The sequence below is a fragment of the Clarias gariepinus genome, chromosome 6, assembly GCF_024256425.1.
Source record: "Clarias gariepinus isolate MV-2021 ecotype Netherlands chromosome 6, CGAR_prim_01v2, whole genome shotgun sequence".
Lineage (NCBI taxonomy): Eukaryota > Metazoa > Chordata > Actinopteri > Siluriformes > Clariidae > Clarias > Clarias gariepinus.
The window spans coordinates 10,542,135-10,614,223 of NC_071105.1; the positions used below are offsets into that span (position 1 = coordinate 10,542,135).

Here is a 72,089-nt window from a genome sequence, read left to right on the forward strand (position 1 = left end):
AAGAGCTGCTTCTCAATTGGTGTATACTGGTGTATGCCTTTTTTTTTTTTTACCTCCAAGTAGAGTGTTCACATTAAATGTACTTGTGCTATTAATCACACAATGATAAATTGAGGCTCGAAGGTGGCACTTATCTCAAGGTTACCTAATGCCTCCGGGGTTGGGGGTTCGAATTTGGCCACCAGTCGCGGAGTTTTCAAGACCTGTCTGTACCTTATCGGTTTCCTTCTGGTTTCTCCCACAGTCCAAAGACCTGCATTATAGGCTGATTGGGGTTTTAAAATTGCTTATAGTGTATGTCTGGGTTGTGGTCCTTAGCAACATAACTTCCTCTTACAGAAATACCTGTAGGTAAGTTATATAGGTCACTGCAGCCAACCATTGTTCTGCAATAATGGCTTGAATGACTTTTCAAGGGAAAAGAGCCAATATGTTGGCAACATGTTAGCACGATTAGCAAATTCAAGCAAGATTTAATTCCAGATATGTACTGGTCCTCACTCTCATTACTAAATAACTTTTGAATTGCATTTTATAGCAAGTTTATATTTCATCCTAGCTACAGAATAAACCACTTAAAGATCAATATCTAAATGAGTTCATTGGGTCGGTTCAGTAGTTTTCTAGCATGGTGCAAAGACATTTATTACTTTACAAATATTTGCCATTTTTAGTTACACTATTACCAGCAATCAAATGACTTTTTTATTTACTTCACTGGTTTCAGGTAAACTCTTTTGATAATCTCTGACAATATCATCTCTGCAAAGGTTAGATTGTGCATTACAAACACAGAGCTCCAAATTTGTGATCCAGCGTGTTCAACCAATTAATTCCAAATTTTCACTTATACCTCAGCATTGGTCCGCTGGTAATACAAAATATTTTAATGATTTTATTGTAATATGTTATTGGGAGATCTTATTGACAGGAACTTGCGTTGTAGATGTTCCATAATGTAAATTAATGAGAAACTTGTTATAGCAAAGAAAAACACATGAAAAACACATTTTTGTCTAATTAACATCAAGAAAGAGAAAAAAAAATGAGGGAGTGATTAGGGAAGAATTATGTATAGCTGCTACAACATAAGCGATAACAGGAACTAACTTGTATCATGGCATTGTATAACTTGTAACTATATGTAACTATAGCGGTTAAAAGTATAATGTTTTATTTATTTATTAATACACATTGTTGTTGCAGGCAAATTGCTATGGTATAAGAGGAATTAAAAAGTTCATGCATGATAACATTAATCCTAATCCCATCTTTACACTTTGCCATGATTTATTCCTTACTTATTTTTGTATATATATGTATCGCCCCATTCTCTTTAACTAACAAGAGCTATGCCAATATTGGATTCTTCTTAATTAAAGCATGATTGTCATAATGTTGTATGTTAGAAAAAGCTAGAAAAAGAGGCTAAGGCTAAGCTATTAATGACTAGCACATGATATCAATGATAAGTTTATGAGGTAATTCCACCTCCTAAGGATATTTTACACCATCACAACATGTGCGTGAAGTAATGAATAGGTCGGGGCTATACTTACATTATTATTAATAGCTCTACATATTACTCGAGAGTGAACTGATACCTCGATAATGATATTGAGTGAAAAGGTATAAGGTTTTAATAGCTGTGTCTGTAAAATAGTATATAGTTCAAGCAATACAATATTTTGCAATTCAATAGCTTATACAACAACAAGGAATCCTTGTTTTATTACTTATTCTACATGCACAGTAAAATACATGAATTATGGTATTGGAAACTTGTATTAACTAAATCCTTTGTGTCTGCAATGAAAGGTTTGGGTTATAGCACGTATTAGGGCCTTGACCAACGCAGGAATAATACAATATATTGTATAATAATACATATTTTCCCATATCTTGCTCATGCAACAGTGGGTTTTAATCATGTATTGTGCTTTGGTCTGGTTTGTGGTTATGGGATGACCTCTCTAACCAGCTCCTTGATTACATCCTAATTTTAATGTGACACTAGATCTGTATGTCAGCCTCATGTGAGGAGTGAGTAAGGGTACTGGAAATATCCAACCAAGAGCTTTAACTCATCCTCCACCCCAATAGATGGCCTTTGGGCATAAACAATGATGGTCTGAGTAACTCAACTGTATAACAGAGGACACTGTTTATTATGAAGTAAGACCTTGAACTGATCTTATTGCAATTATAAATGAACACACATTACCCATACACTGAGTCGTTACAGTGATGTGCATAGTTAAATGTATTGGACTACACTTAAATAGATAATCTTTGTAGAACATTGTAGCCTTGCAGCTGTAATCATGAAGACAACATCAAAACATTCTTTTTTTTTATTTTGCTTTTTTCTTTGGGAATTTGTTCTTTTATTTCAGTAAAATCTTTCCATTATATCTTTTCAGGTCACAAACAGTCAGAGAACCATTTCACTGCATATCATACTATGTGTATGGTTGTGTATATGACAAATAAAATTAGAATTTGACATATTTTTTAAATATTTAGCATGTTAGCATATACCAGTATAAATGATTTTAAATCGCATCATCCAAGATATGTTGAGTTCCCTTTAAGCCTACTGTAGGTCCTCTTAAGGGTCTCTCATCATGTTTTGTCTCACATCACTTCAACTAACAATTAATCACCCAAATTATACATATAGAAAAGAATGAAATTGTAATTGTAAATTGTTTACATTTATAGAAATAATTAAATCTGTGTCGTTTAAGGGCGAATAATGCCAAATCATATTTAGTGATCGTTTTTGATTGTGTAAAGCTGCTTTGCAACAATGACAAATGTTAAAAGCACTACACAAATAAAATTTAATTGAATTTAATTTAATTTCAGGTTTGTTATTAACTTGACATCTGTCGTTTCTGGAAAACTCTGGTACTAGACCAATTTTCTTTAATGTTAATTTAACCACAGCAAAAAAATGTAAAAATAATAGAAATACTTTAAGCCCTTACAATCTATGAGGTAAACACTGCTTACATTTCCCTTCCACTGAATATGGAGTCTATAGTTAGTATAGAGTCTAAATGTAAGTCAATGCAGTTGAGGAAAAAGTTGCAGGCCCCTACCTTTAATTTTATTTTTTTCTGATTTTTTTGTTTTGATTTGTTTTAATGTTTTTAACTTTTTGTATAGATTGTGTCATACTGATTATTTCAAATCTAAACACTAATTAATTAGATCACATGTACACATGCACCAGGCAACTTGATGATCCTGCATAATGGACAGTGATGACTGCATGTGTCATAAAAGATGCCTTTTTCCATTAGCATCCTGAAAATCACTTACACAAAGAAAAAAAGCAAATGAAACCATTTCAATGTACTTATTAGTGCCTTGGGCACTAATTGGCACACTAAGTTAAAACCCCACATGAGTCCTGTGGCTAAGAGAGAATTCCAGCTGTGTGATGTGCAACTGGCTTTATTCCCCTGAGGGAGACATCCAGTGTGATGTTTTTAAACTGACTAATCAGCGTTCTCCATATATATTTGGCAAAGTGATATGGCTTTCAGTTCTGGTGATTTTGCTAATTCTACTTTGTTATAAACAATTTATCAGTACTTGCTGGGTGCTTTTAAACTTTCTCTATTAAATGCCACACCATAACAGCAGTGGGCAGTGAAAATAAAAGTGAAACTAAATAATAAGAGTCTAAATCCTACTTACAATCTAGGGAATAAGTAAAAATCCATCAAAGTTAAAGAAATGTAATTTAAAATTATTATGACCCTTGCAAGGAATTTAACATTAGTATTACGCCATGAAAGTTGTCCAAGAAATAAGAAATATATATATATATGCAATACCAGAAACAGAATTACTTAATCAAAGCTAGAGGAGAGTTTGTCTATTGTCATAACCATTATGTTTAGATTACAAGCAGTACAGATAATGCACAGAATACTGAATGCCAGTATGTTATACATACTGTAATTCGCTGAATATTGTCCTATACACTGCACTTCTCATTTGTAGGGTAGTGGGGAAGTCTGGATCCTACCCCAGGGAACTTTGGGCACAAGGCAGGGTACATCCTGGATGAGGTGCCAACTCATCGCTGGGTGCAAGCACACACTCAATCATATACTAAAGTTAAATTAGCAACACAAACTGTCTTTGGACTGTGAAAGAAATCTGGACTATCCAATTGAAACCAACCAGACATGGGAAGAACATGTAAAAACTCCATGTACACAAGTCTGGAGCCAAGATTTGAACTGCCAACTCTGGAGTGCAAAGTGACATGATTAACCACTAAGGCAGCATTCTGTTCTGCTAAATAACATGCCTCATTAAGTTCCATCTCCAGAAAATCTTTATTTAAGGATTTTTTCTTTAGAAATTTAAATATGCTTTACACCAGTTACGGACATTTTTTTCCTTTTTTATTTCCTATTTTCAAACAAGTAAATTAAAGAAATTGATTCTTAATGATGCAGTTTTAAATAGCGCTAAAACATTGCACATTACAGACTGCACATTTGACTACAGTCACCAAGTCTCATTGTAAGGGAATCGTTATCACTGCATCTATTCAACCCTAAAACATTACATAGCCATGAAAAAAATCTTGAAGCTTTTTACAACCATGCCAACGATTGCCAAGTGGAAGGCGCACGCATGACATAGCCAACAAAGCTGTAAATGTATGTAACTTCCTCAATATTTTCACGAGCTTGCTTTGTCGGGATGTGTCCAGAACATGCACATAGATGAATGACCCAGTGAGGAATTCGACTAAGTCTTCAATGAAGTGACTGATGACATGCAAATTTAATATGTGGTTTCCACCGACTAAAGTGGAAGTGGAGGGGGGCCGCTATGGTGCAGCCCTGAGGCAGCTGATAAAGTAGAGCAACACAGGGGGAAGAAGGAAGCCTTTGTTCTAAGGAAGGAAAAATGAGGCAAAAAAAGTTTAGGCTCATCACAGGATGCAGGCTAACAGCTTCAAAAATCCCACTGGGCCAGGGCAATAAGAGGAAGAGACATTTATCCATATGCTACACCTGCAAAGTACTGTGGCTGCTTGAGGAGTAAGCTAGAGAGGGGTGTAGAAAGAATAGGGGCTGCATATGCAGGAGATTAAAACACACCAGAACATGCTAGAAATAATCACGCATTAAGATTATGTCCCCAAATACTTTTATCTCTCTTATCCAATGATTACATTTTTTTAATTAAATATTAAACAAGAAATGCATTTAACCATTTGTACCTATTTAATGTTCGGTAAAACAGGCCAGTTCCTATTTTCACTTTTTTACCAAATATATGACATTTTTTACAAATATAACAAATATTTCATTCATGTTAATTGTGTAATTTCCACACAAAAATGTTTTTATTATCATTCCTTCAGGAAATAGAAGTTGACAGCAAAGTTCCATATAACACAAAAATTAACAAAAACATGGACAAAAAAATTGCACCCAATCAACAGTTTATTTAAACATTTCAAATGCTGACATTGGCACATAATATAGACCATATTAAAGCAGAGCATATGTAGAGAATATTAAAAACTTTTTTCACTTTTGAGAAACATAACAACAATAAATTAATTTTCAACTCAAATCACACGCTGATGCAAGTCATCTGGCAGGAAAAGCTATCTTTTCAATTATGTTCTGTTTTCATGCTCAATACCAACATGTGTTAATTAAACCTGATGTTATAAGCCTCTTTTTAACCTCAATCACATGATGCCATTAATTGTTAAGCAAGACCTTTGCTAGGTTGCTGAAAGTCACTGGATTCCATGGCAAGGTTCTGCCAAATGACAGTTTGGTGCAATGTTTTTTTATTGTAAGCTCTAATAATACAATAGCCATGAGTTAGAAAACAGGAAAGCTGTTAACAAATTTACAAATTAATACAATAAACATGTCATACTGTGATGCATAATGGCACATAATATAGGACGTATTAGTATGGAAAGTAGGGATTTGGTGTACTGATGCAGCATAAAAAGCTGTGTACAGAAAGCTATTCATCCATTTAATGCTGCATTCAACTCAATTTAAGTGGAAAGTTAGAAGTACAAAAAGTACTAACCTGTTCCTTTTCTTGACACTGGGAAGGAACCCTAATCAAGGACACATCTTTAGCACATTTAATGTACATCTTTCCCCTTGCAACATGGATTTTGTGTATGATTAAAATGATTTAATGTATTATTAGAATATTTAAATGTAGACATTGACTTTCATAAGTAAGTGATATACACTAAATGTACAAAATGTGTAAGTTAGGTACTACTTATTTAACTGTCCAGGTAAGTCAGGTAAATGGACCATAGGGTACTTTTGGATCCTGCTATCTGCTGCTGTCACACTAATAACAGTGAATGAAACTAAAGTAAGTGGCATTGCCTGTTTTGAGACTGATTTAATAAATTGCATGCAAAAATGTGTAAGTTCACTCGAAAGGGGGTTTATTTTTGTACCCAACATTCGCACCTGTTATTTAAATATTAATTTTAGTTTATAAAAAGTTTCAATAAGCATAAAAACTTTGTTGTGCATAACTGCAAGCAGAGTATGGCAAATACATTACAAGTTACATTTCTACATTCATTTCTAAATAAATATTTCTGTAAAATATTAGTAGTATATACTGCAACTCTTTAAAGTTCTGATTTGAGGGAAAATATGTTTGCCCGTGTATATGTCATTGATTTAGATTTAGGCTTATTTCTTATAATGCCAATATCCTTACAACAACGTACAAATTCTATCCGTTTTTTAGCCTTTACTGTAATAGTGCAGATCAAAAAATTCGTCAATACATCATAGCTGCGAAAATGCATGCAGATGTTTTACGTTTTTATTCTCTTGTATTAAAATGTATGTTTTTAACTGAGATGCAGTAAAATGCATGCATTTCATACTGAGCTGAGAGAAGGAAAGGATTTCATGAGAAACCGATTTGAAGCAATTATGCATAATATTAACTAGGAAAGAAGGCATTAGAAGGAAAGGTGATTGCTTTAACTGAGCTACTAGCTTCCATGTCTAGACAACTATTTTCCACCCAACATAAAAACTAAATAGTGATAAATCCATAAATTGTGAAGTCACAAGCATTCAGCCCCCACTGATCTCTCAAGTGCATGTATATAAAAACTCCACTTGTTGCCCCGTGAACGTGTCAGACAGAAATCTTAGTTTGAAATTAACAACAGAGCTCTTTTTTTATTGTCCTGAGAGGTCATTAGGCTGCCAATTGGGTAATTATGGAAATGATCTGTTCGGCTCTTTGGGATGTTTCCCCTCCTCTGATTCTCCGTCGTGGGAAAGTTCACCCGTAACTGCAAGTGTACCAGCAAAAATCAAATTAGTCAAAGAGATTGCATTAGTATTTATAGCCGGAGGCATCTGTAAAAATGCGGAGACAAGAAGTTATGTTGGACTCAGAAGAGAGGGGGAATTATTGCCTGACGACAAAAAACCCGCACCTATCCGACACTAAGAGTAATGAATTGGAGGCATTGATTGCATCTTGAAAGAGATATGAAGAGTAAAGAGGAGGGTGAAATAATGATGCTTAGTGAGCTTAGTAAGCCCTGGTGTGAGACACTGTCAATAACGTTGTTGTAAAAAAAATGTTTAGTGTATCTTTATCCAACAGGTTAGGCTATTTTCATAAAACACTATACATTTGGACTATTTTAGGGGCATCTTTTATGCAGAAAAGAATAACCAAGATTAAATGAATGCAGCAAATATATACACTGAAATATGCAAACTATAATTAGAGATAGATTTAATATTCCTAACAAAATTCTTAAATCGTTAAAAATCACTCATGCATTTCTCATAGCATAAGCTTAGTAAATCTTGTACCTTTAGGTGGACTGTTACCCTTATCTTTTATATCTTTAGTCTATTTAGACCTAGCTTTGACGTGGACATAACTGGGCCATAATTACTTTTCAGAGTAAAGCTTTGAAAGTATACTACGCACCTTTCTCAGACATGGGCTACATAGTCGTTAGTTGATGCTTGAGCTTATCAGGCCAGTGACAAGGAATCGAATAAGGTTAGTACTCATTTTTCTATTTTATGAGAGTGTGGAATATAGTAGACCAATACTGCAGACTTTGACGTATCCAGTGGCATGTCCTCTGTTTAAAGACCAACCAACACCCCAGAACAAATAACTGACACCTCTCAATAGCCAATTTACTCCATATTGATTTTGTTCTGACGTGATATTGAGCCTTCGTTGAAAATAGAAGCATTCATTCAATTCCTCTGATTTGGATCGAATTTGAAATTATTTCAGGGACATTTTTTAGCTTACAATTCTTTTAAACTGAGACTTCTAACATATCAGTGTTCACGTGGTGTCACTTGTGTAGTAATAATATCAAAGCATGGTGAAGAATAAGGTTTATGTTTATTTTAATTTATTTCATTATACAATTCGTTACTCCTTCCTCACCACTTTTTTCTCTCTTTTTTTTTTGTGCAATGCTCACGTCTCCATGGTAAGAAATGATTGAAAAGAGTGAAAAATAATCTGTAACCTGCATTTTAAAGTGCGATGAGCGATAATCTTTTTTGTAAATAATAAAGAACAGCCAATCTGTTTCTAACTTACACGTGTAGAATAAGATTTCACTATATTTGAAGGTATAATATCGGTATTATTATTTTCTGGGATGTTATTGGCTTTGTTGGTGACAATCCACATTCCATAAGTTCCCATTAGTGGGTTTAGCATATCAAGGTCCCGGATGCTACCACACGTGGGCGCTCTAAGAACTAATCAACTAATAATTTTCACACAACAAGCAATAATCTTTAAACAGCAAACCCCATTAAAATAATTGGCTCCTAAGCCATGTTGGATAAAACCGGTTTAAAAAATATTGATTTGAAAGAATTAGGGAGATTGTAAGAAAAAGGAGTAATTTTTAAGTGTAAATTATACTGATGTTTATGCATCAATGTGCATGAAGAGGTTGGGTTTTCACAGGTCAGTGATGTATAAGCTTGTGAACAGCATTAAACAACACCGGGTTCTTAAGACTATTTACTTAGTAAATCAATAGTTTATTTAAAATCATCTGGATTGCCACATCCGCAAAAGATGCAAACGAGTTTGCCTGATTTTAGGATATTTTACAAAATGTCATTTTTTTGCATTGCAATTTTTTAATTTGTTATCTATCTATCTATCTATCTATCTATCTATCTATCTATCTATCTATCTATCTATCTATCAATCAATCATATTTTGAACTTTCATAACGGTGTCTAACACGCAGGATATCCAAGATACAAAAGTTTTTCAAACTTCTCCAACTTTTACGATGACTATATATATTTTTATTTTTATTTTTTTGGCAGTTTGTTTAATTGGGTTGTTTACATGGCAAAGATAACAATCTCTTCCCCGACCATGGCTGTACGCGAAGAATATTTGAAAGCTTTAATTTTACACGCTACGCTCGTGCCGTTAAAAACATCACATACTTTTTTTTAAAGAAACGCAGGCATTGTTCGAGCATTTGTGCAATGTTGACTGAACACTTTGTCCGTATTTTACGCGACTAAATCACACCATTTACAAGCAGAAACACACCGTTCAAATAACACCCTGCGGTCGCGCTAATGTGCTACTTCAGCGCTGCTCTAAATGACAATGAGCCGTACAAACCGGGTAACATCAAGCACACACTGGCATGTTAATCTGACTACACGTTTATCCGTTTCCCACCCCTGCAGCACTCCCTAACATCGTGCTGAGCTGGTACAATCACCAAGAACCGAAATGAAAAGACCTAGTATTCGCCCAAAAGCATTTTAGGAATATGAAACATATAAAACATTTTAAATTTAGGATCTGATTCCCAAAAGCTTCGTAACAGACAGTAAGTGCTTGAAAAGCATCACTACTCTGGACTACTCCGAAAATCCTGCTTTGCATTTTTTTTTTTTTTGCAAGGACAAGAATTAATTTACTATACGCACCTCATAAGATGATATAACATTATTACATCACTAGTTTAGACATCTTTGTAATGTGAATGTCGAACAGTTGTGCAGATTACAGATCAGTAATGGAAGTCATCGTCTGTGAGTTTTTTAATGACATCGCTCCCACTTAAAATGAACAGGAATATTAAATTATTATTTATATATATTTAACCTTTTTATTGAATTTGTTGCCGTATGGCTACATCGTTTTCCTCTGTCTATTATATTTTGTTAATTTTGTCAAATTTTATCAGGGTTAAATCCTGGTTTTAAAAAAACTAAGGGAAAATGTTGCTAACGTTAATTACAATGCCATTCTCTGGATTATAAGGGTATGTTTTTTTTATGATTTTTTGATTATATATAGCCTATATTTTTTTCAAAGCACATTTTCAAACCCAATTTCAAGTTTTCACTTATCCTATGCATTAATTAGCTCTTTTAATTAGATTATAAAAAAGCAGTATACACGAAAGAAAGAAAGAAAGAAAGAAAGAAAGAAAGAAAGAAAGAAAGAAAGAAAGAACGAACAAACGAACAAACTTTAAAGTCTAGTTTTAAAGGAAATTTAAAGTCTAGTTTTACAAGCACTATATTTGGTTACACATGACCAGACAGATAAATATATATTAATATTTAATCTGCTGGATCTTAGACTTAAAAATCTGATTTCATATGAGAGACTAATAACAATGTTTACGTTTTTTATTATTATTGTGTTTTATTAATTTTTTGTATTAAATGAACTGTTGTTCTTTGAAAACCATGCAGTGTAAATCCTCTTTCTAATTCCTGGTCTTGTACAGGTGTTTCTATTACAATGGAGAAGTCAAAGAAGTAAAGTAAAATGTCCGAGATATGACAAATTCTATGTTTGTTTCAAATTCATGAACAGAAAATTTTGTCACGTCCTATATCTATGTACTCCCCGTGAGCAATCTGCTGTTTTGGGCCGCGTTTAGAAGCCCAGCATAAATTTTGTGTTTAGGCCGCACGATGCTCCTACAAAGGGATTGTTAAAAATGAGCTGGATCATACTGTTTGACAGAAAGCTGCAGGTTGATAGAGTGGATCCTTCGGGGGGTGAGGATGGTGAATTCAGGGGGAAAGAAGCCTGAGATCCTGCCTTCTGCTGGGTACAGCCTTGGGGAATCACGGTGTCGAGCATGGAAAATCCCATTAAGGATCGCATTTAAATGAAAAGTCATTTTTAACGCGAGTGTACATATGACATGGACATTTTCCTTTCGGTTGGGAAGGAAGAGGATTTTTTTTTGAGAATGACGCGTTCTTGTTTTATATTAAAACTGACATGCTGATAATTCCGAGTTGGTGTAAAAAATAATTGACATAATAACCGTAATTAAAAGCGCGCTAACAATGCCATTAATTTATCACAGGGTTTTACAGCCTCCCCTCTAACACTCAGATAATGAGCTCTGCCTTTTCCAGTCTTATCTTTGATGGAAGACTTTAAGCTCAGCGAATCTACCACAGTACCATAGCTAATTCAACAAATTTTCAAAAGAGTTCAGTTAAAAAATGGAAATGATACTTTTACATTATAGTTTAAAAGAGAAATGTTTTAGGACATATGTTCAAACGCTATAGCCTTACTGACAACATCGTGCAATATGCAAAATATCATTTATGAAATTGTAACAGTGGAGAGAGTGATTTCTGTATTTCACCCTCTATCTGGCTGCAATCAACATGAGAAGCTGCTAGAGGTGCTTCATCAATGTTATGATTGTCGGATAGTGTTTGTCCTTTAACATGTTTCAAAAGCAATACTATCCCACTACTGGTGCTCTGTGTGGTGTGGTCTGGGTTAAGCAACCACCCCAGCTATTACAATCTCTAAGCCCAAGTTAAAGCTTTTTCTCCTAAATGGACACATTCCCCCTATATACGCCCTTCAGTCCCCCCTCCCCTTCTATATCTCTTTTTATTTGAGCGATTTAATTAGGCATAAATTCTGGTGCTGCTTTGCTATTTGGAAGCCATTTGTTTCTGACCTTGCTGGATAATCACAGTGAGCGACTGGATCCGCTCCGTCACCTGCGCGCACGCTGCAAACACTTCCCTTATTATTCTAAAAGCTTTAGTCGGGCTAAGCCGTGTGTGTGTGTGTGTGTGTGTGTGCTTAAATGCACATTTCATTAACAAACTGCGGAAGGGAAATGACACCCGAATTTATCGAGCTTCAAAAATATCGCTGAGAGGACGAATCTGATTTCATTTTTGGATATGATAATATCTTGTTTGGTTTTAAAAAAAAACGAAATCAGATTACTCGCAAAATTATAAATAATATAAGGAATAATGGTGATTACATAAGAAGGTCAGAATTATTTGTGTGATAATAAATACATGCATAAGCCTGTGTTTTATTATTTCTTATGCACTACATAATATAAGAAACAAAAAAAAAAAAAAAAACTCATGCAAATTCACAATGTTGTTTTCTTTGCAAGTGTCACGAAGGCAAAAGTGCTTTGGCTTCATCTGCTAAGTAGCTCGTATTGATAGACAGAAGATCACACGGGTCACCGTCTGCTTGCCAGCACAATACTTTTCTAATGGAGGGGAGGACATGGCCCGCGTTTCTCTTCACCACCATTATAAACGGTTTGATTTAATTAATCTCGCTTTCATTGACCACGAGCTGAAAAAAAGCTCTAGTGACGTCGACTCAGTGCGCGCTCATTACCCAGCAGCGAGAAGGAAGGGATGCGAGTTTATCCCGTTATACATAAAAAAAATCATTGCGTGTGCACGCGCACACATATACACACATATTCCCAGAGTGAAGAAATAATTCTGAATAAATGAATAAGTAATATTAAGTATATTCCATGTTAACAAAAAAAAAACTAAAATAAATTTAGATTAAGATAAATTCTAATGCAAAAAATCTATTGTAATTAAATTAGCTAAATATTATTTAAACAGTTATCATTATTATTATTAGTATTATTGGTGTTGGTATTATTAGGCGTTACATTAATGTATAAGTGTATGTATAATATACATACTATATATATATATATATATATAAAGATTAAACAACATTCAAAATACATCACAGCCGCGCTGGCCCATTTACATTTCTCTGAAGCTGAGTTCTCATTTCCCTGTACATAGTAATAAAGTAATTGTTCCTACTGTCAATTAAAGCTCTTTTTATTACAGCGGGTGGTGCCTCTTGAAGCAAATCGATAAGAGGTTATAACTGCATGCTGCAAAAATAAATGACAATTTTAGCCATGTTGGAGCCTTTTCTTTTTATTTTGCCTGTGCATGTTAATAATTACCTGTGCGATATTCTATAAAATAAATCATCTTCAAAAATATTTACACAATAAATACAAAATAATCATGCACTTAACACTTTCCAAAAACCTACTAACATTTAGTCAGTGTTACCTTACACACCCCCATCTAGCACAATGCCACTTAGCAATTTTTTTCCCAGAGCTCCATATTCTCCATGCACATCCTTGTTCCTTGGGAACATCCAGCATGCGTCGCTCACCTTGGTGTTCGTGAATGGTCCGCGTTTTGCATTTCGTGCCCGCTCATTTCCTACTTTTTTCATATGCTAACATGTGCAATGATTAGGTCGTTAGCACCTCCACAGAAACCCGTTAAGAAAGCATTATTTGTAGGCTTCCCTATTGTTGCTTCGCAATGATTTCCCCCGACACGTATAACAAAATACGCAGCCACGAAGCCCTACAAGAGAATCCTAAAAACTATGGATTGCAATAATTTCGACTGAAATACTATGACATGCAAAAAGATACTTTAAAGTTGGCTTAAACGCTTTCTTTAAGCATGTGGAATGAGTAAATAATAAGAGTTATAATTTAATGCATCTCTTAGTAGATATTTTCCTTCAACACTGTATTCTGAGCAAAAAGTCTTTTTTTTTTACCATCGAGGTATACTGGCTAATACACGCTAGTGCACAGCAGAGCAGAGGATTCAGTCATAAAATGGTCTACATGACGGACGGACGGCGGTGTGAGTGTGTTGCTGTGTTGTCCCATTTGTTGACAAGCGCGTGAAACAAACTTCAGCTTCGCGGTTGTTCAACAGTGGGAGACCGCCTGACGTCACATGGTCACGTGACGCGGCTGATAGTATATCTTTAAGTGGAAAAACTATCCTAATCTATCAGACAGTCGTTTTAAAAACCCTGCGCAGGAAGCATGCGTCATCACCTCTCTTTAGTGCAAAATCACTCGTGAGCAGGTAGGAGGAAAACGCGCTGGAGCAGCGGGTCTGCGCGTTCAAGTTTGTTGTAACTTCTGAAGCGCGCTCGCCTGGAGAAATATTATCTGAAGTTTTGAGTTTTCACTGGCGTGGCTCTGTGACTGAGCTGCATTTAGCCAAGTGCTTGACATCCGAGCTGACCGCCGGAGCAGACTGCGCTCTTACCTTCGGAATCGGTTTCTCAGCCAAGCGCGCAGCGATGACCCTGTCAGGAAGCGGCAGCGCCAGCGACATGTCCGGTCAGACGGTGCTCACTGCAGAGGACGTGGACATCGATGTGGTCGGTGAAGGCGACGAGGGACTGGAGCGGGACAGTGAGTGTGGAAGCCCAGGCATGCTGCCCGAGCATGTCGATGATGGAGACGATTTGGAGGTGCATGAGCGCAATCCGGGCAGCCCGTGTGAGAGTGGCGGCGAGAGCGAGCACAGAACAGGGGAGGAGGGCCAGGAGTGTGGCACTGCCGCGACGCCCAACAAGCCCAAGAGCAGCCTGGTGAAACCGCCGTATTCCTACATCGCTCTTATCACCATGGCCATCCTGCAGAGCCCACAGAAGAAGCTCACGCTTAGCGGCATCTGCGAGTTTATCAGCAACCGCTTCCCGTACTACAGGGAGAAGTTCCCTGCGTGGCAGAACTCCATCCGCCACAACCTGTCGCTCAACGATTGCTTCGTAAAGATCCCGCGCGAGCCGGGCAACCCGGGCAAGGGCAATTACTGGACTTTGGACCCTCAGTCAGAAGACATGTTTGACAACGGTAGCTTCTTGCGGAGAAGAAAGCGATTCAAGAGACAGCCGGACATTCTCCGGGATCAGACCGCGCTCGTCATGCAGAGTTTTGGTGCCTACGGCCTCGGGGGTCCTTACGGGCGACACTACGGCCTCCACCCGGCCGCCGCATACTCTCACCCAGCCGCGCTACAGTACTCGTACATCCCTCCCGTGGGTCATGTGCTGCCCCCAGCCGTCCCGCTTCTGCCGTCGGCCGAGGTGAATCGAAAGGCGTTCACTTCGCAGCTCAGCCCAAGCCTCCAGTTGCAGCTCAACGGCCTTAGCGCCGCCGCCGCTGCCGCTGCCAGCACAGCGTCCATGATCAAGTCGGAGCCCTCAAGTCGGCCCTCGTTCAGCATAGAGAACATCATCGGCGTGTCCAGTAGCAGCGGCACCGGAAGCGCACAGACTTTGTTGCGGCCGCCAGTCACGGTGCAGTCGGCGCTGCTGAGCGCGCACTCTCTCTCATCGTTAACACGGAGCTCAGCCATCCTCAGCGTGCCACCGACAAACCTCATCTCGGGACAGTTCTTACCGGCCGCGTCCACGGCAGCGGTATCCAAATGGCCTTCTCAGTGATGAACTTATTTTCTAATATTTAAGGGAAGAGATGGGAGAGACTGTACAGCACGAACTAGGCAGCACTGGACGATTCGTCCACCTCAATGTAGCCATGTAAAGAAAAAATAATAATAAAAAGAAAATATACAAAAACGGAGGAATGCTTTCAGCACAGGTAATATTTGTAAATATTTGTATGAAGAAACGAACTTGTTCAACTTTCAAAGATTTCTTTCCTTCATTTGCCGTTCGAAATTTGACATTTTGTAGTGTATTTTGTTGAAAGTGTTTCATTTTAATTTCTATCTTAAACGTGTTTTTTCTCATTTGGAATCACAAGAAACGTGATTCATCTATTAGGGTACTTCATGTTGATTTCTGAATTATTTTTATTATAAAAACAAAATGTTCTTGTTCGAAAGCTGGACAAGTAGTCTGTTTATACAAAAATTAAATATATGTATTCTATGTAGCTATATTGTGTTGTAAATTGGATACATTTGTTAATAAATATACAAATAAAACATCTATATTCCTAATTGCTTAATTATTAAAGCCTCACTTAGATTAACACTGAAAGTGAAATCAGTTCATCACATCAAACACTTGTCGTTACTCCCTAATTTATTGTAATGTATTTTAATTACCTTTTAATATAATCGATATAATTGACTAACTTTTAAATATGACAGAACGCATCCTAAAACGAAACATTAATTAGATTTAATCGGTATATAATCAAATTTTAGGGGGAAAAGATTACTTACCTAGTATTACTTAGTATTTTTATGTTTGTATGTATAGCTATTCTCGGTGAAATTACATTTTAGATAAAAAATTCTTTTTTTGTTTGGGAATTTATGGTAATATAAACCTAAGATTTTGGGAATTTTGGAATTACATTAACAATAATTTTTGATTTAATAAAATTAGGTACTGTGTGAGAAATTATATGAATCTTATTATTATTATCTCTCATAAAATAAATAAATGAAAGACATTATTTTACGTAACCTAAGTGCGACTAGGTTCAATTAGAAATAAATAAATAAATAAATAAACAATAATAATAATAATAGGTAGTTTTTTACTTCAAGACATATTTTAGTATATAATTAATTATGCAATTACCAAGCGTTACATGCAATATTAAAAATAAATTGTGGGAATTATTATACATTTACAACATGGCTATGGGTTTTCTGTTTTAAACTTACGCATCATGATGTTTTACTCCAATGCTCAAATATATAATATTTTGCTTAAAAAAAAAACATTAAAAAAAACCCAAATAAAAACAACAACAACAACAACGAGATATTCCTCCCAATAATACAAGTGAATTGTCCCGGGTAATAAAATGTTTGTGCAGTTGATCAGTGGCACTTTAAGGATTTGTAGCAGCGATGTGAAATGTGTAAGTTGCTTTTCTAAAAGCGGCTCTCCGTTTCACAGTTGTGTCTTTGGCTAATCAGCGCTACACAAACAGCAAATGGCGCACGGTGTACAGGGGTTAAGGGGCTATATTTAACTGATACCCATGGGAAAAGAGAAAGGACTCGCGTCTTAAATTCACTTTCGAGCAAAAGTAGCTGCCGAGAGTGACACCGGATAACGCCAATCTCATTCCTCCACTGCCTCCTTATTCTGTAAAATGAGACAAACATGTTTGATGCGCATTTCTCTCATGCCTCGCCTTCAGTCTCAGTGATTTATAATAAAGCACGATGCTTGATGCTTCAATATAAGAAGCAAAGGAAGCACTGGGATAAAGACTTGCCGTAAAGATTTTAAAGATAGATAATACTGAATGGAAAAGTCAAAGCACAACCTATAATCAAGTATAATCAAAAATCAATTGTTTTTTATTCACCCGACATTCATTTTTTTCCCTTAAAAACATTTGGAAAAAAATAAAAGGAAAAAAATGCATTAATATAGCCTATTAATTTATTCCTTTAGTCTATTTTTTATTCTTTAAAGGAAAATAATATAATATAGGCCTAATGATAATAATAGCTAAAACTAAAATTTAAGAAATTGTAAATGGAGAAAATCCGGCGTATCATAAATATATACGCACAATCTGTATTAAACACAAGCTATATCTATGTGCTTGTCTGGTGCAATATTTTCCTTTCACGAGTCAAGACGTTAAGTTTCGGACCTTCTAACGCATTCTTTAGATAACTCCACCTGGACAGACATAAATGGTATGAGAAAGAACAATTCAGCAGTGCAGATGTCCATTCCAAATGAACGCTTTTACAGTTTACTGTTTATGAACCAACATGAGAAGAAACAAATATATGATCTGGTTATCACCAGTGATTACACATGGGTACAGGTCCACTGAGTTACTCTGAGAGTGTGTGGAAGTATTAAAACAGCACAGTATACCACTAGGTGGAGCTTACTCTCTCTCTCTCTCTCTCTCTCTCTCTGTATCTCTCTCTCTCTCTCTCTCTCTCTCTCTCTCTCTCTCTCACACACACACCGTTTAGGAAGGCAATTCACACAACTGTAATATTTTGGAAATCAGTGGTTCATAAGTGCGATAACACAGGTTTTGTTTGTTTCCTGAAATCATCTAGTATCTCGGAAACCTCCTACATCTAGGCCTACTACTAAAATGATAATATTAAAATTGTCGATTTACCCCACCTCCCAAAATAAAAATTAATATCGTCTACATATTACATATAAGACACGCAGACCCTCAAAAATGTAATACGTTCTCATCTTTACAATGTGTGAGCCGCGTTATAACCCAGATATAAATCTAAGGCGCAGATGCAATGGTATATTTTTTTATTTCTGTTATTTAATGTGACGTAACCATCTACATATAATCATTCTAGAATTAAATTTACGTGATGTAAAGTATTCTTAGATTTTGCCATTTAATAAAAATGCATGTAAATAAAAAATAATTATAAGACAGTTCGTTGATGCATTAATTTTAATATTACGGTAATACGTTTGATTTCTTTTTATTTGTTTACTTCAATATTATTTATTTATATATTGAATATATAAATTATCTATAAAAGGCATGATTAAAATATATAATATTAAGTTGTATAACTAGAGTATCACAGATTTCCAAATTAAACTTGTGCGTAAATTTGATTACTTTATGCGTAAATTTCAAAGTAATCTGGCTTTGTAATCTCTTATATCGACTGTCTGATCGGAAAACTCAGATGTCTTTGACAAACATAAATTAATTTGAAACTGGAAACCATTTAAGGAATTTAATGTTCATAATAAATATTAAACGAAGGCAAGAAACCGCTAGCAAGAGGAAAGTTTGTGTGTGTGTGTGTGTGTGTCTGTGTGTGGTCACTGCTTACCGATCCAGGAAACATGTAAGCTGTCTATTTAAGCAATATAGTCATACATCTTATATGAAACACAGTCTACGTTTGAGACTACATGTTGGAAAGTGTGGTCTCTTGAAGGTGTAAGTTAAAGTGTGTGGTCACTTTCCTTAGCCTTAACACCCTGCTGAGCCGCAAGGCAAGTGCTGTTCTGGTCAATCAGTGGTCACTCTCAGAGGAGCATGACCTTTACTGCCTCACCTGCTCTAGTGTGTGGGCATTCCCACAACCTCGGGCTCAGCAATGCTCAGACCTCCCATTATGCCCAGTTTGTAAAAGTCTTTCCAAACTGTTATAGCAGCTTCTAGGTAGACAGCCATGCCAAGGACATTAAATAATATAATCAATGTACATTATTATTATTATTATTATTATTATTATTATTATTATTATTATTATAGACATATTAATTGATGCATTTTGGTTTATTTTTTATTACTACTGTCTAATAGTTATTTGCAGTATTTGGGGGGGGGGTAGTCTTCAAGGATCAATTCAGGAAAAAATTACTTTGCTTCTATGAGAACAAAACAGTATGTAGCTATGGACAATGATACCAGTTCTCATTATAGGGATAGTAGTAACTCAGGACAACAGCAATCTCCTGGAGCAGATCATCAACAGTAAATGTGGCTACAGCTGTTCCTGAATACTTAACAAGCACAGAGGTGAAGCAGTAAATGACAAAGTAAAGCTGGCACACAGGCGCATTAATAACTAATGCAGAAGACGGTAACTAATAGGCTGCTCATTGTAATAAAAAATGTCACTGCAAATCAGCAGTCGTCCAAGGTTATTATTTATAAATGTTTCATGCGCTCACCACAAAGAAGCCATGTCTTATCCTGTGTTTGCCCAGAAAAAAAACAAGCCACTACTGAACTGAAGCCTCCCTCCTGAGAGAGCTAAAGAGATATCTCAGCAAAGGAGCTAAATGCAATTAACTGAAAAATTCCTTTAATAACACACCTTATCACTGTGACATATTGCAAAGGAGAGATACAGGACATAATATCAGGCTGCAATAATGCATTTCTTTTAGGCTACTTTTATACCACAGCAGTGTAAATTTCTTGATTATGATGGGAAAGAAGGTGTTTAATTATCTACAACATCACTTCAGACTACAGTTGCATCTGCAAAGCAAATCACAGATTTCGATGAATATGCAGATTCGAATAAAATATATACATTTCTATGGCAACAACATATACATGGACTTTTAAAAATCTTGTAATTGTTAACAGAAAAAAGAAAAATTAGAATAGTACAGTAACTCCATATCTGGTCTTATCGCAGTACTATGACAATGATAATTTTCACTTTTTTATTCTTTATGTTTTCCTATATTCCTTAAAAAACTTCAGACAGAATAAGCCAACCTGGAGTCGTAACATGGACACTGACTGAAATGTCCAAATGTCGAATGTCTGTCTAACGATGGAAAGGTTTTCAATGAAAAGACAATAATTACTACAAAACAGCCTCTTGTCCAAACAGCAAAATTACATTGAGATGCCAAAATAATGAAGTAAACCATGGCAAGCGTACAGTCTTATGTGGCATTAGGAACAACTAAAACTACTGTATATTTAAATGCACTCATATGTTCTCGATCTGTATGTATCTAGAACTTAAAAGTTATTTTGTTATATGTAGAGACTGACACCAAAGCATTTCACTCATCAAACAAAAAAGAAAAATTGTTTAGGAAGCTAAGAAGCATTAACTATACAAAAAAAAGCTTGGAGCTCGGATTGTTCTTTAAGTAGATCTTGTATACTCTGAGTGTCTGTGCACTCTGTATCTTCCTATAAAGGGGCAGTGGTGCAGTTCTGAATGGAAAAGCATCAGCCAGCAGTTTATGCTCGTCATAGAATTTTTTCACTGGTTTTATAGCACACATGGACAATTATCACCTCCGTATTGATAGTAAATCTCTAGCACCTTTTAATGCAATATATCATATAGTAGTTACATATTATATGCACTGTATGGGCAAAAAAAGTCACCATTTCAAAAGGGTCAAAATAAGAAGATTTTAAATTACTAGAACTGGGTTACAAACCTTTCAACACCTTATTAAAACCTGGAAGGATACTGCTGACCCGTTAACTTTGTGTGAAGAAATGCGGTCAGGAAAAAATCATGACTTGAGATTGGCTAAATGCTTGATGAAGTTGCATGGTAAAAAGAATTAACAGTAAAACCATAGCTATGTGTAATAGTTAAAGTAAGAACATACACACACACATACACACACAGTAAGATAGGAACTCACAGGATTGGGACTAAACAGCTGTGTGGACATAAGGAAATCACTTAGTTAGTAAATCTAATCAGAAAAAAGCTTAAATTTGCTAGGGAGCATGAGAAATGCATTCCTCAGGCATAGTGTCCACTGTACATGGCTCTGGAGGCAGTGCTATTATCTGGGATTGCTTCAGTTGGTCCGATATAGACACTGCAATATACTGTAATATGGCAATAAAATGAAGTCAGCTGACAACCTGTATGTACTGAATGACTAGCCTATCACATCTATGAAGTTTTACTTCCTTGATTGTACAGGTTTATTTCAGGACTCAAATTGTAAAAGAGTGGCTCTGGGAGCATGAGGATTCATTTCCGTACATGAACTGCCCAACACATTGCACACCATAATCAAAGCTAAAGGCGACTGAATAAAACATTAAAGTGTCAAACTTATTGTTGTTGTTGGCCAGACAATGTAAATCTTGTGGGTTTTGTTAACATTGTGATTTTCTACTTTATATAATTAATGCTGTATCCTGAAGAGTGTATAAAGTATTTAGCTGGGAGTGCTCACTGCACATAAGGCAATAGTTCTTGATTCCCAAATGACACTAAAAGGATGATTGTCCACACCATTATGGATCAACCAACACATTAAACAAATTTTTAATTAAACAGATTGAACATGTTATCATTACATCATTTAAATTTATTAGGTTATATTCTAAACCACTGTATCCTATATACAGGGTCACGGGGACTTGGAGCTTATCCCATGAGACTTAGGGCACAAAAGAGGGTGTGTGGGGTGGGGGGGGGGGGGGGGGGGGGGTATGGGGGTACACCCGGGACAGGTTGCCAATCCATCACAAAGCTCATATATATACCCACACACAATATGGGCAAATTAGGAACACCAATCAACCTAACCGGCATGTCTTTGAGCTGTGGGAGGAAACCGGAGTACTTGGAAGAAACCCACCAAGCACGAGGAGCAATGCAAACTCAGGACACAGACGTCACAGTTCAGACATGCAGATTAGGCTAATTGGCGTTTCCAAATTTCCTGTAGTATGTAAACGAACGTGTTTGTGTGTACTGTATGTGTGTGCCTTGCAATGGATTGACATCCTGTTCAGGGTGTACCCCGCCTCGTGCCGTAGGTCTCCTGGGATAGGCTCCAGGCCCCCTGCTACACTGTATACAGGATAAAGCAGTATCAAAAAGACAAAAGACATGAGAGATGAGACATCTGAATTCTTTATAGCTTATACATATGTCTAACTGGCATTCTGCCTGATATCAGCTGCATTCTGGCTGAGGTACGTTTAAAAAACGTTTTATAGTAGCAACTTAAGATTTCTTTTATTTTATTTGGATCTAAAGGTTTGTGATTTAAAGCAGATGGAGGAATTATTGTCCAGCAGGTTGTGCTAGTGGGAAACTGTAGCAGGAACAAAGTGACTATGCTCAAACTCTGCAAAACGTGGCATCAGAATTTTGTTGTTGTTGTTGGTAAGTGAATACCAGTGATGAATTTAATAGTATAATTATTAATGGCCACAATTTGACGTCAGTGTGACAACTTCTTGAAATTTAATTTAAAAACATGTTTTTTTTTTGTTGTTTTTTTAAGTTTTAGTGAAAACATAACTATATAAAAACGAATAAGTGAATACTTCACATTGTATATATATACCTGGCTCATGCCTGCAGAGTACACTGAGTTCAAACTTACAGCCGGTCCCTTTTTGAACAGCTAGAGTGTTGCGTCATCAGTAAGCGCCGCTCGAGCGCGTGATCTTCACATCATCTCGATAGTGTATTATGCGTGGTTATTATATGTAGATTTGTTGCACCTGCACCGCTCGCTGTGCTGACGTAGTGTTTCAGGAAGCGGCGGCTGGAGACTGTGAAAACTTCGGGTTAAGAGCTTCATGGTGTGGAACCATCGCGCTGTAAAGGCGACCAGACATGGAGAACTGGAGTCTTGCTTCACTGTGTGTTCTGATCGCACTCACGGCGAGATGGGCGGTGTCGTTTAACTCTTACTCAGGTTAGTAGCTCGTCTCGTAGATTAAACGTCACCACGGTGAAGCACAGAATCGTGTTAAAGCTTTCCTTTTTTGGGGCCATAAAAAAATTATTAAAGTTTTGTTGTTGTTGTTGACACCTAAACAGGAGCTGGCAAACCACCTATGTTTGGGGATTATGAAGCGCAAAGGCACTGGCAGGAAGTGACGTATAACCTCCCCGTTCAGGAATGGTTGGTTCTATCTATCTATCTATCTATCTAATGATGGTTTTCTATAACCACATTATTTCTTATTCATTTATTTTCTATCATAGATCATTCTTTCTATCTATACATGTATCTATCTATCTATCTTATTCCTAACTAAGGAATAAATCACAGCAGGTTGTACATGAGGATTTTTCAATAAACATATTATTATTACTTAATTATCTGTTAATTTCTTTATTCATTTTTTTATCACTTAGCATTTTATCTCTAAACCCCATTATTAAAAAAGGAATAAATCACAACAGGTTGTATGATGATTTTCTTAATTAATAACTTTTTTTAAATTATTAATCAATTAACTCATTAATTTTCTATACCAACCATCCAATTACAGAGGTAAATAAATATATTTACCTTTTTATTTACATTTAAAAAGTAACTTTTAAGTGTGTGTCTTTGCGACACCATCCAGTGCGTGGTGGAGCCTTCTGTTGCATCACAGTCTTGGCTGTGATGTCACAGCAGAGGCCGGTCCCAATGTTAAGTCTATGGGACTTTTTGGGGGTGTTTTTTTGGGGATTCTGGGGGCACCGTCTGACGGCCCCCCGCCAAAAGTCATGGCACACCATTCCCAAACGAGCCCGCGGAATGGTGTAAAATACGTGAGGGTTTCCTCAAAGCTGTGGGACGAGAAACGCTGCAAAGTATTAGGGATATAATAAATAGATTGCGAGTAACGCCTCAAAGTCTTAGGGATATAATAAATGGATTGCGCAATGATTTCTAGGAGAAAAGAGTAATAAGTGTGTGCCGGGCACACTTAAGGCACACTTAATAATTGAAACTAATATAACAAGGCCATTGGATTTAAAGTATGTGTTTTTAATCATAAAAATAAACAGTATACTGTATAGGGAAATGCTTCATTTTCGTCTTGTGTATTGAAAATCTGATTTAAATTTCAGAATTGAAATTGAGCCGCAGCCTTGTAAAGATTGGAAATAGCTGATTTAGGTAAACCTATAACCGATAGCTGGTCAGAAATTGAATGACAAATTTCTTAAACAAATCCTGCAGCTTTTGCAGAAAATATCAACATCTTGCGTCTTCAGCAAATACTCATATTTTGTGAGCGCATCGCTTCGTCTTCTTCTTTTCAGTTTATGGTTTGTGAGAGCATGACATTTAAACAAACAACAACCTTGATTACATAGCATTTAAATTTTTCCCAAATACGTTTAGTAGTTTTAATACTTCAAAATATTTAGTATATATAATAGCTGCTTGATAAAAATAAGACAATAAACTCGAATCAAATTAAATTGAAAATCGCAACGCCTGAAAATCAAATTAGAATTGAATCGACATATCACCTATGATTTACAGCTCTACTGACCAATACAAAGCACTGACACTGGAGACTCCTTAAATATTAAATAAATATCTTTCTAGAGAAACTTTTATACTAGAGTGGAAGTGTTTTTTTTTTTTAATAAAAGATATTTTAAATAAGTTATTGTTACAGTAAGGCATATTAGAAGTGTATTAATATAGTCCAGTGAATTGTGTAAGTGGCAGCCGGCACTCCTGTCAGAGCTACAGTTAAAAAACATTCAACAGTTCTGCAGTGCTGTAAGCATTCAGCTGATGATAAGAACAGTTTCAGTTTCATTGTTTTATGATGCTACAATATTGTTTTTGTACTTTTAAAGGTACTTCAACACTACAGACAATGACCTGAACTACTGGGGCCTGGATTATCCCCCACTCACAGCCTACCACAGTCTCATATGTGCACATGTGTAAGTTTCATACTCGAGCTCTCTGATCAGTCAGAGACATGAGAAATGTGTACAAATTCAAGGGATGGATTTTGTTCAACCTTATACAGACCCAAATGTCAACTTAAACTTCATAATCTTTCATACTAGTAAAGAAAGTCTTACACTGCCTCGTTTATGATCAGATATAATTATTTTCTGTATGTAGTGCAAAGATGATTAATCCTGCTTGGGTGGAGTTGCATACCTCCAGAGGTTATGAGAGTGACTCACATAAATTATTTATGAGGGCCACAGGTAAGCACATATTTTCACATGCATTTTTATATTTTATGGACTCTTTCTTTTTGTTGAGTATTTGTTGCTGTTAGGAAGTCTCCAAGTCTTTAAAGTCATTAGAATTAAAAATATATATTTATATATTCATTTGATTGAATATGAAGAAATGAGGGGTGGCTTAAGACTTTTTACAGGACTGAACATACTATCAGCCATAACATTAACACCAACGCCAGGTGAACTGAACAGCATTGATTACTAGCTATACATCCGTTTACTTGGTGACAGGATTATGAACATCTAAGGGTCACCCATGCGCACAGAAACCAAAACCTATCCTGTCTCATCCGATCCCACAGAAAATCCAATGCAGGACAAATTGCGGAAAAAAGTCAATGCTAGCCATGATAGAAAGGTATTAGAACACCCATTACACCACAGCCCACTATGCATGTGGCCTGTCCGACAAAGGGCCCAATGCTGCCGACCTGGATTCCAAACTCCCCAGATCCCAATCCAATCAATCACGCATAAAATGTGCCCAACAGTGCTACACTGCTAGTGTTTCAGTGACAGACACCACAGCACACAACAGAGGGCCAGTGGAGCCATGCCTGAAGCCTGCCAGTCATGGCCCATCGCACAACAGAAACCCAAAACCTAGGTGGTTTTAATGTTATGGCTGATCACTGTAGATGAATACATTTGTGGCACATCCACAAGACAAGGTGGTTCCTATGTTTTGATGATCTCCTCTCCACTCTCCAGTTCTCGTCGCAGATATATTGATCTACATTCCTGCAGTTCTTCTGTACTGCTTCTACCTCAGCAATGGATCCTTCAAAAAGAAGGTACTCTTGGTTGTCTGGTCTTTATCAATGATTTAACCAGATGGTTTATCGTGACTGTGTTTTGTATGGTTTTTTTTTACTTTTTAAGGTTTCCATGGCTTTGTGCATCCTGCTTTATCCAGGACTCATCCTAATCGACTTTGGTCATTTTCAGTATCCTTTAACATGTGAATATTCTGTCATTAGTTTTGTTTGTATGCAATAATGAGTCAATTACTGCAACAAGCCTTAACCCCTGGTCAGATACAACAGTGTTAGTCTGGGCTTGGCGTTGCTTGGTGTAGTGGGACTCGGTTTGGGTCGGGACCTGCTTGGATCTCTGGCCTTCACCTTGGCTCTCAACTACAAACAGATGGAGCTGTACCATTCATTGCCTTTCTTCTGCTACCTCCTAGGCAGGTGTATTAAACAAGGCCTTCTGGGCAAAGGGTAAGTAACATTTTAGGCTCCTTTATGTTCTTATATAGTTCCTTCCTCTGGTGTTTTCTAGGGTTCAAATCCAGAGGCTGAGATCGCAAAACCATGATGTTGTACTTCTTTAATTACTTTTGTTGTTATTTGAACTCTACTATAGTAATTGTTTGAAACTAGGAAGTCGAATCGTGTGAGGTGAAACGAGTCCAGGACTGTATCTTGAATACAGTGTAGAGCTTGGCTGACTCGGCATTCCCCTGACTCACACGCATGCTACTTTTACATTTGTTGTTATAGTAACAGTGCACCAAAGGCATTTGGTAGCCATTGCATTGTTGGGTTAGATTACTTGGGGAAAAATATGTCCAGATGACCCTCTGGCGATGTTCTCTGCTCCCTGCTATGCCTGTCTGTGCATCGTCAAGCACTACAGCTGACCACAAGTCAGCAGCTCAGACAGACACACCTACGGCAAACTTCAACTTTTTATGTATATAAGACATCGCTGACATTCTAAAGGAGATTCTCAGTTATCATGTTCCATGTTCCATCTGCTGGGGTGTGCAGCTTTAGGAAAGTAGGCAACAACTACATTTATAAGGACAATATTTCTTTATTTCCTAATATTTCAGTATGTATTACATGGACAAATTGATTGAAAAATAATTTTGATTAGAGTTTACTTAACTGGATCTTGATCTGATCAGATGAGATAAAATGTGTGTTTACATGTTGAAAGCATTAAATCAGAATATAACATATTTGAAACTGTAAAGTGTTTAGTTTGTCAGAAATGTAACAAAAGGAGGAGTATTATCTCCATTAGTCCCGCCTACTGCGTTATGATTGGTTACCAAAATGTAGTCTCATCTATAATTGTTAGATGCTTTACTACATGTGAGACCCAGTGAATGAGAGTAAACATGGAGATTACAGTCAGTAATAGAAGTAAAATTTCCTTCCAGTAAACTCGTCAGGTCAGCTAATGTGACGTTAACGTGGGGAAAATATGCATGAGAGATGATTCGATCAAGTGTTTATGTGTCCGATATTCACCATTGAATGGATTATCAATCCACCTCCTCCTTCCAAAGAAAAAAAATATTCTGATCAATTCTGGTCAAGGTGTTTTAAGAAACATTTTTATTCTGTTTCTGTAATTATTGCAGTTATTATTGGACCATTAGTGTCCACGTAAATGCACCTAATGACAGGATGTTGGAAGTAGAGTTACTGTTAACACTTCAATGCTGATTACTTTCTCATAACATCTTTTACCAATAACAACAATAAAGTGTTTTATTCATTGTATTCGTTGTATACTTTCCTATGGCTGAGTGAGTGTTAGTGGGCTTCAGTTGTATAATAAGCTACAACAAGATGCCTCTGATTGAGCTGTTTGTTACTCTGCTGATTTTTTAAAAATATATTTTTTTTTATTTCTTATTCTTCCAGGCTGCTTCAGTTGGTGAAGATCTCATTGACTGTGCTGGTGACTTTTGCACTCTGCTGGTTGCCCTTCCTGTCAGATCCACAGCAGATCCAGCAGGTTCTGCATCGCTTGTTTCCAGTTGACCGTGGTTTATTCGAGGTATGTCCTCGAACTCAACAAGGTTCACACTTTCGCTGTAGCCAGTCGAGTTCGAACAGATAAAATAATTTCCTTTTCTCTTCCCATCAGTTCAGTATTCACTGCATGCGTTATTAATTTTATTCTTTTACAAACATGGCATCATTTTTTTTTTCTACAGGGATCAGTTTGATTTCAACTACTGTTACACAGAGCTCTTACTATATAGCGATAATCACATTGCTCTTTCTATATAGCGAGGACACACTGCTACAACTAAAATGAACATAAAGTTGCATGTTGCATTGTGTAATAACATGCAGAAAGTCGTGTGTATAAATCTGCCATATTAACTGCAGGAGGACATGCCGCGGTTTTTAGCATACTGGCGTAATTTGGCGCGTTGCGGTTATGTTGCGTTGCGCTGTCAGCCTACTTTCAAATGCGAGGTCATACTAGAAATGCCCCTGAGATGCGAATTTCAATGCAGAATATCTCTGTGTGTACATACATATATAGAGAAATTTACATAAAATGTTTTTTCTCACTCAAAATCCAGGACAGTGTTTTGTCACCATGTACTGTAATGTTGGTTTACATGTTACAGAATAGTATAACAAATCCAACAGTGTATTGGGGATTAGGTGGAATATATATAGTACTGTGGAAAAGTCTTTACCCCCCCCCCCCTTCATTCTTCATATAGAATTAAATAATATTTAATGATGTAGCTTAAATTAAAGAAATTGGAATAAATGAAATTCAATACAAACGATTGTTTATGTAACAACCTCAGCAGCAACCTCATTTCCCCTCTCGTCTGTTCCAAGCATTCAGCATCACCGGTATATTAATTACCAGCCTGATCATCTCTCATCATTTGCACCTGTTTCTCACTAGTTTATTAATTAAGTTAGATGTTTTTTATGCTTGAATGATTTATAGGTCACTTTATGGCTTAACAAACAAAAACATTTCAAATATGATCACATTAAAAATACAGGAAAGGCTTTTTTGGAAGCGAAATATGAAAAACTATGGAGTGGTTTAAGACTTTTGTGCATAGTATTATATATTTAAACGCCTTATGATTACTGGATTGGACACAGAATCTCATGTTGTGTGAAAAAAGGAAACCGTTGCTCTATTTCCTGTGAGAGCTTCGGATTATAGAAGTCTTTGTAATATTTCTCAACATCACTTTAACCAATCAGCATTAGTCCGAATCACAATGAAGATGGTGGATACTGGATACTTTCCTGCTCTGGGTGGTGGTGGATCCCGGCTTGTCCCAGAAGCACGAAGTGTGAGATGGAAATACAACTTGCATGAGACATCAACACAATAATCTGACCAATATATAGTCATAAGTTCTCCTACCAGCCTGGTCTTGGGAGCTGGAAGTAAACCGGAGAACCCACAGGACATTGGGAGAACATGTGCGCAGTAACCCAAGCTCACGATTGAGCCAGGTACTCTGGAGCTGTGAGGCGGCTTACGATATACTGTCCATCAAACATTAGCTTGTGACATTATGCTAACAGACTACACAAAGTGTGAGCAACTCTAACCTGGACACACGGATGGCTGTGAAAGACTGAGTTTGCCTAGCAGATGAGCCGAGCGCGTGTCTCTTAATGTGTGTCGTTTGGGGGACGGCATTCTAAATGCCAGGGTTAACAGTGTGTGTAAGTGTGTAAGGGTGACACTCACTTGAACTAATAGTATTGATGTCTGTGTAAGCAAGAAGGCTAGGACAAGTTGCTCATGTAAGTGTGAGTGAGAGGCACGCTGTCCAGACATGCTGTCTCTCTAACAGGGGACAAGTCACGCACTTTGACACCGAAACAGATCCGATACTACTCCGGGGTCAGAGGTGAGAGTGTTTTGGAGGTTATTTCAAACACATAGACTTGAGTTTCATTTCACATTTGCAATCAGAAGAGTATTTGGTGAGTCTGATTTATTTGCACACACACACACACACACATGCATACACGCTATACACAGCTTCGAGTTGCAGCAGCTGTGTTTGTGTAAAGTCGACATTACTTCAAGTAAGCTATAATCAAGGCTCCGGATTTGTGTCCTTTACTAATCCCAGGCACAACAGCTAAAACCTCAGAGAGAACTGTGCTAGTCGGAACAGAAACATAGATCCGTACATAGAGGTAATTATGTTCAGGAGCCATGACGTGATTGTCACTTTTTTAGGGTGGCCAGAGTACAGGAATGTGCTCGGCACGCAGAAAGAGGAGTCGCGAGCTGACTCGCACACATTTGACCCCACGAGCCCGAGTTTACAAATAAGTGCATAGCTTTTTTTTTTTTTTTTGCCATGCCACATGCTTGACACAGGGAAAGTCAGGAGTGACAGGAGTGAGTAGCTTGTCACCTCCAGCTCCAATGTGCAAATGTCACAGGGGAATTTTTATTGCACATGCAGTTGGGAAATGATTACGTAGAGTAATTCCACTTATTTGCTTTCTCTACAGAAGCTGCAGTGTATTTAAAGAGGCCCACCCATAGTTGTGAGGTCAAATTGGGTAACCTGTTACCAGGACGTACAGCTGTTGGGATTTAAAGGGGTCTTTGGTCCTGATGCAGATTAAAATATATTAACATATAGATCTGTTTTAAAAAAAAGTAAGATGGCAGCCAAAGTACAATACCAAAAGGGATAGTTCAGTTCTGTCTTAAAATTAAAATTAAGGTTTAAGTAAGTACATTATCATAGGCTTTGTCGTTATAAGTTTTTCTGCGCTGCACACTGACCGTAAAATTTGTTACTTGGAAAGTGAGTATGATTTAAGCAACCGGGTCTAAATTTAACAACCCTGGTGAAACACATAGGATGCTTCGGCAGTCCCACCGAACCTCATCAAGTTCATATCTTCCATAGTTAATGTGCATTAAGAACATTAAATTTACCTCTTTTCTTTTCCTAAAAATAGCCACATGGCTAGTTTCTTTACCGGCCGTTTTCACCTTGTCTGTATTTACTTCATAAAACTGTCTCTTCACTGTAGACCTCAACTTGACTTGTTGAGTTTTAGGCCTATCATGATGCCCTTTATTTGCATAGACACTTCACTAAGGTCCATAGAACAGCTACCGAATCCAAATTTAACACTCAGAACCACCTCCAAACGTTGATCAATGTTTGCTTGATTAGTCATTTGGAGTAACAAAGAAAACAGGCCACACCTGGTGATGCAAATTCTTGTCAACCAGTTGTTCCAGTATTTATAATAACCCATTATGACATTGTCAAAAAGCAGTTGTACAAAAATCCAGACATGGGAGAAAATGTCTATGAATCAAATGATGATCTGTATTACTTACTATCTGACTCATTTTGCGCAATCTTAATTTGAAACCTTAAGCCTATACTATAGCTCGACCCAGGTCTTAGTTTGGTCTCACGCTATGCCATAATATCCATTCACACTCCAAAATGTAGGTTTGTTCATTTTTTTTTTTTTGTAAACAATTGCTGTGATGGAGGTTTACTTGAGAGCATTTGATGTGGTTTGATACATGTGTGGAATGATTTATCATTTGGTTTAGTAAATGATGATAAGAAGCTATAAACTTTATTTCTAAGACATAAGCTTAAGACATTTGTCTCAGCTGGTCGCTATACTTGAGGGACATTTTTCCTGAACTCACTTTAGCAGTGAAGGTCATTAGGGCAAATCGCTGGTTGTCAAAAAGGGGTGTAAGAACCTCCAGTGGTCTTCATACTTATTTTGTCGTATTTAGTTGGAAATCACACACCATCATCATTGCTTTTTATCACTATTAGTCAGACTGGGCACATTTCTTGAATGGGGTTAATTCAAACTCAAGCTAGTAGTTCTGTGAATATCATCAACTTGGACATGATGTGTGGTGTCATTGGAAAGTTCTGGGATAAAAAGCTGGACAACTTCAACAAATAGCCCACATATGTACTGTACTTTTGATTGATAACGTTTATTAATTTCTTGAATTCAATTTACATAATAACATTTATTTGGTATAATGGAATGAGGGCTGGCTCAAGACTTTTGCATAGTATGGAATATATTTAAAAAAGTTTTGACAAAATTCTCACTTCTAGGTTTTGTATCTGCAAAAGGTTTAAGAACTCCAGGAATAACTGATACACTGGAAACCCACATTATAGAAATATCATTATGATTTTGATTAAAAAATTTTTTTATTAACATAGAGATAAATGATCAGAGAAACAACTGCTCCTCATTCCATTGTTGGAAAAATATTTATTTGAACTGTCCTGTTGATTGCGTGTGTGTGTGTGTGTGTGTGTGTGTGTGTGTGTTTAGGATAAAGTGGCTAACACATGGTGCAGCTTGAACGCCCTGATGAAGATCAAGAGCCTGCTGTCCAGAGATACTCAGCTGCTCCTCAGGTAATCCGTCTTCCATCCGTTTACCAACCATCCACCCTTTCTCTGCCTTCGGTCCACCTTCTGGAGGCCTCATTACGATTGAGTGCGCTGAAGATTATCAAACCCTAATGATATCCGTGAGCTTTCGGACACAATGATATCTGCTCGGTAATCTGCAGCTGGTCTTGGTAGAGATTTCTAAAGAAACAAAGGGACGTGTTTAGCTGTCCGAGGTTAAAACTAGTCTATCTGAGAGATTTTCTAGGCAGATTCTCTGGTGCCGTTTGAGTGAATAGAGTCCAAGTCTTTGGCATGATTAAATCTGTAAATCTATTTTAGGCACAAAGGCAGCATTTTCTTTACAACTGGTAATCCCTGGGATTACTTGGCCTTGGATTATTTGTGCTTTTGTTGCTGGGTTATATGTCCAGATTACAAGTGGCCATATTTTGATAAAGTTCTGCGTGAGCTCATCCTGCACACGTTTTAGAGAATCCCAAAGGTCGTTTAAATATGTTTGATTGGTCAAGGAGTCCTCTTCAGCACAATACAATATTTATTGCATCTGTTGCCTAGCTTTGGTCATGCATATTTATTAAGTAGTCATTCATGGTTTTAGTGATTGCACTATTCTGGTCAAGGTCATGGTGGACCTTAACCAGAGTCTATAACAATGGGTGTGAGATTGGAAATATACTGAATGGGATGCATGCCACCATAAAAGCACACCCTCACAATTTCAGTCACACATACTGTAGGGGCAGTTTGGCATCACCAGTTGACCTGCTGGCCGGTAACCAAAGAACTTCCAGTAGGAGCATGTATGAAACTCTTGAGCTATGATGCAGCAACTCTATGCCACGGTGCTGCCCAAACTCGGTACATGCAGTAGTCAAAACACCTAGTCAAATTTGTCCTTTTTTTTTTTTCAGTTTTGCTATGACTCTCCTATTCACCTTGCCTTCGTCAATTAAATTGTTGACCAAACCCACCCTATGGCAGTTTAAATTGGCTTTGGTACGTATTATTACTGTCTCCTTTTAATTCCTTGTTATTATCTGTTGACATTTTATCCGACAAACGTATGATCTAAATATGTATGGTTTTGTACTTCAGGTGAACTCCTCACTGGCCTTTTTCCTCTTCTCCTTTCAAGTCCACGAGAAGTCCATCCTGCTGCCTGCCTTGTAAGTTTGTTTATTCTGCATATTTTATTGTATGCTTTATAGAATTTGTGGTCAAGTGACTGATGGAGGTGTGGATACAGACCCAGCAAAGTGTTTTATTAGACAAAACTGGAAAAAAAAATACTACAACAGTGTCCTTCAATACATGAGAAAGTGTCAAAAGATCAGGTACTCTGGATTTCTAACCATGAACCAGCTTGGCTTCTGTAGCAAATCTTGTGTTGCGGTTTATCCAAACCCACGCATTTCCCTAAATGGAGGCAGATTATGAGATCAGAGACTAGTGTTTTGTAACTGTAGACTGAACTGTAGTCACTATTCAGGATCATTCATTGCTTATGTTCATGAAATGTTCAGTGAGGCCCGAATAGTCTGAGATGTATCTGAGATGCTATGGTGTCCACTCCTGGGCAGATTGACACACTTGGCATTAACGCACGTGAATGCTCCAGACCAGCAAACTGCCAAAACTTCTGCTTTCATAGAAGTCTGCACACATGTTGATGATCAATTAATCAAGGGCTGATGATGCCTAATACTAAGAACGGCTAAGATCAGATGAATTTTATTATGATTTACACAGAGAAATCATGTCTAAAACAAAAAAAAAACTGACAAAAACATGACTGTAGCACATATGATTTGTCTTCCCTCCTTTTGTAATATCGTAAAATGTGTGTAATATTGTTATGATATTAAATAACCTGAAACCTTCCTTTATACCAAGTATCTTAAAGACTTTGAAGTACTTTAATAGGTGCACTTATTAAATACGTGATCCATATGACGGTTGCCATTTGTATACCTTCCTATTAATAAATAATCATAAATTTACCACATAAGAAACAGAAGATTTGCCTGCGTCTATGAACAATGTCTCACCATGTAACCGTATTTATAGAACGTATGATGTATTTGGTTACAGATGTACATTGATCTATTATGATAGATTAGCCAGATTGTTGCTTTATTAACTGTTGAGTTATATCGCACACCTGTTCAGATCAATCATTAATGCATGTCACTGGATTAGGAGGCACACATTCTAGGCCACAGTGATCTCTCAGTGTGTGTGTGTAAGGGTGTGGGATCAGATCTTAGGGCAAATGCACTGGTGTAACTGTGCACAGATTGGGTGCTGTAATTACTGGATCAGTGAGGAAGGCTCAGGGAGGTTGTACCTACAAGCCTCTTTCTGGATAATAATAGCTTTGACGTTAGATCAATGTATTTTTTTTATGTAATGCACTTCAGCATAAACAAGGTCAATTTGTGTACTTCATGCTTTTTAGTTTACTGTTATTTCTGTTAAAGATTGATTGTTAAAGATTGATTGGAATTTCCATGGGGTGTTCAAGTCAAACCGGGACCTTTGATAATAACAGAACACGGCTATGAGATTAAAAATGACCTTTTATTTCTCAATATAATCCCCTGCTACACTAATGCACTTATCCCAGCGTTTCACTAGTGCTTGGATACCATCAAAGTAAAATGTTTTCTTAGTACACCCGGAGCCGTGATCGGACTGCCCGCTTTATATTTGAAACGCTGGCCTCCCAGGAACTCCTTTAACATCCCAAACGTGTGGAAATGGCTTGGAGTGAGGTCAGGACTGTACAGGGGATGTAACAATAACTCCCAGCAAAGTTCCTATAATGTGCAATTGGTGTTGATGAATGATTTTGCTTACAGTTCCTATTTTATCTCTAGATTTTTAAGTCCCAAGTTGGCTTAAACATCCCTCATCCTTGTATGGTTGCTGCATTTCTGAGATCATAATTTAACGTATAATGAATGAAACATGACATGCTGAGCTGCGAGTTGTGTCATTCCTCCTACAAGGAGGCTTAACAGCACAGTGAAATATTTTTCTTTACATGCCTCCTTGTAAGGAAGCTGGCATCAAAGTACAGGGTCAGCCATGACGTTCATGACACCATGCCCCATGTTGGCACCATTTTGAGGGCCTTGCTCAAGGGCACAGCAGTGTTTACACATTTACATTTCTAATCATTCAGCAAATTACATATCACGTTATTTTTTACCTACAGTATATATTTTGGATGATGAAAAATGTGTGTTATAAAAGCTATAAAGAGTCCTTGTTACTCTTTATATAATTAAGACAAAAATGCAGCCCATCAGGTTGAGAAACTTGAAAGTGAAACCTCCTCTGTCCTTCCTGACTGTTACAATGTGGTAACTCCTTTCAATTATTAGGTTTTACTAAATTATCTAGTCTTTAATGAAATTATAAATCAGTATAACATTGTTTGCAAATTATCAATGTTGCATAGACAATGGAGTCATATTTTTATAATAAGAAATCAAGAACTGTCATTAGACATCCATTACAATAAAATTATTCGTGCCTGTGCTAGACATGGTGGAAATTACATGTAAAAATACACTGGAATAGTTCTTTAGGTAAATGATGAGCTACTGTATATACGGCATGGAGCATTATACAGAGCCATGGATCAAACACAGGACATCAGTAATCAGCTCAGGCTTTTAACTCCTCTACCTGATTAAAATATGGAGTTGACAAAATAATTACTACTACTAAAAAAAGTTTGCTGTGCTTCATAAATGTTAATTTCTACATTTCTTTATTTTTTAGGCCAGTGTGCCTTTTGATGAATGAACTTCCACTAATGGCCATTTGGTTCCTGATGGTGTCCATCTTCAGGTGAGCATATTAAAACAAAGGCACATTTTACTCATTTAAAATTTTAAGTGTACAATTATAAGAATTCATTTTAGAAAACATGCTTAAAACTAGCTAAATAACAATATCTAATAGAACAAGATATTACACTTAAAAATTTCACATGCACAAAAACTTAAGATTTCAGTAAGCCTTAAATTACATGTAGTGATGGCCGTACACATGAACGTGCATATGTTGTTGCTATAGAAACAATAACATGTTCGAATAAAAGCATGTGTGGCACCTTTTGACCAATTAGTTTAAAGAATTCAACAGCGCTGGAATACTTGAGCACGTGAGGGAGTGCTGTTGTACTGAATATCGTCTTAGACATCGTATAAGCTTTTCACTGGATATCATACTGTGTATGTGACGAATAGAATTTGGATTTGAATACCATAAGAGCCTTTTGTATGAATGCTGCTCAGCATTCTGTTTAGTCAAACTGCCAGTATTCTTAAATGCTAATGTTTTTTTGTTGAATACATACTTCTTTTTGTTATCTAGGATAATCTAGTTTTCTTTCATGAATGAGTTTTTGTCAAACAATTAGACCGAAACAACAGTCGTTTGCGATATTTTAATGTCTCGAACACACAAGTATTACATTTAATGCTTAAATTTACAATTTGCTGCGGAATGTTGTGCAATGAAAACTTGAATTGTTTAAGTGGCATGACCCCATCGCTGAGGCACGTCGCCTGATAAAATGATGGTTTTGTTAGTTTTGCTTCATTTATTGTACAAGTGACAGGCCTAATCCCAAGGTTAAATTAGTTACCTGACACAAGCAGCGTTTTCTCTTAATGCAATTTATCTCTTTAGACCAGATGCTGTATCTTATATATCTTTTTATTTCTTTCTGTAGCATGCTGCCTCTTTTGCTGAAGGACGGTTTGCTCCTGCCTTACGTGGTGACCTCAGTGGCCTTCCTCTTCTTCAGTGTATATCTTTTCTCAGCTCTAGGAAGAACCTCAGAGGAGGAGCTCAGACTGGGCCCGTTTCACAAAATCACCCAGTACTTCCTGTCCAAACGCTCATTCAGCCGACTAATTAAGTTCACAGTAAGTATTTAAAAAAAAAAAAAAAAACACCAATACATGTATTTAAAGTGATTAATAATTGCCCTGGGTGGTTTGGGGAAATGTGTACAGCTGCAAGGTAAAGAGAGGATGTATGGTAGCATGCGGACACAAAATATGCAAGCGGATAAGACCAAGAAGAATTTATCTAATGTTAGATGGCACAATAACGGGTCATTTTTCAATTTTTATACGCCGTTAATTTGGTCAATTTCCAATTCCCACCCAGCTGGCTGTCCACTATCACATGCTTCCTCGACAACAAATGAAAGCACAATTTTTAACACAGTATCCGATCCCGCCAAAAAAGCCACAAATACCCTGCTTCCACATGCATGAATCTACAGACACACAAGAACAGTTTGTGTTGGTCACTGTGAGTGACAGGGGAAAGAGTGTGCCGTACGTCCATCACAACCAACACTGACAATTATACTTTCTAAGCCACCAATAGCTGTGGCACTTTCAGGATACTCACCATCTCAAAGCTACGATCTGTTCACCATAGGGTGAATGCATTTCTCTTGTACTAAATGCTTCCTTTTTAACAAATGCTTCATTTCACACTATTGTGTCTCAGAGGTCTGCTTGCCCCTTTTTTTTTACACTTGGTAAATGGAAGATAACGTCACAAATTATTATTTTTTTCTAATTTCACCACCAAAGTATTACAGTAGAACGCTAATCACACAATGACTTAGCTGCCAGTACTTAAAATATGCCATTTTCCATGCTTGTACAAATCACATGACCAGATAAATAAATGCTCCCATGGCCCATGCCACTATTTTAAAATACAATAACAGTGCTGTGAAAATGTATCCCCTTCCTTATATTTTTTTAGATTGTTTAGTGTGCTTCACTTTGTCGGAGGGGGCACTGGTGGCTCAGTGGTAGGTGTTTTGCCTGCCATGCGGAAAGCCCGGGTTCTATTCCCAGCCAGTGCCCAAACCCCAGCCACTGGATGCAGTGCCGGTCCCAAGCCCGGATAAAATAGGAGGGTTGCGTCAGGAAGGGCATCCGGCTTAAAACCTGTGCCAAGTTGTAGTGCGGACTGGGTATTCCGCTGTGGCGACCCCTTGCCGGGAGCAGCCAAAAGAACAACAACAGTGTGCTTCACTTTGTCAGACAGTTTCTATTTAAGTGATTTCTTGGTCTGGCAATAATCAGGCCTGAGTGTGGCAAGTGAAGTTTATTTATTTTCTTTTTTTTTTTTTTTTAAGTTGGTAATCACAGTTCATCCACGATTTATATAGCTTTTTCATAAATGGCCAGGCAGGTTTGGACAGCTTTTTTCCTTTAATAAAATAAAAAAAATTAAAAACTGCATTTTATATTTATTTAGGTTATCTCTAAGTAATATTAAAATTGGTTTGATGATCTGATTCTGAACTGTGTGATGACAGAGGCAAATCCTGTACTTTTTTACAGCACTGTACATTTAAAATAAAATAACCTCCAATGGACATCGATCTGTGAAGTCTGTAGAAGCTTAATTTGACATCATATACATGAATACATGAGTTCATAAGTTCATATTAGGAGTGCAATGTAATGTAAAACTCACAGATCATTTTTTCGTATTAAAAAAAAACAGACAAATAATGTTAATTGGCTTTTATTATTCTCATAGTTTATAGAGCACATAAAGCCTAGGAACTTTTGCCCATGTTTTAAGCTTGTTTTAAATGAAACTTGTTTAACTAAATATGAAAAAAGTGTTAATACATCTTCAATACTTAAAAAAAAAAATCAATAAGTAATTGTTTAAATGCAACATAAAGGATGGATATTTAACCTTTTTTTTACCTTATCTTTTCGTGCACCATAGTGAATTAAAATAAAATTGGCCCAATTTATCTTGCGCAGGGAAAAAGTGTCTTAATGGGTAACTTAAAAAATCTGGACAATTTAATTAAGTTAAATATTTCCTTAAAATATGTTCTTGGCAACCCTGGTGAGCAAAGGAGTTCTGTAAAAATGTTTTTTCCCGTTTCCTGTGTTTTTTTTTATTGTTATTTTTTAACAATACTTCATATATTTGTTTTACTAAATTCAAGCAAATATTATAACACCAAATTTCAGGTGCATCATTAATGTTTTATATGATTTGAGATGCGTTTGTGCTTATGGTGTTTTGCCAACTGAACCCACAGTGTTCTTTTAAGTGAATGTGTTTTAATAAATCTTTAATATAAAAAAAGAAAATCAAAAAGGATTAGTTAAAATGCAACATGAAAGACAAATATTTAAATTTTATTTTTTCTTATTTTTTCTGTTCACCACAATGGTATACGTACATGTGCTATTAACTACCTTCCAGCCATCCTTTATAGACATGTTAATGTTTAATAGACATGTTAATGGGGGTTTCTATAAAATAAGTCGGTTTGTTGTGTCATTTCACTTCAAAGGAACATTTTCTTAAATATATTTATTTATTTTAACAGTTTGGAGCCTCATTGGTGATCATGGCTGGTCTGAGCTTTTTGAGTGTGGCAGTGGATCCTCCAGCTGATCTGCCAGATTTGTTTCCAGTTCTAGTTTCCCTTTTCTCCTTCTATCTGTTCCAAGTTATGCTGCTGTATTTCAACCTAGTCCAACTGACCGACCTGACCAACAAAAAGAGCCAAAAGAAGACAAACTGAAACAGAGGGTCTATTTCAAAAGAGGATATTATGGAGAATGATGATTAAGGAAAAGGGAGAATTCCATGCATTAGAATAAATTGGATCTAATTCAGGAAATTGAATTTCCTCTTATTAAATAGCTGGAGAAAATCTTCTCTGTTTAAAATAGTGACTTAGTTGGAATGGAGGGAAAGTTTTGCTGATTTACAAAAGAAGGATTATAACATATACAAAACATACAAAGCCCCATTGCATAAACAATGAATATTTTGTAAGTAAAAAAAAAAGTATCACATTCTTTTAAGGACCAACTGGTAAGGACCATTTGTTACCTTCATTTATTAATGAATATTTTTCTATACATTAATAAATGCTTTTCTACAAAATACGTTGTCGGGTCTCGTATTATAAATCAACAAAGCAAGCCTTAAAATCAAAGAAAATTACAACAAAATCAAGCAAGTGAACGTGAGAAACTTCTGTACGTACACACACGAATAGAAAAGAATAAAATGCATTGCCTGTATGCGCCATAAAACAAACATGATGGGATGGGACATATAGGAACACAATGTCATAAAGCTGAAATATCAGAGGAACAAACGTGCACACAATCTTTCGCCACCTCCTTCTTTCATACAAGTTAATGACTGGCATTAAAAAAAATCCATTACGACTGTAAATGTTATTGGGTCACAGAGGGGCTATAGTGTTACAGCTTGTACAAGCCCCGTAGCCACATAGACACACACAGGACTGTGTTCTGAGTCAACACATGCTACAGAGACACCGTTAGATATCAAATATAGATTGAGAGGCAAACTGAGTTAAAGGAGAAATGGACAGATTGGTGAAGGCAGTGATGAATCAGGAAACAAGCAGCAAAAATATTTAGAAGCTTCACTATAGTTGTAGGACCTCGAAAATATTGATCGAGCTGCTGTTGAGAAAAATGAATCAACACCTTCTGACCAATCAGAAAAAAGCCTTTCGACAATGTAATGAAGTAAGTGCACAGACGAGTGTCTGGAAATCCAGTAGTCAGCATTTGTCCGCTATTTTCTGTGAATGGACGGTCAGGTTGATGAGGTTCTGGAGATCTGTGCCATCACCTGATACGAGTCATATAAAATCACTGCCAAAAAAAAAAACAACTCCAAGACTTTTTCTCCTTGCAACAAAAGGAGGGACCATGTATATAGAAAAACACAAGTACTATTAACAGGCCACCTTGTGCTTTTGTCCTTCATGCTGCCTCAGGGGGTGATAAAGTGAGAGTTATATGATCCACCTTGAGCAGAAAGAGGATGGTTTGTGTGGCCAGCAGCTGTTGTTCAGGTTGGCCTTCTCAGCAACTGCCAAATAAAGAGACAAGATTAACATAGAAAACCGCACCTCACTACACTGTACTGTGCCTGTACATGAAGTGATCAAGTCAAATCATTAGACTACCAATTTCACACTGCTATACCTGTTTTAGATGTTGATTGTCATCTTTTTTAAAAGCATATTATCTTCTTGGAAAATTCTTACACAGATCTGTAAAATCTAAATGTACTCTCTCTCTCTCTCTCTCTATACAGTATATATATATATATATATATATATATATATATAACTTCTTAGTGAGACTAATAAGGAAACCAATTTAAACATGCTTGGATCATAAAGACTGCACTTTATCCATTGCTCAAAAAGGGTCATGTTGTCTGAGGAGTCCAGATTGACCTAACTGCAGAGGAATACGAAAAAATCAGGCTAAGAAGGGAAGCGCATGAAGCAATGCACCCATCATGCATAGTGCCCACTGTACAAGCCCCTGGAGGCGGTGTTATGGTCTGGGGTTGCTTCAATTGGTCAGGTCTAGGCTCAGCAATGTTATGTGGCAATAAAATTAATTCAGCCGATGACATGGATGTACTAAATGACCATCACATCAAGGCTTTTTCACTTCCCAGATGGCATGGCCATATTCCAGGATCAGAATCATAGTTCTGGGAGCATGAGGAATCATTTTCACAGATAAATTGGCCACGGCATTTCCTGCATTGTGAACACAATATTAGTGTATTATAGAAAATATGCATGTTTTTTCCCAGGCAAACTAATTCATGTTATCTATTCACACTGAAGGTAATTGCTTTAAAAACGATCTATGAAACCGAACATAGATTTTGTTTCCCCCTCCCCCCACAAGGTAAGGGTCAGAATAGTGTGGCTGAATGAGTGTATATTCTGTTCCAGCTCTAATGGGACAACACAGGCCAGAGGTAAAAACATATTTTTGCAGCTGCATAGCCCAGTGTACACTGTAGGATCAACATTTTGTCAGCAAACAGGTAAAAAAATAAGAAAGAGAGCCCTTGTGGAGAACAGGTTGTGTGTAACAGAGAAAGTATATTCTGCACAGTCTGTTTTTGACATAAACACATTAGGATTGATTGACAGCCTCCCAGACGTTTCTGCCTCCAGGCTGACAGGCTGTTCGGTGCACATCAAACTCACCGACAATAAGATCTCAAAAGACACGCAGTGCTATTCCATTTACAAGTTTATATTAATGGGAAAAAGACTTGCCTTAAGATGTTCTTCAGAAACTCATAGGAACTGCCAGTCTGTGTTAAACCTGTGAAATGGATTACAAAACTTCCCATTTATCATCTTTGATTAAAAAATAACGTATGGACAGGATTAAAATCCCAGCATGCAAAAAAATAAAAATAAAAAAATAAAATGGAGAAATAAAAATAAATACCTCTAACACTGGCTGCAAAATGTCTGCAATCTATATTTAAGTAACATACCTAAAGTGCTTCATATAAAGCTACTCAAATGATACTAATGTATTAAATCAAGCAGATGAACCTGTCCATAAATGCTTATTAAGCATCAAAGTTTCAGAGTACTGAAAAACAGCTCGTATTCTGTCCCCCCCAAGACCTTCTAATATACAGCGCAGCTTTAATTGGGTCTGTGTTTTCAAAGAAAAAGCATAAAAAAGCATAAAATTCACCACTATCAGGCTCCATTTATCCATCAACAGCCCCTGATTGATGTGATGAGTGTAGAGTCTGTGACCCTTTCCAGCCAACTGCTGAAAACCTATTTGTTTTATTACATTTTTAAGGAATCTTTCTTTAATACAGTCTATTAAGGCTGTCTTACAAATCTCCCCTGACTCGACCCCATCTACAGCCTGATCAATTTTTATACTGCTGATCCGTCCCCTTCCTCCTCATTTTTCCTCCACAAAATTCACATTATATAGGATTTTCTTATGGAACATTTGCCATAAAAATATGTTACTACCCCTCGTGAGGTGAGCAGACGGCCGCTTCCCAATGACGGAGGGCTTTGGGGAAGATAAAACTTGTTTCGGCGGTAAGCAGAACTGTTTAAATGTTATTTATTTTCATGCTCCAAAGAAAATATATTGTGAAGCGCAACATTGATTTAGCACATAACAACGTGTCTGGAAGGGCGTGCTTAGGGTGGAGGCAAAGGCCGATTTATGAATCCTTTGCTCAACTCATTTAATTGAATTTTCCAAATCTCTCGCAACACACAAATAATCAATACCTGCACTGAGAGCAGCAAACTTGATTCAGAATTATTGTGCTCTCCTTTTTCCATTTTGTGCTCATCAGCACATGCTTTGTGAGACTGGTGGTAACTTTGTAATGCTTGAAAAATGTCAAGAAATGTACAGTTCAGCTGTTCAATGAAAGTGACTTTGGACCCAAAGATTTCAAACTCTGAATGATGTTCTATCATCCTAGATAGTTTACAAAAGCCAGTAAGAAAATGTAGGGTGTTATGGACACGCTGTTAAGGGCATGGACTATTAAAAGTTTTTCTATGAAAGTTCAAATATCTCTGTGAATTTTCTCAGCTGTCTTGGCACTATTACACTGCCTGGCACGCAGTGTGGCCACTACTCAGACTGGTGTCATTTCCATCACGTCATTTTTGGTGTCACTGTCTTTATGTGTGATGTTTATAACAAGCTCTATCATCTCTAATTTATGCGTAATTGTAATGCCAATTACATCAAAGAGTGTGTGATTTCAAACCACTTAAATACCATGCGCCATTAATACTCCATTAACTGGAAGAAATCCCCATCACATTCTGCCTCTGTCTTCATGTGTTTCCTCTGTGATCACTTCTTAAAAACATGCCATAGATGGCTGGGCTGCTTTAAAGTTCTGCTAGGTGTGAATTAAGGTGTGAACGAGAGTGTAAAGTCGTTAAATGAGGGTGTGAATGTGCATGGTACCCAGTAGTGAATTGGCATGGGGTATTCCCACCTCATGTGTTCCTGGGGTTCTCTCTGAATCTGCCATGACTCTGACTGGGATTATGACAAATTAATGATTAATAATTACACTATTACTAAAGTCCAACTTTAGAATAAGAAAAGAAACACTCCCCACTAAATAATGAATATTTTAAAGTCCCTCTAAGTCATGGATGTCCAAACATAATAACTACAAGAACTTAATAATACTTGTAAACTTGATGACAGTGTTTAATTTTGACCGATGAAACAAAATAAAACAAAAATTACAGACACTCCGACTATGTTTCATCCATCTTTCTTTAATAATCACTGCTCTAAGTGATCTGAATGGCCAACTTTACAAACAAAGGTTGCCTTTAGCTGGCACTGTGACTAATAGGTTAAATGTCTACTGGACAATTCACTTTCTGCTTTTTACTCATTCACCTCAATGACTTTTACCAGTTTGTCTGGTCCTTTATGTATTCATGCTGCAATTTAGAAAAATAATGATTAAAGAATATAAGCTAAATAGAGAGTGAGAGATATTTATTATTGCCTGTTTATAAATATTAGTTTAAATATATTAAGTTTCTTCTTAGACATAAGAACATCAAAAGTGTGTAAAAAAGAAAAATAATAAACTAGACTAAGCATTCACACCCTACAAGACACTAAAAATTTATTATATTTAATTAGGCCTGTCACAAAGCAAGCAGATATGTATAAAAGTGAGTGCAGGCTGTATAACTATAATTAGTGAGTTTTGTTTCAAACACATGCCAATGCAAACTATCTAACTCCAATGTTTTCCATATACTGAAGTGACAGGATTATCTGCCCTGATTTCATTCACTAACACATTCATAGTTAAGCCTCGAACAATAACATTTGCTAAAGGTATGTCTTACAGCAACATAGGCTTCTTTCTTTGTGCTGAGCGATGTGCGGTAAGAGCAGCCATGTGCACTGATACATTTCATGCTCCATCATGTGATAAAAAAATGTGACATTCCTGCGGCGTTGAGCCCATCCTCCAAGATTCTCCAGTGTGACTAATTTAAGCAAGTTTAGCCAACCTTATCTTAAAACTTTTTGAACTTCACTACAAGTCTCCCATTCACTTGATACAAGTCACCATTATGTGATCGAATCACAAGTGCAGCTTTGCTGAGGGCTGTATATGTGCTTGAAATAATCCAATTAATTCTGTCTCATGAAGAGGACTGCATGGTTGTTTGCATTATGAAAACTAAATGTTTTCTTCTCAAGATGAGGGAGTCTTTTATTCTGGCTGTGACTGGAGTGCTTATTTACAGTACCAGTCAAAAGTTTGGAAACACCTTCTAATTCAATGTTTGCTGCTTGGTGATTTATTTTATACATTCTAGAAGAATACTAGAGATAACTATAAAATAACACATATAAAATTTGTAATTAAACAACAACAATCAGTTGTAATTTTAAAACATGAAGGTCAGTTGTTGTAGAATAGTTATTGAAACAACAGTATTGTATTTGCAAAAACTGTGAAGAATTTCTGAGGATTATCCCAAGAAAGCAAGACCAAAACTTACCTCTGCTGCAAAGGAGAAGTTCATTTAGAGTTACCAGCCTCAGAAATCACCAATTACCAAAACATCAGATTAAAGCCATTATGCAGGCTTTACAGAGCGTAGGTAGCAGATACATCTCTATATCAACTGTTTATTTGAGATTAATCCGTATTTTGGATGCTGTCACACACACACACACACACACACACACACACACACACACACACACACACACACAACCGCTCAAAATTATCACTTTCTAACTTCATGGTTGTTTCTGATTTTTATTTCTTTCTATTTCTTTTTAAACAATGCTGATGGCTTCCAAAATATGCATTAATGCTGAGATACGTCTGCTACTTATGCTCTGTAAAGTCTTCATTACGGATCTAATCTGAGGTGCTGTTAATTGATGATTTTTAGGCAGGTAACTCTAAATGAGTTTTGGTCTTGCCTTCCTGGTAAGGTCTTCATGAGAGACAGTTTCATTGTGGTGCTTGATGGGTTTTGCAAATGCACTTGACAATACTGTTCTTGTAAGAACCATTCCGGAACAGCTAACCTTCATGTCTTAATTAACGTAGACCATTGTTGTTGTTGTTACATAATTGCCTAATTCAATATGTGTTATTTCATAGTTTTGTTGTAAAATGTGAAAAATAAACCATTAAAAAAAAACAAAGAAATTTGCAGATGATTCCAAACTTTTGAGTTGTAGTGATAATTCAGTTTAAAAGTCATTTAGATCAAATGGTGTTTCAGACCACTTACCTTGGAGCCACTTCTCATGCATTTGAGTTGCATTAGCATGACCATTTACTTTAGAACCTAAAAAAAAAGCATGATGTACTCAGAACAAAGATCTAAGTAAGCATGCTTAAGCTATTTTTTGAGCCTTCACATGAAATAGTACAGATGAACATTTAACTTATATTTATAATAAATTAATAATACATTTATATTACAGAGCATGATGAGAACTCACTCAGCTCTTTGTGTCTCTTCAGTTCAGTATGCAAGTCAGCAGAACCCATCAGCATGAGACTCCTCAGCTCACTGTTGCCCTCTACAGGCTTCAATACGCAACGACACAAACGTTACATATTAGATAGATTTGAACATTTTCTTCTCCAAAGGTCTAAAAGTACCATACATACCAGTAAGGACACAAGCTCTTGTCTGGTTTTCATCAAGGCCTCTAAAGAGTCTTCCAATTTAGACCTGAGAAAATCCATTCTAACAAAGGAATGAGCATGTGTACATTTTTTATCACAATGTTTGCAATTGTATTAAATAATTCCTCATTATCCCATGCCTTTTGAAAACATCTGCTAATAAAGAGTCTTGGTGTAGTAACACTATGATACCTTTTTCCTGTGGTCTAAATCCAGTCATGGTCACAAATTGGCACTGGAATAGCTCTATCCAAATGAACACATTCCTAAATTAATGATAAGCTCGTTCTCCTTATTGATGTTTTTATATATATTTAACTAGCTTCCTCTTAAATGACTTCACTATAAAATTCAAAACTAATGCTTGTCTTGATGGATTGAGAGGGGGCTCTGTGTTAGTATGCGTTCAGGGGGAAATAGGTCTTTCTTAAACACTCCTTAACCAACTATTTTTAGTGCTGTGTAAATCACAGAGGGATTTTTGGCTGGTGATGAAGCTCCCTCCATGTCCTGTCATTAAATCCTGATCAGTCATAATGACCATGAAGCTGAATAGGACAAAGGAAATATCCTTTAATGATGAGAGATATCCTTTCATTTTAATGGTCTGGCAATGCCACTAGCAGAAACTACATAAAATTCACTTATAAGGCTTGCACACACAGAGAAACTCAAATTCCACAAAACAACTAAGTCACCAAACCATATTTACAGGCAGGTAGCAAATTAAGAGAGAACCTCTGCTTTAGGGCCATTTTGCTGGCATGGTTGGGCCTTGTCTGCTCTAATGAAAGTGTCTCTACAAATTAAAAAGATTTTCTTATTAAATCACCTTTATTACAGTATATGAGGGACCCAAAATATGTATACACACTTCAACATGAAAAACATATGCCTCTCTTCTGATGGTCACATGTTTGCATCAATGATGGTGCGAATACCAACACCTTTAAAGGAAACATAATACTACACATTGCTGTTATAATTTAATTATAGAATTTTTAAAAAGTTTATAGATAACAAGTGTTGAAGTCGATATACATTTTTGGGCCCCTCTGTGTGATTTAAATCTTTTTATCCTGATACGCGTGGTCTTTTCCTAGAAAACCCCACCCCTTCATCTAAAGGGCATGACAGCTTAATACCAAATCATACACAAGTGCCTTCCTGGTTACCATATTTCAATCCAATCAAACACCTATGGGACATATAAGATTTTATTAGAAACTTCTACCTCTACCACAATTATCTTCACCATGAGGTAAGATTTTGAGGGACTATCTTTCGGAAGAATGGCACTCAGTTCCAGAGACTTGCAGAATCTTTGCCAAAGTGGTCCGGAAGCCTGTAGGGACCTAGCACCTTAACAAGAACTAAAGATGCTTTTTTTTCTTTGATTTGTCACATGTATGTAACTAATTAAATGATTTAAGAGCATTGGCACAAAAAAAAACATTACACATACTATACTTCTGAGAATATAGAACTGATAACCTACTACATAAAGATCTAGTCATAACACTTAATATATTTACAGTTTTATTTACAGTACTGTGTAAAAGTAATTTCTTCATATTTTGCTTCTAAACAGTGATTAGTATACTGGTAATGCTAAATGCTGAGTGGTTGGAACAGACGAGAGGAAAAATGAGGCTGCTGCTAAGGTTGTTACATAAACAGACATTTTTAAAATAATATCTTTAGGCACTTTTCAGCCTGTCACAGTAAAACATTTGTTCTCATTTGTTAAATTTAATCAGCATAATTTAACTTGTAAGGTAATTTAAATATGAAGAAATTAGTTCTGGCTCTAGACTTTTGCACAGCACTGTAGATCATACACAACTGTTGGTTTTGACTGCTAAAAAATGTGCAGCTGAAATTACAAAATTTTAAACACTGCATTTTTTATCAGTTTTTTATCAGCCATTTTACAACCAAATCACCTTTTGCAACAAATGTATAGTTAAACAGATAAAATTGTGCTAAAGTAAACCTTGCATTGTAAACTGTATATAGACTGACCTCTGTGTTTCTGTCTGTGGCTCTTGTGCTTCCAGGGCATCGACAGCAGTCCCACTGGTTTTGTAATTACCTGCTGATGATTCACTAAATGTCAGTAATCTATCACATCTCTCTGGGTAGCGATGTTAGTGACAGTGAAAAAGAGGTTCAGACTAATATCAGGATTTCAGAGCACTAAAATCCTAAAGCTAATGAGACAATTTATAATACAGTACCTGAGTAAACATGTCTTATCAGAAGGTCAGAAGGTGTTTGGGTGAATGAATTATACAGTATTAATGCACTTGTTCAATCTTGTTCACCATTTTTTATAATATTTTACACAGGTGAGTGCTCCACAAAAAAATGTGTCCTAAGTTTTCTGAAAGAAAATAATTATTTAATGTTTATTGAAGAAGTTTCCAGCACAGGGTAAATCTCTATAACTAAATCTTGTCTTACTAATTTTAAGAGAGAGTGGGGAAAAAGTGAATCTGATAAGAAAACGGCTGTCTATACCGGCTATGACATAAGTGACAACAGGAACTAACTGGCTTTTTTTACGGTGGAACTTCAAACGTATAAAAACTCTGGGGTGATAAAAGCATCTCCACTTATTGTCAGGATGCATCACACCACTCCATCAGCTGTTATTTTCCTATAACACCACACCGTCAAGTGTTTTATTTCTTATCTAATGACGGTCTCTTTGAGTCACAAAAAGAATGAAATGTGTTTTTAAAAATCTAAAGTTTTACTTACAGCACTTTTATCAAAATAAAGAGAGAGCACAAACAAAAAACATTTTACTGTCATAGTTATTGTTCAAATAAATGTTCTCTCCGATTTCTCGAAAGGTATTTCTGTAATCAGAATAATATAGAATTCTACATGAGAATGTGAGAATAATGTAGAATTCTTTAGAATCTTAGTTTGATGAAACTCCTGTACAGTGAGGAGGAAAGGTATTTGCTTACCTGATTGTTATAATTTTTTTTTCATCACATTTATATGATTTAGATCATCAAACAAATTTTAACGTTACACAAAAATAACCCGAGTAAATACAGAATGTAGTTTTTAAATGGTGATTTCATTTCATGAGGCAAAAAAGCTGTCCAAACCTGCCTGGCCCTAAGTGAAAAAATAGTTTATGTAGACTGATGTGACAAAACTTTTTAGAAGGTGTGCGCCCCATTACATCTGGCTGCAAAAGTAACACAGCGTTTAATACTAAAAAGAACATCATACCAACAGTTAAACATGGTGGTGGTAGTGTGATGGTCTGGGACCTGGAGAACTTAATAATTAATGGAACCATGAATTGTGCATTCAATCAGAAAATCCTGAAGGAGAATTTCTGGCCATCAGTTCATGACCTCAAGCTCAAGCACGTTTGGGTATTGCAGCAGGACAATGATCCGAAACACACTAGCAAGTCTACCTCTGGATGGCTCAATAAATAAATAAATAAATAAATAAATAAATGTAAGGTTTTGGAATAGTCAAGTCAAAGTTTGGACTTAGTTTGGAGAAAGTCTATTGAGAGTCTTAAGGCCATTTCTGCTTGAAAACCTTCCAAGAGAGAATTAGCCACAGAGTTGGCCAAAATTCCTCCACAGCGATGTGGAAGACTAATTGCCAGTTAGACAAACGCTTGATTGCAGTGGCAGAAGCCACTTATTAGGTTTAAGGGGCAATTACTTTTCCCACATAGAAACAAGCAGGTTTGGATAGTTTTTCCCCCCTTAATAAACAAAATCATCATTTAAAAACTACATTTTGTATTTATCCTGGTTACCTTTGTGCAATATTTACATTTGTTTGATGATCTGAATCATTTAAGTGTGACACATATGCACAAATATTTAGCAAAAATATGAACACACTATAATGTTAGGAGAATTACACTTATCAAAATAGAGCATGTATAAAGAGTGATCATAAACTCTAGGACCTTTGGCTTTGGATGTTGGGGTCATGGGCATTGTTCCAGTCAAAGGGGAATAGTTCCTGTCTTTAGTGTGCCTCTTGACTGGAGTCTAGAGTGAAAAATTTGAACAATTAATTCATATAAATGTAATTCTATCAGGTAAACTTACTATAACGAATGACTGATTCTAGTTCATTTGTTTCTGTGCACAGTTTGCACCTATTAATTTGCACTCCAATATTCAGAAAAAAGGGACCACCAATCACCAGTTATTGTTTAGTATGTGAGCTTTTCTACTGAGTTAATAAAAGTCACCCATGTAATCCGTCCGATACTGCTCTATTGTTTTTATGTCTAATTATTTTATATTCCGCGTTTGTCCCAGACATTTTTTCACACTATGTAAGCTTGTGTACTGTGCCACGTCATTGTCAGTCCAAATAAGACAACATTTTGTACCACCACATTTGTAGAAATTAAATTAAAGCCAGCTTGACCTTAAATGGTGAATAAACTATAATTATTATGCTATAGTCTCAAACTGTACATTTACAAAGGTGGTCCAAAAGGGTTAGTGTGTGGAATAAAATGTGAGTAATTGGACTGCTCTTAGCTGCACTTGAGACATATACTGAACAGCCATAACATTAAAACAACTAACATTAAAATGTGTGTGTAAGTGTCCTGCGATGAACTGACACCCTGTCCAGGTTATATCTTGCCTGGGCCCCTCATGATCCTGTACAGGATAATTGGTATAGAAGATGAATAAATGATTGAATGTCTACCTTAATGTCTAACTATGATGTAGAAAATGATCAACACTACAATTATATCTGGAGAGTGATAGCCCTGTTTTACTGAAAGGAGGGATAGAAGTGACTGTTCATAGTTCATAGCAACTGATGTATAACTGAATTTCAGTCAAATATAATATAGAATATTCAATCAACCGAATTTTAAATGATAAACTGAGATGTCGGTTAACCAGTCAAGCTGTGAGCTCACACTTTTCTTGTCTTCTACTTGAAGGCTTCTTTTGACACTGTGAAAGAAAGTATAGTGGTGATTTTTTTTTGTGTGTTTTCACCAAATTCAACAGGACTAACGTTACTGATTTTAGAATAAAGACAGAATGAAACAACTGGGAAAGGAAGACAACATGATGTAATCTATACTGTTTTACAGCTACTGTACCTAAAGAAATCCTTCATGTAACTAACAAGCTTATCCTCAACAGTTATCTAACTGCATGTCTAACTAAAGCTTACGAAAACAGGCAAAAGCATATTTAGGCTGCTAACTTTGCAAGGTCAACAAATATAACTTACGGCATTGTGGATTTATTTTGTTTTTTGGGCTGTAAGTCAAACTAACACTATGCTCGAGCTTCGCAAAGCTAAACAACTGTTTGTATTTTGGCGGCGCGCAGCGGTGATATACATCCCCGGGAAACTGAAGCGGAACCATTAAACCAATAAAACCTTTAAATACTGTGTTACTGTCTGGATACAACGAATTATACCTTACACTTATTAAAACAATTTACTATCATATCTGTATAGTTTATATAAACAACAACAAAGAAATAGGTATGAATGTTTGAGGAACGTTTTGCAGAGTTGTTTAACCCCGGATAAAATTTAACTGCGCACCAGTGACTGGGATCTTCGGCTGTTGATGCGGGTTGCCAGAGCCGTGAATTATATTTCCTATTTTAAAAACAAAACAAACAAACAAAAAAAGCTCTTGTTTTACCGTGCAGTGCATTTACATGATAAACATTAAGGGAGAAATTAAAGACGTATACAATATTTAAATTGATTTTTTTTATGCTACGAAAGTTCTACTGAGATCTGGCAACCCTAGTGAAGACTGTAGGCCTACTTTAAACTTAGCCTTAAATTAATTTAGCCTTTATTCTTCACATATACATTACTGCACATTGAAATTGTTTATTCTTTGCATACCCCAGCCTCTTGTTAGTAGTTTCAGGTCAGAGGTCAGGGTCAGCCATTATACGGCTCCCCCGGAGCAGACAGGGGTAAGGGCCCGACAGCAACCAAGGACCCAAGCCTTAAAACACTGAGCCATCACTTGTCCTTTAGCATTAGAAGTCCTGCATGACTTATAATTATGCAGTTTATTTCTCCCTCTTTAATCAGTTTAATACCAATGACGTACGATTCTTACAAAGCACCACAAAATATGGAAAAGTCAAACAGGGTAAATACTTATCCTAGGCAATGTACTGCCCTGCAATGAACTGACTTCCAAAAAATAGAAACATTTGATACAGAAGGAGTGATTATGTGTAATGTTTGAGATCATATCTATGAATGGCCTGCAGAATTTCAGTTTTCTCTTAGTTTATTATGGCTGATTTCTGTCTTCTCATTTTTCGATTTTCTCTATACTAAAGCAAACATCTTTTTTAATATCATTCACACAAGGTACAAACTAAATACACTGCTGCACACTAGCAGGGAACAAATAATTGGCCTTATATTTATTGTCCATCACTTTTTGATTAAGGCAGTAATACATCAGTGTTATGACCAAGCAGATACAGTGTCTTTGGGGCATTTTATATTTATTAAGCCAGAAAGCTTCAAGATACCTCAGTAAATGTTGGTTTCTCTGAAATATACAGTACAAAGTGCAAACGTCTGCATACACATGATAAAAATTTTTTTTCTATATTGTTACAAGCAAAAATGCCTAAATGTGTTATGTTTATATGTAATTATTAAATAAATAAAACAATATAAAATTACAAGTTATTAGTTTTCAGTTTAAAAGTTTTCATATCCTACAATATGCTATAAATATTCATTAATTGTTAATTGTTGCCTTGCACCTCCAGGGTCAAGGGTTCTATTCCTGCCTCGGGTCTGTGTGTGTGGAGTTTGCATGTTCTCCCCATGCTTGGTGGGTCTCCTCTCACAGTCCAAGGTTAGGCAAATTCGCATTCTCAAATTGCCCGTAGTGTGTGAGTGTGTCCTGTCCAGAATGTACCCTGCCTTGTGCCCAATGTCTCCTGGGATAGGCTCCAGGCCCCCCGTGATCCTGTACCAGGGTAAGTGGTATAGAAGATGAATAAATAAAAAAAATAAAAAATAAAAAAACAATAGGTGCATACACATCGGTCTACATTCAGTATACATTCTTCTGATTAGGACAATGCATTAAATGATGCAGTCATTTTTTTCATTATCATTTTGAAAACAATTTTTTCTTTAAGTAGTTAATAGCTCACAGTTGCACCATTATGAATATTTATCTTAATATAATATTTTATGAGTTATACTGCTATATTTTTAACTTTTTGGACGTAAACACCGTTTCTGTCGATATGTGCTGAGGTTTTGTATTGATCCCCTTCCTTTTGTTTGCACTGTTTTTGACTTTAACCTCAGCTAGTTTGCTTTACCGCCAAAAACTAATGGCCAAACTTGTCAAAGGAAAAGGACCTGGGAAAAGCTAGATGCACTGGAATGAAGAACGAGGGCTTTGAGATTACTACTGAGAGTTCTAGTACCTTGCTTCCATCCAGCCATATTGCCTCAGCCTAAGGCCTCATAATTGGGAGACTGAATTGAAAAGTTAGCACGGGTGGGTGCTGTGTTTTTATGGCATGAGTGTGTAAGCCTGTAAATTAAAGGCATTCTGCCTTGGTGACAGGGCAGTGTATTAGCTCAGCAGAGTGACCCATCTCTTCGAGACATTACATCAGGGCCTTTTCAAGTGGACACACGCCCCAGGCACTTTTCTTCATTTTGATTCGGGTGGACAAACCACCCAAGTGTTATGGTTTGATACTTTACACATTTCACAGCTCAACATAAATACTGAGAGGAAATTGCCTTTGTTAAAAAACTGTCATTCACCAGCACATGTTTTTAGCTCCCTCTAAAAGATGTGTTAAAGCATTCCGAACATTAAAAACGCTGTAGAGTACCTCAGGACTATTTATTTCCTAAAATGACTCTCAGATGGGTCAGAATGAGGCTGTTATTCCTGAGTTTTTGATTACTTTTTTGTGATTTACAGTTTATTTGCTGTACCATTTCTGTTGGACTTTTTAACAAGAGCCATTAAAAGAACAATACTCTATAAATTAGACAGACATTTATGTAATGTTATATCTGTGATGTATTATGTATTTATGTCTGGAACTCTTCTCAGTTTGCTCCTCATAAAACTCTTTTAATTATGATTTTTCAAACAATTGAATTATATCCTAAGACTCTAGAAGAGTTAAACAACAGGGGTCCACTAATATCTGTATTCAGTTGTAACGGCGCCATCATGTGGATGCAAAGAATTATTTTTATTTATGGTGGTTCCATCCACCCATCCATCTAGAAACCTCTGTAGTCCAACTAGGGACTGTGGAGGCCAGTGGTCACATTCACACACGCATACACACATTACAGGCAATTTGGGAACGCCAATTTCTGCATGCAATCTGCATGCTTTTGGACTGTGTGAGGAAACCCACCAAGCTGTGAGAACACGCTGTCACGTGTCAAGTTTTTTACGTATTAAAGATCTTCTGTCTGTGAATCTAAGTTGCTGTACAAAATTCTAAAACATGGTGGTGAGTGTGCATAAGCAGTGTCGGGACAAAAGACAGATATTTTTCGGACTATTTTGTCAGATTAGTGCTGAGGGTTGTGAGGGTTAATGTATTGCGTTTCTTGTGCAAACAAACATCTCATATCAGAAAATACATACAAGTACATACAGGTTGTTGTGGGCTCAGCCAACAGCAGTATTTTATTTTATTTTACATTCTTATTATTCGTTTTATGGACACAATACTCATGGTCAGCCTAAAATGAATTAATCAGGTTATTTCTTGGTGGCACAGTGGCGCAGTGGTTAGCACTGTCGCCTTGCACCTCCAGGGTTTGGGTTTGATTCCTACCTAAGGATCTGTATGTATGGAGTTTGCATGTTCTCCCCGTGCATGGTGGGTTTCCTCCAGATATTCCGGTTTCCTCCCACAGTCCAAAAACAGGCAGATTAGGCAACTTAACCTGTAGTGTGTGAATGAGTGTTTGAATGTGTATGTGTGTGCCTTTTGCATGAGGAGTGCGTATGTGTGTGTACTCCTCCTCATGCCCCAGGTTTGCTGGGATAGGCTCCAGGCCCTCTGCGATCTTGTATACAGAATAAAGTGGTATAGACAATTAATGAGTTTATTTCTCAATTCTTGTTTTTCCGTGTGCTTATTCTGATGATATTTTCCTGCTACATAAAGTTTTAAAGCTTTATACTTATAGACAATTAAAGGTCCTTTTCTTTGAGGTAAAAGATATACACTAAAGAAGCAAACTGATCGTACTACCCCAGTGCCTTTGACTTTGTGACTTAGTGACCTTTCTTCTGTAGATGTGAATATTCTCACATGTACACCCTGAAGAACGTCCCAAACCACAGTTCCTGCGCAATATATGTTTACAGTATGTTTAAGTTTAATAACAGTACAGTAACAACTACAAGCAAATTGAGTGTTATGCGTGTCTATATTGTTGTTATGCAGTGATGGAAACAGTGTGCTGCTGTACTTTCTTATTCCATAAGATGGTGCTGTCACATTCCTCTGCTGGATTTCAATAGGAATGATCTGTAAAGATGTGAAAAAAGATGAAAAGACATCATTATACCAACACTCTTAGTTCTAACATTATTTTATTCATTCAAATAAAAAATAGGAGAATAATTTGTTTAGCAGTAGCCTACATTTACTTTGTTTTTATGCAGTATCTTATATAAAGAATACAATTCAACAGAATTAATTTCAGTTTTTATAAAGATTAAAGAGCATTTTATATAATTTTCCCAGTAATTCAGATTTTTTTCCTTTTTCATTTAGATGCCTTTCAGCTGGTGTAGTGTGCAGTGGTGGCCACTTTACAGTGTGGTACTAAGACAACACATGTCATGTATTATAGTTCTCCCTGTGCATGGAATCAATTAGTTCTAGCCTATCTGGCTAAAGAGTTGTGCTATATGTCTTTTTAACACTATGCCCAGCCAGATCAAGCTATTAAAAAAAAAATAAAGGGATCCATACTAACTACTTATTGTTATACAGCAATTTCACTGCATAAAATAACAAATTATTCTATTTATCTTGATTGTAAAAATTTGAGAATGTCATTAAATCACTGAGCTTTACTTTTGTCTCATTACGTTTGGCCACCACTATATGCACTTACCTTTTGTTTGTTGTGTGTAAGTGAATGCTGGACAGGAATGCAAATAAGATAGAGGCAGTTGCATTAAGTTTACTGAGAGTACATTGTAAAGTGGTAACATGCAGTGCTGATACAGTATATAGGATTACATGTTGTACATTACACCCTAATAAATTACTTTACTACTTATTTTACTTCATTATAAGGAAAGACAATGGTCCAAAGATTTTTAAGCTAATAGTGAAATAATGCTATTTAGTATATTCAGTTTGAAACAGCTTGTAAATTAAAATATAATGTATATAACCACTGTCCACTTTAAAAACTAGAGTCTGTGGTGGGTGAGAATCCCAGGATATCAGCAGTTTAGTGAAATACTCAAACCAGGCGACCTGCCACCAACACCTAGGCCATGGTTAAAGTCACAGAGATAAAAAAAATCTTGCAATGTTTGATGTGAACATTGACTGAAGCTTTTAACATGTATCTGCATGATTTTATGCATTGGCATAAGAAAGGTGTTTCTGATAAAGTAGATAGTGAATATATATTATATACTGTATTTCTTTAGGAACAAAAATATTATTATTATTATTATTATTATTATTATTATTATTAAATAATAATAATAATAGTAATAATAATAAAAAGAAGAAAACTTTTTGTTCCTAAAGACATACTGTATATAATAATACACATACAGTACTATATAATAACCTTCATTTATGTGCCAACTTGCAAATGTTGCATTAAATGCAGCTCAACGTGCATTGCAAAAAGGAATACAATAGACAAATAAGAAAAATACAACAAATAATAGCAATCCCAGAAAATAAAATTAGTAATTTGAATAAAATAAGAGTAATGTAAAACATGATGGATAAAATCAATATTGCTTCACCACTCTTTTTACATTTCATATACTACATTGGTTATTCTTTCTGCACAACATTAGTATTCACAGGCCATCTACAAGTAGCTTGGGTAACACAGATTCCCGACACGCAGGCCTACAGCCTATTCACTCCTGGCCTTTAACTCCAAAAGCAGACCTGAATATCTATTTATACCCCTATGCCAATTCTTTTGCCCTTTGACTTTATCTACTGTAACTGTAGACCTGAAGACTAAATGTCAAAAGGCACATTTAAAGAGTATTGAAACTACACTGTATGTCTCTTCTTTATGCAAAAAAAAAAAAAAATGTTCACTATGAACCGTTATTTAGGGTTAAATGAAACATTACTGTTTCTCTTTGGGGACTTTGAATATAACTGCTTAAATAAGCCTGGATTGTTTAGCAATATTTTAATAGATACTGCTAAATGAAACTATTGCTTTTAACCTATATTTTTTAAACTGCAATGTCATGAGCATGTGCAAACATTGCATCATGATAAACTTTGTTCTTTTTGTGAAGGGAGTCCTGTTTAAACCAGAGGCACCAAACAAACTGAGTCCTGACTAGAAGCCAACATTTCTTAATAAAAAAAAATTCTGTTTCTTATCATGGTCATGCTTAATTTGAGCAATGATCAGCGGATTATTTTTTTCATTCATAAGATGGATCACATATGCTGAATGCCAGAAAATCTTTACTGGGTACAAAAGCCAAATTAGGCACTGCCATATTGTGTACAGAATGTTAAAAAGTATTGTACATTTACCCATTAGCCACCACTGTTAAACAAAACATCCTAAATTAGATGACATGCCTCTAGACTTTGTAAATGAGAAACTTTTATATTACTTTTCAAGCAAGCTGGGATTAGCAGCCATGTGGCCTGTCTTATATCATAGGTGTAGCAAATAAACAAGTAATGACTGTGTACTGCCAAAAAAAAAGGAATGTATGAGTGCTTGCAAACCTCACAGCACACTTCTAAGATGGTAATAAGGCACTCGTAAACTCATCAATCTAAACACTGAGAAGATGCTTTGGAAATGGAGTAAACGCATACAGTATTACCTCATCAGCGGATTATTAAACATTTGTGAGCTCAGACTATGACTTTAATTGGGAGTGAAATGAGGAGTAATGCTGTAACAGAAACTATTTGCTCAGGTGAAAACTCTAGGTCTCAGCGTTGCAAATGAAGTGTATATGAATTTAACTCAGAAAAACTATATTTTACATGCCCTATTAAATTACTGTATATTATAAGATCATTGGCAACGTGGAATTAGAATAATAAAATTTAAAAGCAGTCAACCTGACCTGTATTTTTTGGCTTATTTGGTCCTAATATCATTGTTATTTGAACCCTAATTACAAAAAAACATAAATCATAGTGTAGCATAATTGATGTTCTTAATGATGTAAAATGGATGGGTTTGTTCATCTGAATATAAATAGCTATAAAGACAGAAACAAAAATATGAAAAACATTTTCATGACAACAAACAATAGCACATCAATTTAACTGCACTGTTCCTACATTTGATGGCATGGAAGCTGCAAAGCTTTAGAGGCCCCTATCTGATCTTGACTTTGTGTTCCTCTATGCGCTGGGTTTTGCATTTCTCCCATAACTGCATGGGGGTTTTTTTTGGCTCTGGATTTTTCCCACCACCAAAAATGCAGGTAGGTGGAGCAGCTACTCTTGGTGTGAATGAGTGTGTGTGCATAGTGCTCAGGAAAGAACAAGCATCCCAACTAGGCCGGCTTTCCTGTCTCATATCAGTAATTCTGGCATAGACTTCAGGTCCATCAGGACCAGAACTAGAATAAAGCAATTAATGTAAGTGTAAATCACCCATGAAACAAGTGGAGATGTTTCAACTCCCTAAATTCCAACTTAGTTCATAATTTCAGAAGTAATTGTAAATGATTCACTATAGAGATTCCTGACCATCTCTCTCATACTTGCTTCTAGTTCCACTATTCTTTGGAGTGTGGCTGTGCAGATTTGTGCTCATTTAGCTCAAGTGATGTCAAGTACTGTTAGATGTGAAGGTCTTAGGAACAGTCAGCAATCCAGTTCAACCCCAGTGTTTATCAAGTGTTCAGAAAGTTTTAGGTCAGTGTTTTGTGCAGAACACTCAAATTCTTCCACTACAACCTTAGACCTTGCTTTGTACAGGTGCATTGTCATGCTGAAACAAGAGAAATGCCCTGGTAGAAGAGGGGGAATCTAAGCCATGAGGTTTACAACTTAATACACAACTTAATGGTCTCAAGCCTGGATAAAACAGGGAGGGGTGATCTAAATCAAACTAAACCTAATAAAATATAGTTAAACCTTGGATTGCAAGAATATTTTGTTCCGGAAGCGTACTTGTATATCAAAACCTCTGTATATCAAAGTGAATTTCCCCATAAGAAATAATGGAAACTCGGATGAATCGTTCCACAGCCCAAAATATTTATATAAAAATAATTAATAAAAAAATATTAAAAATAAAACACACACAGACACATGGATACACACAGACAGCAGCTTGCCGACAAAGCCGAGAGGAGAGGAGGAGAAATGGGGGCTACTGTGTAAAACGAGTCACAAACACAATACTGCTCAAATGAGACCTCGCTTGTTTAAGTAGATCATCTTGCAAAACACTCGCAGTCCAAGGTACTCAGAATTCACGGCTCAGCGTAAAGGAATTAGATGATCTGTTGTGGTAAACTGTAATAGGAACGAATAACAATTCTGGTGAAATGAAATGCTACTGCATAAAGACATCCTATTCCAGGGATTTTCAATTCCAGTTCTGCAGGGCCATTGTCCAGCATCATTTGTAATTCACCAACACCTAAACACACTCACTGACCCTAGGGAATATCAGATTAGTTGCATCAGCTGTGTTTGATTAGAAGAATTATCAAACTGTGTTGGACACTGGCCATTGGAGAATGAAGTTGAAGATCCCTGTGCTAAAGTGTGCTTCCAAATTTGTGGCAGAAATTTGTAGAGGAACCTCACATGTGGTGTGTCTATTATTTGCCTATGATCTACTCTCACAAATATTAAATGACGCAAATATTAATTTTCAAAAATATTGAATGTAAATATTATAATTTTTCACAAACATCCAATTTTAATTTACACAGGACTGATGGTAGGGCCCCCCTTCTCTTCTCCGGACAAGTTTTTTTCAGATACCTCAAACAGTCAGAGGGGATTTATCAGAGAAAATAACTTTACTCCATTCCTCAGAAGTCCAATCCCTGTACCTTTTGCAGAATATCAGTCGGTCACTGATGTTTTCCTGGAGAGAAGTGGCTTCTTTGCTGCCCTTCTTTAAATGTATGAAAGTGAGCATCACCTTCAGTCGTGTGTCATGCTAGACATTCTGAGACCATTCATGTGTGGGGTTGCTTCTCAGCCAAGGCACTCACTCACAATTTTGCCTAAGAACACAGCCATGGATAAGGAATGATACAAAAGCATCCTCAAAGAGCAACCGTCCAACAACAGTTTGGTGTCAAACAATGCCTTTTCCATCATGATGGAGCACCTTGCCACAAGGTAAAAGTGATAACTAAGTGGCTTAGGGAACAAAACATTAAAATATTGGGTCCATGGTCAAGAACCTCCGCAGATCCTAATCTCACTGACGGCCTTGTAGTCAATCCTCAAGAGGCGGGTAGACAAACAAAATAGTCAGAATGAGGCCCAGGAACTGATTGACAGCATGCAGCAAGGGTCAGCACTGCAAATATTGACTTTTTGCATGAACTTAATGTAGTTGTTGAGAATAAAAGCCTTTGACACTTATGAAATACTTGCAATTATACTTCAGTGTACCATAGTAACATCTGAGGAAAGATCTAACAACACTGAAGCAGGAGACTTTGTGAAAATGAATATTTGTGTCATTCTCTAAACTTTTGGTCATGTGGAAACTTGTGGACTTGTACTGTAGGTCTGCTTTTCCTTTAAATACTGCAGTGGGGCGGGACCGAGCAAACTAGCTGAGCGAGTGAGTGTACGTGAGGCAGCGTGGGGAGGGTTACATGCGCTACATCCCGATTGGCAGCCGGATCACACAGGCGAACTTGTAGGGCGAAATGGTGAAAATCAGTGTTGTCAAGACAAACGCGTACAGCGACCAAAAGCCAGGAACCAGCGGCTTGAGGAAGAGGGTGACCGTGTTCCAGCAGAACCCGCATTATGCCGAGAATTTCATCCAGAGCACTATTTCAGCCATCGAGCCCTCTCAGAGACAGGGGGGCACTCTGGTGGTGGGAGGAGACGGGCGATTTTTCATGAAAGATGCCATTCAGCTGATCGTACAAATTGCTGCGGCCAATGGGGTTAGTAACTTTGGGTGATTGAATGATTTGAGTATATTTTTTTTGTGCATTGCATTTGAACATGCATTTTTATTTTGCATGCATCTCTGTGGAGGAGTGTCTCTTTCGCAAGCATCAATGTTACTGTTACTTCATTTATTTCATTTTCCACTACTTTTGCAACACATCCGGCGGCTCATGCAATTTTAGTATGGCTGCCAGCAACATGAAATGCTTTCGCACACACAGCTAGTGGGCTTATTTGTACTGAGTGACCTCTGTGATCTTTCCGGAGAGGTCTCAGAGGCAAAGGGACACCTCTGACATTTCAAGGCTTTGCTGAATGAGAAAGGTGCGTCTCGTGTTTCCTCTAAGCGACTCGTGCAACTAGAACCTTTCTTTGAAACATTGTTGCAATTTAGGAAGTGTATTTGCAACGATGTACGGTTTCCAAATGCCTCCACATTCCCTATGTTTGCGCACTACAAAGGGTAAGAAGTAACACACTGGGTAGTGTGGTATATGCGTTGTAGGGAGCCATTTGAGATTGAACCAGAACGGAGCTCACGCTTCCGTAGTTGGTGAGAGTTGCTGCTGCGCATGCGCAAAGGAGGTGTGCCTGCTGTCACGTTGCCACCTACAGTATATACAAACACTATATACTTTCATCTCCTGTGTTGTTCTAACTTTTTCCACTCATGTATTTAAATTATCTGCATTTTGCATCTGCAGCGTTCATTAAAGTGTTTAGGAAAATATCACTTTAAAGCACACAAACTCTGTATGTGTATATATATATATTTTATTATTATTATTATTATTTTTATTTTTTTTTCCCAAAAAAATGTATGCACATTTCAGGAAAAGAAATATAGTATGATTTACATTATATTAGTATAATATAAATAAGATTATACGGGTTCAACTCCAACATCGAGTTTGCATGTTCTCCCCATGCTTGGTAGGTTTCCTTCGGGTACTCCGGTTTCCTCCCCCTGTCCAAAGACATGCAGATTAGGCTAACTGGTGTCCTCAAATTGCCCATCCTGCGATGCCCTGCCTCATGCCCTAAGTCTCCTGGAATGGGCTCCAGGCCTCCTGTGACTCTGTATACAGGATAAAGCGGTATAGGTGATGATACGAGACAATGCTACTTTTTGGACATGAATAAAACATAAATCCGTTTTTTTAAAAACTTCCACATTCCAACTTCTTTAACTATTTAAAATGTGAGTTTTTTTCATTATGCTCTTTTGATAGACTGACTCTCTATCCATCAGCATGCTTCTGAAAAGTAATATATTATGACATGCTATCTTTTCATGTGACAGTTTACTTTATTTATGTGTGTTGCTGAAGCATGTAATATTGTCAATGTAATCTTGTGCTTAAATCCCATACATTCAGAATCCCTGTGTGAACTTCATTCCTAAATTCTCTCACTCTACCTGTTTCAGATTGGCCGACTGGTTATCGGTCAGAATGGGATAATGTCTACGCCTGCCGTTTCCTGTGTGATCCGCAAATTAAAAGCTGTCGGAGGAATCATTCTAACAGCCAGCCACAATCCTGGTGGCCCCAATGGGGACTTTGGCATCAAGTATAACATCTCCAATGGAGGTACAAGATGCTTGGAAATGGGGCATACACATCTTATAATTTAAAGTGGCACTATTTCTGATAGCAGGGTCTAATTTCTAGTTGGGGTTTAACCATTTTAAGAACCGTAATCCTACTGTTATGTGGTTAATTTTGAAAATGGCTAATTTTGGAGGGGTACTCTAAATGCTGCATGGTTATATTTTTAATCCTTTTAACCAACCACATCATTGATGTGCATTGCAGATATTTTAGCTGTTCACTAGGGTTCATTCGTGTTTGATCATGGTCCATTATGGAGGGATGGACAACACATCATATATTCATTAGTATTATCACAAAGTAAAAGCTTGAGTACAGTATGTCACTAAGTTCTATGTTTGGCTTCCTAGAATAATCAGCTTTCCGTAAAAGTGATCGTGATATATATGATTATTTTTCTATTTTCGCGAAATTGTGGCACATCCTTCTTGTGCTATTTACACAAAGTAAGCCTGTCACTTGCCAATGTTTTAGCTATGGGAAAACATAATTTAATTAAACATAAATATTTAATTCTGGAAAGCATCTTCATTTTCTCTGTCTCTATATTCATTCATTAGGTAACTCGTGTGGTAGCAGACTATATTACGGTTTTACACCAACTTTAATTTTCTTACTTGCATAATTGTTTTCACATACACTACCTGTAAATTCCAAAGTCAAAAATATGATAATGATGATAATAATAATAATAATAATAATAATAATAAAATGTTATAACAAGATATTGCAATGTCCATGATATTACACATTCTAACCTGTAAAACATGTCCTTCCAGGACCTGCACCAGAGGGCATTACTAACAAAATCTTTGACATCAGCAAAAGCCTCCAAGAGTACCACATCTGCCCAGAGCTCAAGGTGGATTTGTCTGCTATCGGCAAACAGACTTTTGAAATTGAAACTTTAAAGTCATTCACAGGTGAAATCTCAAATCCACTTAAATTCGCATTCCTATGGTTTATTTTTATGGTTATTGCAACATTTTTTTTTGTTTGTGTTTTTTTAAATCACTATTTGGCATTTTTTTCCTCTAATCTGATTTAGTGGAGATCGTGGACTCCGTGGAGTCATACGCAGAAATGCTCAGGGACATCTTTGACTTTGCTGCACTGAAGGAGTTACTGTCTGGACCTAATCGCATCAATGTCCGGTTAGATGCAATGCATGGAGGTGAGGCCTCAAAGAACTGTGTAGAATGAAATAGACTGTTACTTACAGTAAAATAGTTTTATTACAGTGAATGGAAAATGTGTATAGAAATATTGCAGTAAATTGAATAGAATGAGGTTCACTACACTAAATGAATAGAAAAGCATTTCTGTACAGTATTACTAGATTCATCTTTGAAAGTACTGGAACACTGGGGTCAGTTCTTTTGTTTTTACTGTACAGTACAACTGAATACATTTGGGTTTGAGATCATTAGATAAACTTTGGATTAGGATTTCATCTTTCATTCCCTGATTTTATTTTATTTTTTTAAAATCTATCTCATAACATGGGACCACATTTCAGATGTGAAAGTATCAGAGCACATAGTCATAATCTAAGTAGCACTTAAGTTTTGGTTGGGTATCTTTTGCTTTGGTCACCAACGTTTTGTAAAAAGGTTTTTTTTTTTTGTGCTGCATTTCCAAGCTTTTTATGTTATTATTTTTTATTATTATTTTCGGCTTATGGTATTCTTTTCTCAGCCTCTGAGCGTCTTGCTTTACTCCTATGGACATACCTCTGGTCTTGGTGTTGGTTTATCCTATTTTAACAACTTAGTCTTTTTTGAGACTAAAAAAGGAGTAGGCGTTCAGAGGTATCAGGTGCTTCAACAATTACTCTAGCAGGGAACATCTTGGGAGCAAGCTTTCAATCACATTCACAATATATTTGATCACCTAAAACAAAAGGTACACCCCTGAATAACACCTGAATAAAATCCTGCATTATAAACGATTAGAATTCTTTTGTTGTGCAAATATAAAGTATAGGGCTTTATTAAGGCAAAACTTGGATATAATAGCGCTCCAAACAGGTAAATGGTGAGAAGAGCTTTAGGTTACAGTGCAATAACTTAAAATAGAATTTCGCTGTAGTACAGTTAAAAAGTATAAAACGGTCAAATGTACAACCTTTTTGCTCATGCATAGTGGCTGATGAATGTTTTCCATTTATGCTTTCATTGTTCCTGATAGTGGTGGGCCCTTACATCAAGAAGATTGTGTGTGAGGAGTTGGGCTCCCCTGCCAACTCCGCTGTTAACTGTGTGCCCTCTGAGGACTTTGGGGGTCACCACCCAGACCCTAATTTGACCTATGCTGCCGACCTGGTCAAAGCGATGAAGGGAGGCGAATATGACTTTGGAGCAGCTTTTGATGGTGATGGTGTATGTACATGCTTCAATGTCCATTAGTCCAATCTTGTTATTTCTATATTAGGGGTGCACAACATTACACAACACTAGTCTCTGGATCTGTACCAGAGGAATAAAATTTTTTATGAATTATGAACATCTTAAGTGAACATTTTAGAGCTGATAGCATTCCCACACTCAACTACAATTAAAATATTAAATATATATAGTATATTAAAACCCTACCTTTACATTTATTAGTGACAGGAAGAAGGAATAAATAATCCATAAGCGGGTGATATGATGTGACGCAACATGAACCACAGTAATTGTTACCCCTCCAGAGTTAATTAGTATCAAATAAAGCACAACCTGAGTTGGACTGTTCTCCATAGACCACAACAGGTTGCCATTTTTTTTAATCATATGTTTTATCTATTTATAGTTATGTTTAAATTTTATTTATTGCTTAAGGGAAATATGTATTAAAAATATGCATGTGTATATGTATATTAATAAATATGTGGATGTCTACAAAACAAGTCAGGTTCTATTACTAGGGAAGGGGAAAAAACTCTCTTAAGCAGGAAAATAAAATTAGTTACCTAATTCTCGTCATTTAACATCCCAATTACTGTGAGATCAATAAGACAAAGAAACGATCATTTGTTGACGAAATCTTTTTTTTATGAAATGTACAGTTGGTCAGGGTTTATCCATATAATGAAGAACCATATAGTTATTTCTAGTAAGGATTATACCATTATTTCACTCACCTCTAAATTACCAGTACACTGTTATTTAGATTTCACTTGTTTTTTCTTAATATCTAATGATGACTGCATATGATACATCCATTCATGTTTTACTTTTTGTTTTAGGATCGTAACATGATTCTTGGTAAGCATGGGTTCTTTGTAAACCCATCGGACTCCGTGGCAGTGATCGGTGCCAACATCACCTGCATCCCATATTTCCAGAAAACTGGTGTTAAAGGTCTGGCACGCAGCATGCCCACCAGTGGTGCCCTGGACAAGTAAGACCAGCCTGCTTTGTATAACACTAACCATTGCACTGTATAAACAACTCAATTACAGTTAATTATTGTAGATGTTCTTCTAATCATACATTTTAAATCATGACTCTAGAGTGATATTTGTCCTTACCTGCATATTGGTTGGTTGTGTGGCAGTGTGGCCAAAGCTTTGAAGATGCAGCTGTATGAAACACCCACAGGCTGGAAGTTCTTTGGGAACCTGATGGATGCTGGGAAACTGTCTCTGTGTGGGGAGGAGAGCTTTGGCACTGGTGAGAGGAATCCACAAATCTGTTATTTCTGTAATTATTCAAGTGCAATTTGGCTGCACTGGCTCATCTGTTAGATTTGAAATGGAGCTTAACTGTAAAAAAAAAAAAAAAAAAAAAAAAAAATTTTGGAGGCAGATGTGCTCTACATGCTTGAACCTAAATGCGTCAACAAATCAGACACTCATTCATTCATACTTCTGATTAATGGGCAATCTCACCCAGTTGAACATTCCTTTATAGAACACACAGATGAACAATTGTATTAATAATGTACAGGTGTAAAGCGTGATCAACATTTAGTAGGACGATATTACATTACACTGATTGATGATTACAGTAGATGTAGTCATGTGCTATGTAACAGACCACATGTAGTGCTTGCTGTTACTCAGTCATAGTAAAGACCTAATTGTAAGATGGAACATTGTACAAGTAATAATGTATTATACTATATATGTATATACGTAATAGATGTTATTTAGTCGAAGTTCATCAAAGAACACAAAGCCTGGTCAATTTTGCCAAAAAAGCAACGGTTCACTTTGGAGTCAAATGAGTCCGTTCATATGTGTGCCCTGTAATGGATTGGCACCCTGTCCAGGGTGTACACCAGCCATACAGCAGTATAGACGATGAGTGAGTGAGATTACAATTCGCCAAGTATAAGACTGTTAAATATGTATTCATTTAGAGTTTAACATTTGTCCAATTGGAAGATAACTTTGTTTCTTTCAAGAAATAAAAATTAGAAAATTTGCAAAATGATCTGCCAGTAGAACCTGAAAATGTTATAAAGACTGAAATACAATACAAGTCTTAGAAATAGGGTTCGGAAAGACTAGATAGATTATTTATTTATTTCTTTTTTTCATTAAGAGACTTGTTCGCTGTCAGTCTTGGACTTTACCCTTTAGTTGTTTTGGTTAATGAGTTTTTGTACGTGGTCACATTTTGCCCTCACTCTGACTCTGATCTTTTGTCTTTAAGGGTCTGATCATATCCGGGAGAAAGACGGCCTCTGGGCTGTGCTCGCTTGGCTGTCTATTGTTGCCAGCCGTAAGCAGAGTGTAGAGGACATCTTGAAAGAACACTGGCAGAAGTTTGGTAGGAACTTCTTCACAAGGTGACTGAGCCATAACTATATTTTTTCTATTGCTAGTGATGTGTGTATGTCTCTACATTTTGTCTTCAGCACAGAACCAGTAGAAACCTCAATCCAGATAAAATAGTTCATAAAAATGAGTTCATATATTTCTACAGATTGATGCCCTCTAGTGGAGAAATTGATAAATAGACCATTAACATTCTGCATTTTGTCCTGCATTCCCTGTCCTCTCCTTATTACGGGTGAAGATAATTAGGACAGCAAAAGTATATAACAGGAAAAAAAGTGTTCCACTGTCAGAATAGTTAATCTGTGTGATAACCAAACCAGCTTATATGTAGATGAAAACCTGTTTATTGATGTATTTTCATTTAAATACATTAACACTTGGGTGTTTTCCTCTTGGCTCTGTGTAGATATGATTACGAGGAGGTCGACTCGGATGCCGCTAATAAGATGATTGCTGCCCTGCAGGAGACCATGTTCGATAAAGCTTTTGTTGGGCAGAAGTTCTCCTCAGGGGATAAAACATATGAGGTGGAAAAAGCTGATAACTTTGAATATACTGATCCAGTGGATGGCAGTGTCTCCAAAGGACAGGTGGGCTGAAGAGCTGGGCCAGGAGAACATTTTATGTAATAACCAAAAAAATGTCTAAATTAATGATGTGCTTAAATCTTTCACATCACATATTCTAACATGATCAAACCATTACTGATATATATATATTTTTTAATAACGAAAGAAATTTTTATATTTCCCAAAACCATAGTGACCTTTCTTTTCCACTTTCCAGGGACTAAGGATCATCTTTACCGACGGTTCACGAATCATCTTCCGTCTCAGCGGGACAGGCAGCGCTGGTGCAACCATCAGACTTTACATAGATAGCTATGAGAAGGATCCTCAGAAGATCTATCAGGACCCTCAGGTAAACACTGGAGCAGAGCCATGCTTGTAAGAGACAAACAGTCTTGCTGTTAAACGCACTATACAAATAAAATTAAATTGAAATTGATACACCGTCCAAAAAATGAGTTTAACAGATTCTTTTGTATGTTCTATGATATCAGGTGTGATATTACGACTTATTTACACCTTTAACATTCATACAATTGGGATGATGGGATTTTTATATGATTTAATATTAAAGTGTATGGCGGTACGATGGCGTAGTGATGAGCACTGTCGCCTTGGCACCTCCAGGGTCTGTGTGCTTGGAGTTTGCATGTCCTCCCTGTACTTGGGTGGTTTCCTCATGGTACTCGGGTTTCCTCCCACATGTCCCACAGACATGCAAATTAGGCTAATCGACATTGCCAAATTGGCCATAGTGTGTTAATGAACTTGTGAATGTTGACCGAAGGTCCTACCACGCTCGTATAATGGGAATAAATACAATGGTAATCACCGTTGGCCTCCACGGTCCCTAGCTGGACTACAGATGTTTCTATATGGATGGATAAGTTCAAATATATACGACCGAGTTTTTGCCAAATCTCAGACTTGTAAAATCTCATTCTTATCCGTCAATTTTCTGATCCGAAAATATTCTGATCTGTCAATTTATGAAGCAGTTCTTGGGAATCCGGTTATTATTTTTTTTTTTTTTTTTTAATCAACCAAGACAATTTGATTGTATAAGTTTGAAAAATGCTATATATGAGTCTGTCCTTTAAGTGACTGCTCACAAACATCTGGATGATGATGATGATGATGGTGACGACGAAAACTGTGCTAGAATCCTAATAGCACCTGCAGCAGGTGTGGCCCTGCACTCTGAGATCTTCTTTGAGTGGAATTATATCTGATCAGGCTGATGAGAGGACAATTAACCTGTCTGAAAGAATCAGCATCAAAAGTAATCAGTGTAAATGGAGACTGCAAAACTGGGTCATGCTTGTATTTTTTACTTACTGCAGCTGCCTCGGTTTCTCATTTAACTCCAGGGCGTAACCTGTAATCTAAGAATGAATGTAAAGGGCAGTTAAACAGGAAAAGGACCAGAGCAAGGACGTGATAAAACCACAAAACTCACTTCAGAGTGAGATGAGGAGAATAAAATGGGACATGTTTTAGATTTCTGGAGTTTGTTCAGGACATTTTAAATGATGTGTTACTCACTCACTGCATGTTGTTTGTCTTTATCAGGTCATGCTTGCACCTTTGGTGGACATTGCTCTGAGGATCTCGAAGCTCCAAGAGAAGACCGGCCGTAGTGCCCCTACCGTGATCACATAATCAATCACCTTACATGCCTAGCTCACCTTCTTGGTCTGGCTCTCACCTCAGGTCACACCAGCCAGAAACACCTTGCTCTGTATCCATTACCCTTCCACCCTGGTGAATAATGCTGTCCCCTTTCCATGTCTGTCCTAAACATGTTTCACATTTTAACAAGTGTTGTGCAAGTGCAATAAAAAGTCTTTATTTAATGTGAGTACATGAAAAAAAGATCATGTTACATCGCAATATCATGCACTTGGAGTAGTGTGTACATGTGTAATAATAGTTGAATGTCCTAATTAAAGTCACATGCTATCAATCTTGTCTTTTTTTTTGGGGGGGGGGGATAATTGCATATATTTTGAATAGTTGTTCATAAAATAGTCAAATAAAAGAGGGCTTAAGTGACTGGTGTAGTGTTTAGCCTTTATAATCTTATTTTTAATCTCACAAAAGGCAACATGAATGTAATTATTTAGTGTTTTTTTAACCCATCTTATGCATTAAGATTTCATTTTTAAAGTCTTCTTTGGTGACAGCATGCATTGTGCATTTAGATAAGTAACAAGGTTCAACTTTTAAGCCCAGAATTAAAGAAAATGTGGTTAACTATCATACCAGTAGCGCTACG

At 36.7% G+C, this 72,089-nt stretch overlaps 4 protein-coding genes across 5 annotated transcripts; 3 read left to right on the forward strand and 1 right to left on the reverse strand.

Annotated features, from left to right (window-relative positions):
* The first annotated feature begins 14,229 nt into the window (after positions 1–14,229).
* Positions 14,230–16,173, forward strand: foxd3 (forkhead box D3). Its single transcript, XM_053498911.1, has one exon. It carries the CDS (start codon positions 14,512–14,514, stop codon positions 15,661–15,663), a length of 1,152 nt encoding a protein of 383 aa, XP_053354886.1. The 5' UTR covers positions 14,230–14,511; the 3' UTR covers positions 15,664–16,173.
* A 6,990-nt stretch (positions 16,174–23,163) lies between these two features.
* On the forward strand, positions 23,164–40,669 carry alg6 (ALG6 alpha-1,3-glucosyltransferase). The gene is made up of 14 exons (XM_053499635.1): positions 23,164–23,340; positions 23,466–23,550; positions 25,242–25,331; positions 25,519–25,607; positions 26,358–26,440; positions 26,529–26,593; positions 26,684–26,869; positions 28,310–28,445; positions 32,756–32,841; positions 33,753–33,837; positions 33,937–34,007; positions 36,634–36,702; positions 37,592–37,787; positions 40,256–40,669. Exons 1-14 carry the CDS (start codon positions 23,259–23,261, stop codon positions 40,451–40,453), a joined length of 1,521 nt encoding a protein of 506 aa, XP_053355610.1. The 5' UTR covers positions 23,164–23,258; the 3' UTR covers positions 40,454–40,669.
* Positions 40,670–41,638: 969 nt separating this feature from the next.
* Positions 41,639–52,812, reverse strand: itgb3bp (integrin subunit beta 3 binding protein). Of its 2 annotated transcripts, none has more exons than XM_053499637.1 (9): positions 52,717–52,812; positions 52,394–52,430; positions 51,410–51,494; positions 49,474–49,546; positions 47,431–47,509; positions 47,259–47,346; positions 47,045–47,101; positions 43,013–43,061; positions 41,639–41,790 (listed from the first exon to the last, which is right to left on the reverse strand). In XM_053499637.1, exons 1-9 carry the CDS (start codon positions 52,719–52,721, stop codon positions 41,784–41,786), a joined length of 480 nt encoding a protein of 159 aa, XP_053355612.1. In that variant the 5' UTR covers positions 52,722–52,812; the 3' UTR covers positions 41,639–41,783. The 2 variants fall into 2 exon arrangements, with proteins under 2 accessions (XP_053355612.1, XP_053355613.1); XM_053499638.1 differs by having other exon boundaries at positions 49,474–49,543; positions 52,717–52,806.
* A 9,728-nt stretch (positions 52,813–62,540) lies between these two features.
* On the forward strand, positions 62,541–71,777 carry pgm1 (phosphoglucomutase 1). Its single transcript, XM_053497720.1, has 11 exons — positions 62,541–62,851; positions 64,288–64,450; positions 65,251–65,394; positions 65,520–65,645; positions 66,662–66,852; positions 67,701–67,855; positions 68,012–68,127; positions 69,115–69,250; positions 69,649–69,832; positions 70,029–70,163; positions 71,384–71,777. Exons 1-11 carry the CDS (start codon positions 62,606–62,608, stop codon positions 71,471–71,473), a joined length of 1,686 nt encoding a protein of 561 aa, XP_053353695.1. The 5' UTR covers positions 62,541–62,605; the 3' UTR covers positions 71,474–71,777.
* Positions 71,778–72,089: the final 312 nt, after the last annotated feature.

What these genes read in the sequence shown, in the direction of transcription:
- pgm1 (XM_053497720.1), top strand. Translation starts at nt 62,606, where the DNA reads ATGGTGAAAATCAGTGTTGTCAAGACAAACGCGTACAGCGACCAAAAG. An exon ending in AACTTTAAAGTCATTCACAG is followed by an intron (nt 65,395 to 65,519) that starts GTGAAATCTCAA and finishes AATCTGATTTAG; the next exon opens with TGGAGATCGTGGACTCCGTG. An exon ending in GTTAGATGCAATGCATGGAG is followed by an intron (nt 65,646 to 66,661) that starts GTGAGGCCTCAA and finishes TGTTCCTGATAG; the next exon opens with TGGTGGGCCCTTACATCAAG.
- foxd3 (XM_053498911.1), top strand. Translation starts at nt 14,512, where the DNA reads ATGACCCTGTCAGGAAGCGGCAGCGCCAGCGACATGTCCGGTCAGACG.
- itgb3bp (XM_053499637.1), bottom strand. An exon ending in AAGAGCTTGTGTCCTTACTG is followed by an intron (nt 47,347 to 47,430) that starts GTATGTATGGTA and finishes TGCGTATTGAAG; the next exon opens with CCTGTAGAGGGCAACAGTGA. An exon ending in GAAGAGACACAAAGAGCTGA is followed by an intron (nt 47,102 to 47,258) that starts GTGAGTTCTCAT and finishes CTTTTTTTTTAG; the next exon opens with GTTCTAAAGTAAATGGTCAT.
- alg6 (XM_053499635.1), top strand. Translation starts at nt 23,259, where the DNA reads ATGGAGAACTGGAGTCTTGCTTCACTGTGTGTTCTGATCGCACTCACG. An exon ending in AACCTCCCCGTTCAGGAATG is followed by an intron (nt 23,551 to 25,241) that starts GTTGGTTCTATC and finishes GTACTTTTAAAG; the next exon opens with GTACTTCAACACTACAGACA. An exon ending in GATACTCAGCTGCTCCTCAG is followed by an intron (nt 32,842 to 33,752) that starts GTAATCCGTCTT and finishes TTTTTTTTTCAG; the next exon opens with TTTTGCTATGACTCTCCTAT.